Below are 58,880 nucleotides of genomic sequence, written 5' to 3' on the forward strand. Positions count from 1 at the left end.
TACAAACATATATTTTTGGTTTTGGTTAAAGGAGATCGCCAGAAGGGATCTCAGGTTAAAGGGAATCACCAGATGGGATTCCAGGTTTACTGAGCTACAAATATAGTTTTTTTGTTTTGATTAAAGGAGGTCGCCATAAGAGATCTCATATTTCGGATTTGGTTAAAGGAGGTCACCAGAAGGGATCTCATATTTCTGCTTTGGTCAAAGGAGGTGGCCAGAAAGGATCTCATATTTAAGTTTTGGTTAAAGGGAATCACCAGATGGGATTCCAGGTTGACCGAGCTACAAATATAGTTTTTTGGACTATCTCGTTCAATAATCAGCAACATTTCCTGCTTTGATGCCAAAATCAAGCAAGGAAATTAATCACCACCAATCCTTGGAAGTGCATATAAATCTGAATGGGGCTGTAAGTACAATCCTGCATATCATTCTACCAGATACAGAGGCAGGAAACAGAACCTATGGCTTCTTCAAGATTCCTTTTTTCAGTCTGTCTTCTTTTCATGAAAGTTCTGGCTATGGCACAGCAGCCATCAGACCAGCCTGTAATGTTATATAAAGACTGTAGGAAATGGCAACTACACCACTAACAGTACTTACCAGGCAAATCTCAATCAACTCCTCACCTCTATCTACACCAACACTGAAATAAACAATGGCTTTTACAATTTTTCCTACGGCCAAGATGCCGACACAGTGTATTCAATTGCACTTTGTAGACCGGATATCAGTCCTGATGTCTGCCGTGTTTGCATAAGAAATGCTAGTGATTTCTTGGTAAGACTCTGTCCAAACTTTGTGGAGGCAGTCGGAGGGTTAGATAACTGTATGGTACGCTACACAAACCGCTCCATATTTAATCGCATGGAGAAAGGACCTTATTTTTGGGTGTATGATGATCGAGTTAATGTCTCTGATGTAGTCGGGTTCAATCAGTCACGGATGACTTTGTTAGGTAGGCTGATCGATCAAGCAGCCGCAGGTGATTCTCGTTACAAGTATGCAATGGATCAAATAGATGTCCCGAAGAACTTTCAAAAAATATATGCACTTGTACAGTGTACTCCTGATTTATCTGCTTCGGAATGCAGGGATTGCCTGTATAATGCTTCAGGACTTATTCCACGGTGTTGTGATGCAAGACAAGGAGGAAGAGTTATTTATCCAAGCTGTAATTTTAGGTATGAAAAAGACCGTTTCTATGACCCTCCGACTAATTCAATCCCGCGACCACCAGATTCAACTTCGAATAATACAGTTCCATCACCACCAGCTTCAACTTCACAAGGTATGGGCACAACTTGATGGGGCTGCTTACTTGATGGGGCTGCTTATTTAATATATAATTATCTCGTTTACTATCAAAAAAAAAAACAAGGTATGGGCACAACTTAAAGCATGACTAGATGAAATACTTTTCTTCAACTATTTTGAAATTGAGTATGTGAGTTAAGGCTGTTAAAGATTCGATTCAATTAATGATCTATTCCCAGCAATTTAGAAGTTAACCTTTTGATATTGACTTAACTTACTATGTTACTACTTGTTACTTATTAGACATATCTATAAATTCATTCTAAACATGTGTAAATCAAATTTCATTTCTGGTTTTTAAGAAAGAAGGGCAAGAAGAGGAATGTCATCATCATCATTGTCATTGTTCCAATAGCTGTTTCTGTGATTCTTATAGTTTGCGTTTGCATCTTCTTAAGAGCCAGGAAGCAGAAGGAGGAAGAGGAAGTTAAAGGTAATTTCAGAGGCTATTTCAAATGTTAAGGACATAAAACCAAGCTTTTTATGGCTTAGCATTCTCAAACTGAAGCTTTAAATTACTTCGTTAGAAAACACCATCTTTTATATGAAGAAATGTTTCAATCAAGCCCTTCGGAGAAGCAGCATTTTCATTTGCTTATGCGTTAGGATTGCTTTGGTGTAGATTTATATGAAATGGAAGATGTGGAATTGTTCCAACTTGATTTTGGCACTGTCAGAGAAGCAACAGGTAACTTCTCCGAGGATAATAAACTCGGACAAGGAGGATTTGGCACCGTGTACAAGGTAAGGGAAAATCATTCACCTGTCAAATATGATTCCACTTCAGGCATTTGGTAATTTTGGACTAGATTCAGTTTGTTCTACACATTGCTGATTTTGACATGATTTCAGGGCACACTTGCTAATGGACAAGAAATAGCTGTAAAAAGGTTGTCTAGGACATCTGGACAAGGAGAGCTAGAATTCAAGAACGAGGTCATGTTAGTTGCCAAGCTTCAGCATCGGAATTTGGTTAGACTCCTGGGAGAAAGAAGAAAGGATTCTTTTCTATGAGTTTCTCCCCAACTCGAGCCTCAACAACTTGATATTTGGTATATTCGTCATGCTGTTCCTTGATAGAGTTTGAACATGTAATCTCCATGGTCAGTTCAGGTAATTTATCTAGTTCTAGTTGATTTGCAGATCCAGTCAAGCGTGTACTTCTAGATTGGGAAATCCTCTACAAAATCATTGAAGGCATTGCAAGGGGTCTTTATCTACATGAAGACTCTCGACTACGGATTATTCATCGTGATCTCAAAGCTGCTAATATTCTGCTAGATGAGAACATGAATCCAAAAATCTCAGATTTTGGAATGGCAAGAATGTTTGTTATGGATCAAGCTCAAGATAGCACGAGTAGAGTAGTTGGGACCTTGTAAGTATATACTGCCAGTCTGCCACAAATTTTCAAAATATAATAAATTGATAGGACAAAAATGAAATAATTTATAGTAGATTTTCTGCGGCCATTGTTTAATCTAGAATTAATATCCGATGATTCCATGCAGCGGGTATATGGCTCCAGAATATGTTATCCGTGGACATTTCTCAGTTAAATCAGATGTATATAGCTTCGGTGTCTTAGTTTTAGAAATTGTTAGTGGTCGAAAGATTGGTGGCAGGGGCATAGGAGACGAAGGAGAGGACCTTCTAACCTATGTAAGTATCAGCAGTGCTTAATTTTATTGATTCTGTTTGAATAATGTGCATGAACTTTATCTAAATTTTTGAACTTTAGACATGATAGATCCTGCCTTGAATATTGGTCCAAGAAGTGAAATTATGAGATGCATCAACATCGGATTAGTTTGTGTTCAGGAAAATGAAGCCCTCAGACCAACTATGGCTCAAGTTTCTATGATGCTTAGTAACTACTCTGTCACTCTCGCAGCACCCTCAAACCCTGCATTTTTTATGCACGGAGAAACGTCGATTCTGCCATTGATGAATGCTTCAATGTTAACTGAGTCGGATGAATCCAGAACTAAATCTCCCCAGTGGTCTAACAATGAGGTTTCCATCTCTGAGACCCTCGATGACATCCAAAGGTAATGGGCAAGTTACTAAGCATGTTGGTGGTGCAACTTTGTTTCAAATTGAAGTTGGTGGTCTAACAATGAGGTTTCCATCGTTATTCGTTTTGGTGGAAGCAGAAGCTGTGGTTTTTTGTTGAACTTGAAGCCAAATGCTGTGGTGCAATAAGAAAAGAATAGAAAAGAAGGACCATGTCAGATTTCCGGATTGTTCAATTAGGTCCTTCGTTATATTGCTAATGCCTTGTAATTATTGTTCCTTTCTTATTTTAAATTCGACATGGAATACAAATGCGCCAGCTACTTCTTAGATATTTTTGTTAGCAATATTTGCTAAATTTTATACATTGAACTAGATATATTTTAGTTATATTGCTAAATTTTATGTTGTGAGTTTGGTAAAAAAAATTTAATGTAATAAAATGATGTTTAGACTATGCTAATCATTTTAAGGAAGCAATAAATATTTAATACCTGGGTCATTAGCATAACTGTGTACAATAAATTCAGTTAACTTAATAATATATAATAATAAAAAAGAAGCATTGATAGTAAAAAAAAATACAATAAAAAAATAAAGATTAAATCTAATAAGAAAAAAACTAAAATCATAAAAAAAAAAATTAATTAGAAATAGTTTAACAAACCTTCCTTACATGTGTAAGAATAGTTGCCGTCATTATAAGTTCCTTGTAGATTAGGAGAAAATCTGATTTGATTTGGATTCTTTTACTACTGTTCTTTTATTTTTTTAATTAGTTTGGATTTTTTTGTATAACTTGAATAACTAATAAAGCTATTTTTATTTTTGTATTGCTGATTTAATTATTTTTCTTGTTTTTTTAAAAAAAATAAATTACTGATTTTCTATTCTTCTAACATTAAAACAAATCAAGCCTTATAAAATTGCTATAAGACGAAAGACATTAGCCCTTTGATTCACATGAGTTCAACTTTTTTTAGATTTAGATTCGATGAATTAAAGGTTATCCTCCTTAACTTTCCAAACTTCTCTAAATTTATTTTTTGTGAAAAAAGCCCCTGCAGTATCTTTTTAAGCTACCCGTAAAAAACATGTTTTGTCAATTTTTATTAAAAAAAAAACCCGGTTGATGTGAACTGTTTCATGCCTAGAAGATTTGAGATGAACGAGGGAATCCCATCAGCTCAAATAAATAAAAACTGGTTTGCCCTGTAAAGCTTGTAACCTATATTTTGCGTGCACAATTTTGATGGGTACTTGATTTAGTCCAGAAGTACATGGACCATCATAACATATATATTTTCATTAGATGGGCCATCCCTATATTGGACAACTAGAAACGTTTAGATTTAATTTTGTAGACTTCAATATATATTAAATGATATCGTATTATTAATTAAAAAAATAATATGTTATAGTTATCCTAGAAGCCCATAACTCAAGCCTTAGGGTGTGTTTGGTATTGCGGTAGCTTCTGTGGTTGTGGTTTGAAAAAAGTTGTTTTATAAAAAGTACTTTTAGTTGAGGTTGGTTTGAAAAAATAGGTGTTTGGTTAAAACTGTGGGTTGAAATTGAGGTCAAAGAAAAGGTAGTTTAATGTGTTTGGTTAAAAAAAAATACTTTTCAAATTGAGGTTATAAAATAATTAAAATATATATATATATATATATATATTAATGATTTTTAATTTAAATATTGTAAATTTAACTACAGTTATTACATCATGAAATAAATAATATTGATATAAAATATTTTTTATTATTCTATGTGCAATGTCATCACATACGAAATCTATCCAACAAGGACTATATTTTTCATGGTTTCTTAAGCGCGCAACAACAAAAACTGAATCTTTTGTTACGTCATCAAGTGATCTCCTTTTAATTTTTTGAATAGAACACAATTAAAATAAAAATAAAAACTGAATTTTTTTTAACTGGGCCGGACCCGACAATAACATAATTGGAATTGCGATCAAATTTCACAAATGCTACGTCATTATAATTTTTAAAAAAACAAAAAAAAATTAAACTCATTTTTCATGGTTTTTCAAAAAAAAAAAAAACCTATTCACGTGATTTTAAATTTAAAATAATTTTTAAAAAATATATATTAATATTGATGATTTTAAATTTAAATATTGTAGAATTAATTACTCCTATTACATCATGAAATAAATAATACTTATATAAAATATTTTATTATTCCATTAAACTATTTATAATTCCATTACGTACAAAATTCATCCGATAAGGACTATAGGTTCCATGGTTTTTTGAGCGTGTAATAAAATCAGGTAAAATATATCATCAGAAACAAAATTAGAATTGCGATCAAATTTCACAAATACTCCTTATCATGCGATGCTCTTTTAATTTATGTAGTGTTATTAAATAATATTAAATATTAGTTTTTTTAGTAAAACATAATTTTAAAAAAATTAATTTTTTTTATCGGATCAGACGCGGCCTAATGAATTTTGCTTACGTGAATAGTGAAAAAAAATTCACCTTGAACAGTGCCAGATGAATGCTTCTCTTCACCTTCTCGCATTGCAGGTGAATTATCACCTTGGCACTGTTCACTTTTTGAGTGAACAGTGCCCAGGTGAATTTAATTCACCTGGCATCACTTGGCATGGGCACTGTTATGAACAGTGCCCAGATAAATAAAGAGAAGCAGCCGGAGAGAAGCAGCTCCCAGCTGCTTTTGCAAAACCATGGTTTGATGGGAAAAATTGTGGGGCCCATCAAATGAAAATCTGCTTTTCTTGCGTTACCAAACACTTGGTTTACGCGGTTAGCTTTAAAAGCAGAAGCTACCGCGTAAACAAACACCCACTTAATCTATATACAAAAGCCTTGGCAGGCATGATAACTATGTTACTATAAAAAATATTTTATAGTAAGCCAGCAGACCTATAGTTTGATTAGAGTCTGCAACTTCCATTTTAAAATTTTTCTAGTTTGAAACCTTCTTTTTAAAATTTAATTTGATCCATTTTAAAATTCGAGTGATTTTCTTATGTGCAACCAAAATTAATTTCCATCTCCTAGCAATTTTATAACACTCCCCACGTTCTTGCCCGGTATATCATGCAGATTGTGGGGAATGCTCATTCAACCACCTAGATGTTCAAAAGATATCCATTGAGAAAAAGAAACAGAGAAAATTAAGTGCATCAATTTGAAATATGAATTATCCTTCAAAGTTCTTATTATTTTTTTTTAATAAAAAAATCGATACCGTTTCTTTTGTACATTAAAGTACCTTGTAAACAGCACCAAAACCACCTTGTCCAAGCTTATTATCATCAGAGAAGTCGTTTGTTGCACGTTTGATGGTGGCAAATTTGAATTCCCACAATTTTGTGCTACTATTGTCATCGAAATCTTCACAAAATGCAAGTTGTTAATTAATGTTTTGTTTCCAAAGTTAATTTGTAGATTGTTTGGAAGAAAAACAAATTATCTAGTGAGTTTGATTCGTATTAATGAACCCAAGCTGTTTAATATGTAAGAACCAATAAACAATAACTTACTTTTGACCTCTTGCCTTGGCCTCCTAAGATGGAAAATGGTGAGAATGAGGATAACAAGTGCCAAGAAGATAGCAGAAGGGACGAAGGTAACAATAACTGTCCGAGAAGCAGTATTCTCCTTCCCTGCCAAGCACGCCATGTTTAAGATAGAAATTAAAGAAGCTGAAACTGGAAACCGTAAAACAAGTGAAATGATTTCAGTATAGAAAAAGAAGATAGCCTACCTTTCCTGATTGTGGTATTAGTTGTTGGAGGAGAACTAATAACAAATGGAGGAGATGATGGAGATGGAGGTGGTGATGGTGATGGTGATGGAGATGGAGATGTTAATTGAGGAAATAAGTCGTAGAAGGGATACAAATCCCACCGAAAAACACAGTTTGGTTTCAGGACAATACCTCCTTAAAAAAGTTAATATTTAAAGTAAGATATAATTAACATGCTCTAATACAATGAAGAAGTTTAGAATATAAAAGAATACACAATTCCATAATTTAATTATATATATTTTATTCAACTCATGTAGAAATTATATCGCCATACAACAAAATATATAATGAAATAGAGTAGAACAAATTATACAAGATGTTTTATATATCATCCTCTTTAAGATGACTGAAATAATTTTGTGATTGTCTTGAATTGTTCTCTCCCTTGATTTCTTCCTTTGTTAATTAGGAAATAGTCAAGAATATTTAGTGGATTATTTTCTTAGTAATAACAAACCCCATTCTTTCGCTATATGATGAGGAAATTATCGAGGATCTAACTCAGTAATTGAAATCTCATTCTTCGATTGTGGGACGGTCTCAAGCTGGGATTGCGTCATCCTTGAAGTATAGCTGATCAATGAAGAAGCTGGTTGATATGTTCTTCTGCTAATAAAAAATGCTGGTTTAGAAGGTATTTGTAAAGTAAAAGAAGAGTTGCTTAGCATCAGAACAACTGAAGCCGTTGTCGGCCTGTCAGCTACATTTTCTTGAACGCAGAGTAACCCAATGTGGATGCATCTCATCATTTCAGCTGTTGAGCCGTTCCTCAAAATGGGATCAATAAGATCTAAAGCAGTCCCTTCCCTCCAACGTCTCCATGTCTAAAAAATTTATCCGAAGTGAATTCACAATATTGAAGGGTAAATCTTTCACTGATGTGTTTGATTTGTAGATGGTTGTACTTACATGGCTCGTAAGGTGCTCTATGTCATCTCCATTGCGGAAACTAGGTTTTTGACCGCTCACAATCTCCAAGACTAACACTCCAAAACTAAACACATCTGACTTGACCGAGAACTGTCCTTTCCATGCATACTCTGGAGCAATATAGCCACTGAAATGGTACATTAACAGATCTTAGTTGCAATGGTGCGAATCATAAGCATTCAGTATTCACACCTCTTTCATTATTGCTATGAATTAGACTTACAAGGTTCCAGCGATCCTCGATGCAGCATCATGAGTTTGATCAGTTTTCATTAGCTTTGCCATTCCAAAATCTGAAATTTTAGCATTCATGTTTCCATCTAACAGAATGTTGCTAGGCTTGAGGTCACGATGAATAATCCGGAGCTGAGAATCTTGATGCAGGTACAGAATCCCTCTAGCTATGCCTTCTATGATTTTGTAGCGCTTCCCCCAATCCAGGATGAACCGTTTGTTTGGATCTAAGCGTTCATAAAATGAGAGCTTCAGAAACTTCGGAAAACTTGTCTATAGAATTTGACACTAGTTATAATTCTCTTACAAACATGAATTGATCTTGATAAAAAAAAATGATGAGGAAAAAAAAAAAAGATAATATGGAATTCAGGATTACCATGTATAAATTGTGTCAAGATATCAAATGCTCTGCCTCAGCCACCTCAGCTTTAACCACCTCAGCTTCAGCCACTCTGCTTCAGCCACATGTCAAAGAGAATAGAGAATATAATGGTTAGCAAAGTTTGTTAATATGGTAAGGCAGTTAATGCATTCTGTTACAGCTGAGTAGAAAACATAACCAAGCTTTTCATCTACAGCAGTATATAAATGAATGTAATAGTGCTGGGAACGTAACAAGTGAATAAAACATATAGACATTTTCTTCTTCTTCCTCTGCATTACAGCAGTATATTTCTCTACTTCTATTCTGCTTCTTGTTCATCTCTATAATTCTTGCTAGTCTTTCATGGTATCAGAGCATTAGGATTGTTAGTATCTTGTGAGCTTTGTGATTTTCTCTGTCTCTAATCTCTGTTTCTGGTGTTATTATCGCCATATTCAATCAAAAAAATCAATAACAATGATCTGCCTATAAGCTGTTTGATATATTGTCAAACTGAAAGAATTCTCTTCAAACACTCTTCTCAACCTGTGATTTCTGTGATTCTCTTCCTCCTCATTACCTAATCTCAGTCGTTTGAACTTCAAAAATGATAACAACTTCTCAACTACAGATTCTCCAATCTCCCATTACCTCTTTACTTCCTACAGTTTCAACAGCAGTAACCGTTAAATTGGATGACACAAAATTACCTCATCTGGAACTTTCAAATGCAAATTCTACTGGAGAGTCATGGTATTTCAGGATTTGTTGATGGATCAACAAAGTGTCCACATCGGTTTGATACAGCTTCTGATGTTGAAAGGTGCTGAAACTGATGATTACAAAATTTGGGAAAATGCATGACCGGGCATTGATGCAGTTGATTATTGCTACTCTCTCTTCAACTGCAATCTCCTACGTTATTGGATGTATTAGCTCTCATGACATGTGGATTCAACTGAAGGATAGATTTTCCACAATTTCCAAGGCACGAATATTTCAGATGAAAAGTGAGCTTCAAACCATCAAGAAGGGCTCCGATACTGTGACTCAATATTTGCAGAAAATCAAGGATGCTCGGGATCATCTTTCTGCAGCAGGGGTTTATTTTGAAGATGATGACATTGTCATCTTGGCTCTCAATGGTCTTCCTTCTGATTATAACACCTTTCGGTGTATGGTTCGTGGCAGAGACAATGTGTTATCTCTTAAAGATTTTCGGTCTCAATTGCTGGCTGAAGAAGCTACTCTTGAGCAAACTTATTCTGCTGCTTCATTTGTTCCTGCAATGATGGCTCAACATCAGGGATCTCCTGGCAAAGCTCTTGCTCTTGATGAAGGTAGCCTTCATTCTCATCCTTCTAACTCCAAGTCTGCTCCTCCTCCTGGCTTCAATGGAGGATTTAATGGTCATAACAGTGGATTTCATGGTTCCAATGGTGGATATTTTGGCACTCGGGGTCTCACTTTAAAGGACATGGCAGAGGACGTAATCAGTATCAGTTCAGCCCACGTCCTTATCAGGTTCCACCTACATCTCACCCTGGTCTTCTTGGTCCTGGCATTGACATTCCTACATGTCAAATTTGCACTAAGAAAGGTCATGTAGCTGCTGATTGTTATCAGCGTCACACTCTGCCTCCTAATCCTGCCACTTCCATTCAATGTCAAATTTGTTGGAAATTTGGGCACACTGCTGTTCAGTGTTACCATCGAGGTAATTTCAGCTATCAAGGTCGGCCTCCCTCCAGTAATCTTAGTGCTATGCATGCTGCGTTTCCACCTGCTTCTCCTCCAGAACAATTTTGGGTGGCTGATACTGGCGCCACCACACATATGACCTCTGATTTGGCTCAACTTAATCTGGCTGCACCTTTCTCAGGAGCTGATACTGTTACCACAGCTGGAGGTTCAGGTTTGACCATCTCTAATATTGGTTCTTCTATTCTGGATGTCCCTCATTGCTCCTTACAATTAAAGCAAGTTTTGCATGTGCCAAAACTCTCTCAACACTTGTTATCGGTTCATAAGCTGTGCAAAGATAACAACTGCCGTTTTATTTGTGATGCTTTTGGTTTTTGGATTCAGGACAAAATCACGGGGAATGTCCTCCTCAAGGGACTGTGTAGAGCTGGGTTATATCCTATTCCTTTTTCTTTTTCATTTCCTTCGCAGTCTTTCTTTCCACATAATCCAGTTTGTTATCTTGGTAAACAGGTCCACACAAGTCTTTGGCACAAGCGTCTTGGTCATCCTTCAAACACAGTCACCTCTACTCTGTTAAAACAATCCCAGATTCCTTTCACCTCAGACACATCCAAATTTGTTTGTACCACTTGTTTAGAAGGTAAACTTGCCAAACTTCCTTTTCCTTATCCGGCAGTTAAATCTGTTAAACCTTTAGAGGTCATTCATAGTGATGTTTGGGGGCCTTCTCCCACTGTATCTGTTGAAGGTTTCAGATATTATGTTAGCTTCATTGATGAATGTACTCGATTTACTTGGATTTTTCCAATGATTAATAAAGGAGAGGCTTATTCCATTTTTGTTTCCTTTCATACCTTCTTAGTTACTCAATTCTCTGCTACTCTTCGAGTCTTTCAGAGTGATGGGGGTGGTGAGTATCTTAGTAATAAATTCAAACATTACCTCCTTACCAAGGGTATTATCCATCAAATGTCTTGTCCCTATACTCCGGAACAAAATGGCCTTGCTGAGCGCAAACATCGACATATTTTAGAAACAGCCATTACTTTATTACAAACTGCCCATTTACCTCTAAAATTTTGGTTTCATGCTTGTGCTACTTCCATTTATTTGATTAATAGAATGCCCTGTCAAATTCTTCAACACAACTCACCATATTTCCTGCTATATGGCTCTCCACCCGTTGTTCATCATTTGCGAATTTTTGGTTGTGCTTGTTTTCCTTTACTCAAGCCTTATAATTCTAACAAGCTTCAGCCCAAGACTTCCACTTGTATTTTTCTGGGGTATGCAGGTCAGTATAAGGGGTATATTTGTTTTTCTATTCGCACAAATCGTTTCTTTTGTCACTAGACATGTTCTATTTGATGAATCTATGTTTCCTTACTCTCATGTGCTTCCTGTATCCCCTTCCACTTCCTCATTCCCTTGTCTACATCCCACTATGTTCCCTCTTATTTCTCCTCCTCCTCAAGTGGCTGCATCTCAGCCTCCATTATCTTCCCAGTTCCTCCTCACAACCTACATTGTCTCCACCTCAGCCCACTCTGTCACCTACACAGTCTCCTCTCCCTGTTGATCCTGACTTCCAGCCTGAGAATCTATGTGTGGTCTTACCTCTTTCCCCACTAAATCTTCATCCATGACGACCAGGTCTAAGAATGGTATCTCCAAAAGAAAGGCTTACTCTGCCTCTGTCCAGTTTGTTGCTTCTTCTCAGGTTGAACCCCATTCCTTCAAGGCTGCTTCCACCATTCCTGAATGGCAGTCTGCTAATGCGAGAGGAGCTTGATGCTCTTCATGCCCAAAGTACTTGGGACTTGGTGCCTCTTCCACCTAGCAAAAATCTTGTTGGCTGTAAATGGGTCTACCGAATAAAAAAGAATGCAGATGGTTCTATCGCTAGGCATAAAGCTCGGTTGGTGGCCAAGGGTTTCAGTCAAGAGGAAGGAATTGACTATCATGAAACCTTTAGTCCTGTCGTGAAACCTACTACGGTTCGTTTGGTCCTTGCTCTTGCTGCTCAGTTTAACTGGTCTTTACGACAACTTGACGTTACCAATGCCTTTTTGCATGGTCTTCTGCATGAGGAGGTTTATATGGCTCAGCCCCCAGGTTTTGTGAGTAAGCTTCATCCTTCTGACTTTGTTTGCAGACTCAAGAAATCGTTATATGGCCTTAAACAGGCTCCTCGTGCCTGGAATGAACGCTTCACCAGTTTTTTACCAAGTTTGGGATTTCAAGCATCTTCTACCGATCCATCTTTGTTTGTTCAGCATTCTTCTCTTGGTGTTGTGATTTTGCTACTCTATGTTGATGATATCATCCTTATTGGTAGTCATGCTTCTCTTCTTTCTTCAGTCATTGCTGCCTTGACTCAAGAATTTGATATGAAGGATCTCGGCAGGTTGCATTATTTTTTGGGATTGCAGATCACATATCTCCCTTCCGGTTTGTTTGTGTCCCAGATGAGTTACATCACTGACTTACTTAGTAGAGTTGATTTACAGCATTCCAAATCTTGTGATACTCCTTGTCTTCCTCATCATCATTTGCTCAAGGATGATGGACAGCCCTACTCTCATCCTCAACAGTATCGCAGTATTGTTGGTGCCTTGCAGTATCTCACGTTCACCAGGCCTGATATTGCCTTCTCTGTCAACCAGGCTTGCCAATTTATGCATAATCCCATGCATTCTCATGTTGTTGCTGTCAAACGGATATTGCGGTATCTTAAAGGTACCCTTGATGTTGGTCTTCATTTTCAGGGTGGTCCTCTTCATCTCCAAGCTTATAGTGATGCTGACTGGGCCGGTGATCCCAATGATCGTCGTTCTGTCTCTGGCTCTATTGTCTTCCTCGGCTCTAGTCCTATTTCTTGGGCTTCTAAGAAACAACATACTGTTTCTCGCTCCTCTACTGAAGCTGAGTATCGCGCTCTTGCGATTGCTGCTGCTGAACTTGCTTGGATTCGCCAGCTTCTCTGTGACGTTCACATTCCTTTACATATCCCTCCGATCATTCATTGTGATAATATCTCTGCTATTTCCCTTGCTTCCAATCCTGTTTTCCATTCCAGAATGAAGCATCTCCAAATTGATTATCATTTTGTTCGCGAACGTGTTATCAAAGGTGATTTGTTGGTTCAACATGTCTCTTCCGCTGATCAATTTGCTGATATTCTCACTAAAGGTCTTTCCACTCTTTTATTTCGGCGTCACTGTTTCAATCTTATGCTTGGTTCCTCCAAGCATATGATTGCGGGGGAATGTCAAGATATCAAATGCTCTGCCTCAGCCACCTCAGCTTTAACCACCTCAGCTTCAGCCACTCTGCTTCAGCCACATGTCAAAGAGAATAGAGAATATAATGGTTAGCAAAGTTTGTTAATATGGTAAGGCAGTTAATGCATTCTGTTACAGCTGAGTAGAAAACATAACCAAGCTTTTCATCTACAGCAGTATATAAATGAATGTAATAGTGCTGGGAACGTAACAAGTGAATAAAACATATAGACATTTTCTTCTTCTTCCTCTGCATTACAGCAGTATATTTCTCTACTTCTATTCTGCTTCTTGTTCATCTCTATAATTCTTGCTAGTCTTTCAAATTGATCGAGACTTGAATTAGGCACAAACTCGTAGATTAGAAGCTTTTCTGTTCCTTCCAAGCAGAACCCCAGTAACCTAACAAGATTCCGGTGATGAAGTTTGGCTAGTAGCCGTACCTCATTCTTAAATTCAACTTCTCCTTGCCCAGAATTACTTGATAATCTCTTTACAGCTATAGCTTGTCCGTCTGCAAGTAAACCCTGAAGCATATATCCATTGAGAAAAAGAAACAGAGAAAATTAAGTGCAACAATTTGAAATATGAATTAACTGTTGAATAATTAAACTCAATCTAGAAGGTTCCAGTCAAGGAAGGCAACCAGCCACCAGCCACCGACCACCGACCAGCCGCCAGCCACCAGCCGCAGCCGCCAGCCGCCTTCACACCGCCGGTCAACAGCCGTTTTCACACCTGGAACAGTAGATTTTCGTATTCTGAATTTATGTATAAATAGAGTGCTCAGTTATGTTATTTTGTGTGGAGAGAATTGAGAGGAACACTAGAAAGAGAATAGAGAGAGAGAGGGCGTGTAATTGTTAAGCTTTTGTGTTTAATTGTAAGCTTCGATTTTGTGTAATAAAACAGTGTGTTTTATCCCCTCTGAGTGTTTCAAAGCCACCACCAGTGGTTTCTCCCACCAACAATTGGTATCAGAGCCCCGTTCATCGGAAAACAGAAGAGTTTTGGGGTATATCCGAATTTTTAAAATTGTCAAAAACAAGTTTTGATCATTCCACAGTGTAGAGCTCATCAAGACGAACTCACTGCCGCAAAAATCAGCCAAATCGGAGTTCGGGGTAGTCCACACGCGTCGCCTGAATATTCAGCCAGATCGCCCACGCGCATCACACGCGCCCCGAGGTTGAAGACGACTGAGCCACACGCGCGCCATATTTGAGCCGCGCCGCGCCGTATACGCCGAGTCCAGCCGAGCCACAAGCCGAGCCGTACCTCGCGCCGAGCCGAGCCACTTTCAAGCCTCAGCCGAGCCGAAGGAATATTCCCCAGAATATTCCCCGAATATTCCCCAGAATATTCCACAGAATATTCCCGGTTCAACCCAGCGAACCGCCCGCCGTACAGAATTGGTTTTTTGACCGGTTCACCCATTTTCGGACCCTATTTCAACAAAGTCAGACCGGTTCCCTACTATTTGGACCATTCCGGATCGATCTACAGTGTCCGTTTGTCCAAATTCGGCTCCCAAAGAGGTGATATAGTCATTCCAAAAGCAAAATGACTACAGAAGGTACACATACACTCATCCCGAAGCTGACTAAAGACAAATATGATAGTTGGTGCATCAGATTGAAGGCATTCCTTGGGTCACAAGAGTGTTTGGATATTGTACAAACTGGTTATGATGAACCAGAGTCTAAAGAAAGAGAAGATGTTTTACAAGAGGCACAAAAGCAAGCCTTGAAAGTCAACAGAAAGAAGGACAACAAAGCCAAGACCATCATCTACCAAGGTCTTGATGAAGATACATTCGAGATCATAGCTTCCGCTGAAACGTCACATGATATATGGGAGGCTCTCCAACAGAAATACAAAGGTGCTGACAGAATCAAGAAGATTCGTCTTCAATCTTTGCGAGGAGAATTTGAGTTATTGCAAATGAAGTCCTCGGAGTCTATTTCTGATTATCACACAAGGATTATGGTGATAGTCAACCAGATGAGGAGAAATGGAGAAGCCATCATCGATGCTCGAATTACTGAGAAAATTTTGAGATCCCTAGATCCAAAATTTGATCATGTTGTTGTCGCCATTGAAGAGTCCAAGGAAGTGGACAAGTTGACAGTAGATGAGCTTATGAGTTCTTTGCAAGCTCATGAGCAGAAGATTGTAAAGCGAAATGGAGATAAGGCAATTGAGCATGCCTTACAAGCAAAGTTGTCCCTCAAGGACAAATATGAGCAAGGGGAGACTTCATCAAGTGGCTACACCACTCAAGGAGGAAGTCAACAATCCAGAGGAGGATTCCAGCAATTCCAAGGAAGAGGTTCTTGGAATACAAGTTTTAGAGGAAGAGGTGGCAGAAACACCACCAGAGGAGGCCGAGGCCAACAAGCATTCACTCCCAGAGGAAGAGGAGGCGGTTACAATAACCGTGACAAGAGGAATATCAAATGTTATAGTTGCAATCAATTTGGGCACTATAGCACTGAATGCAGAAGAAAAGCTCCGTTGGAGATACGTGAGCAAGCCAACTATGTAGAGAAGGATGACAGAGAAGAAACTGCATTTCTTGTCCAACAAGGACTTGATAAGAAAAAGGAGGACATATGGTATCTAGATACTGGAGCCAGCAATCACATGTGCGGCTACCGAGAGTTATTTAGTAATCTAGATGAGACCAAGCAAGGTCTAGTTACTTTTGGAGATACCACAAAGGTTCCATTCAAAGGTAAAGGCAACATCCCAGTCAAGATGAAGAATGGCGATTCCAGCTACATCGCCGATGTCTATTATGTCCCAGCCATAAAACAGAACCTAATCAGCTTAGGTCAACTTTTGGAGAGAGGCTATACTTTTTACTCGGAGAATTGTCATCTGGCAATTAGAGACAACAATTGGAGATTAATGGCCTACGTGAAAATGTCCAAGAATAGGATGTTTCCTTTGAACATCCAGTATGATGCAGCAAGGTGTTTGAGCGCCATCACCAACAGTGAAGAATGGCTTTGGCACCTGAGGCTTGGACATCTGAATTTCACGAGTTTGAAGATGCTAGCAAGCAAGAAGATGGTCAAAGGTTTGCCTCACATTGATCATCCAGATGAAGTCTGTGAGAGTTGTGTCCTCAGCAAACATCACAGATCCAGTTTTGCTAAAGAAGTCAACTGGAGAGCAAAGAGGCCACTGGAGTTAGTACACACAGATGTGTGTGGCCCAATCACGCCTATGTCGACTGGACAAAATAGGTACTTCCTCACTTTTACTGATGATTTTAGTAGAAAGACGTGGATATACTTTCTGAAGAGGAAGTCAGAAGTATTCAATTGTTTTAAAGATTTTAAAGCAATTGTGGAGAAGCAAACTGGTTATACGATCAGAACAGTAAGATCTGATCAAGGAGGAGAATATACAGCCAATGACTTTGAAGCCTATTGTACACAACAAGGCATCAGACATCAAACGACACCAGCTTATACACCACAGCTGAATGGTGTAGCAGAAAGAAAGAATCGCACGATTCTTGACATGGCCAGAAGTCTGCTCAAAGCAAAGAAGTTGCCCAAGCAATACTGGGCTGAAGCTGTATCATGTGCAGTGTATCTACTGAATCGCTGCCCAACCAGAAGTTTGCAAGGAGTTACTCCAGAAGAAGCATGGAGTGGTCACAAACCAAGTGTTACTCATCTACGAGTCTTTGGTTGTGTGGCATATGCAAAGATCCCAGATGCAAGAAGGAGAAAGCTCGATGATAAGAGCGAGAAATGCATCTTTGTCGGATATGGTGAAAGAAGGATGGGATACAGGCTGTATAATCCCATCACGAAGAAGGTGATTACAAGTAGAGATGTTATCTTTGAAGAAGATAAATCTTGGGCATGGAATGATGATCAAGAAGCAGTCAGATGGATCAACACTAATTTGATCCTTGAAGGTGAAGAAGTACCAACAGTACTTGTCGAAGAACCAATTGTGCCAGCAGCTGAACCACAAAGTCCGGTACACAGTTTTCCTGTATTCAACAGGAGGAACACACCAGGAGCATCATCATCAACACCACCATCAGCATCCTCGTCAGAAGGACCAAGAAGGATGCGAAACCTTGAAGAGTTGTACGATACCACTCAGGTTATGGAAGATACAACTCTGTTTTGTTTCTTTGCAGATAGTGACCCACTAAGCTTCGATGAAGCTATCACAGACGAGAAGTGGATAGAAGCAATGGATGAAGAAATACATGCCATTGAGAAGAATGATACCTGGAAGCTGACTTATCTACCAGAAAACAAGAAAGCAATAGGTGTCAAATGGGTCTACAAGACGAAGAAGAACGCCAAAGGAGAAGTGCAAAGATACAAAGCCAGATTAGTGGCTAAAGGCTACAAACAGAGAGAAGGCATTGACTATGGAGAAGTATTTGCTCCAGTAGCCCGGCTAGAAACAATCAGACTGATGATCTCACTAGCTGCACAACATAGATGGAAGATCTATCAACTCGATGTGAAGTCAGCATTTCTGAATGGCTTCCTAGAAGAAGAGATCTATGTTGAACAACCACTTGGATACATTGATGCTGAAAATGAAGGCAAAGTATACAAGTTGAAGAAGGCTCTCTATGGTTTGAAGCAAGCTCTGCGTGCTTGGAATACCAGAATTGACAGGTATTTTCAAGATAATGGATTTGAGAAATGTCCATATGAACACGCCATATATGTGAAGAAAGGAGCAGATGGCAGCATCTTATTTGCGTGCCTATATGTTGATGACTTGATATTCACTGGCAACAACCCTACCATGTTTGAAGACTTCAAACGAAGCATGGTACAGGAGTTTGAAATGACTGACATTGGTCTAATGTCACATTTTCTTGGCTTAGAAGTAACGCAAAAGGAAGAAGGGATTTTTGTATCCCAAAGCGGTTATGCCAAAGATATTCTTGAAAGGTTCAAGATGGAAAGCTGCAATCCGGTATCAACTCCAGTTGAGAATGGAGTGGAATTGAGGAAGAGTAAGGTTGGAAATGTTGATCCAACTTACTTCAAAAGCTTAGTAGGAAGCTTAAGGTACTTGACATGTACCAGACCGGATATACTCTACGGAGTCGGACTCGTCAGCAGATACATGGAGACACCAGACCAGTCTCATTTGAATGCAGCCAAGAGAATTCTTCGCTACATCAAAGGCACAATGAATGAAGGTATGTTTTATACCTCAAGTAAAGACTTTAATCTTGTAGGCTACTCGGATAGTGATTGGGGTAGAGATCTGGATGAAAGGAAAAGCACAACAGGGTTTGTCTTTTTCATGGGAGACACATCTTTCACATGGTCATCCAAGAAGCAATCGATTGTAACATTATCAAGCTGTGAAGCTGAGTATGTTGCTGCCAACTCAGCCGTATGCCATTCAATATGGTTAAGGAATATGCTGAAGTTTTTGGGATTTCCTCAAGAAAATCCTACGGAGATTTACATTGACAATCGATCAGCAATCGCATTGGCAAAGAATCCAGTGTATCATGAGAGGAGCAAACACATTGATACACGTCATCACTTTATCCGGGAACATGTGAAGAATGAAGAAGTCCAACTGATATCTTGCAACACAAATGATCAAGTTGCTGACATCTTCACAAAGCCATTGAAGGGAGAAACATTCATCCGATTAAAGTTCATGCTTGGCATGACATCCCTCGATTGAGTTTAAAGGGGAGATTTGTTGAATAATTAAACTCAATCTAGAAGGTTCCAGTCAAGGAAGGCAACCAGCCACCAGCCACCGACCACCGACCAGCCGCCAGCCACCAGCCGCAGCCGCCAGCCGCCTTCACACCGCCGGTCAACAGCCGTTTTCACACCTGGAACAGTAGATTTTCGTATTCTGAATTTATGTATAAATAGAGTGCTCAGTTATGTTATTTTGTGTGGAGAGAATTGAGAGGAACACTAGAAAGAGAATAGAGAGAGAGAGGGCGTGTAATTGTTAAGCTTTTGTGTTTAATTGTAAGCTTCGATTTTGTGTAATAAAACAGTGTGTTTTATCCCCTCTGAGTGTTTCAAAGCCACCACCAGTGGTTTCTCCCACCAACATTAACCTTCAAAGTTGTTGTTTTTTTTTTTAAATAAAAAAAATCGATACCGTTTATTTTCTACTAGTTATAATAAAGTACCTCGTAAACAGCTCCAAAACCACCTTGTCCAAGCTTATTATCATCAGAGAAGTCGTTTGTTGCAAGTTTGATGGTGGCAAATTTGAATTCCCAGCATTTTGTGCTACTAATTTCATCGAAATCTTCACAGAATGCAAGTTGTTAATGTTTTGTTTTCAAAGTTAATTTGTAGATTGTTTGGAAGAAAAACAAATTATCTAGTGAATTTGATTCGTATTAATGAACCCAAGCTGTTTAATATGTAAGAACCGATAAGCAATAACTTACTTTCGACCTCTTGCTTTGGCTTCCTAAAACGGAAAATGGTGAGAATGAGGATAACAAGTGCCAAGAAGATAGCAGTAGGGACGATGGTAAAAATAACTGTCAGCGAAGCAGTATTCTCCTTCCCTGCCAAGCACAGCCATGTTTAAGATAGAAATTACAGAAGCTGAAACTGGAATCCGTGAAACAAGTGAAATAATTTCAGTATAGAAAAAGAAGTTAGCCTACCTTTCCTGATTGTGGTATTGGTTGGTGGAGGAGAACTAATAACAAATGGAGGTGATGGAGATGTTACTCGACGAAATAAGTCGTAGTAGGGATACAAATCCCACCGAAAAACACAGTTTGGTTTCTGGGCATAACCTCCTTGATACCCGTTGCAACAACTTTTATAGTCATCTACGCATTTTTGTAGGCATTCTCTGCAATTACTCGGTGATACATCAGGAGTGCACTGCATAAATACATACATTTTTTTAGTGGATGTTAGGTCTGCTGTCTCAGCTTCTGGCTTCAGCCTGGATGAGCTCGTGGAAGCTCTTGTTACCGTCTCCCCCAAACCACTCCAAATTTGATCAAACTGTCTAAAAGATGGGTCAAGGATACCCGTATTATATCCAGCTTGAGGAGGAGATAGCTCAAGTGATCCAAAAAAATAACGATTCGCATAACGTACAATACATGGAACTGGATTCCCTCCCCATGAAATTGCTTCTTTTTGGTTTGGACATGCCGCCATGAGAGTTTGAATAGCAGAATTGACGCAGCTGGAACAAATTTCAGCTGATGCGGAAGCCATACAGAACACAAGACCATAAACTGAGTCATTGCCTAAACCTATTGTAGTATTATAGAAACCCCCATTGGCTGTGACATTGGAAGCTAGTGAACGGAGAACAAGGTCTCGGTTTTTTGCATAGGTGCTATTAGCTGTAAAGTTTCCTGTGGTATAACAGAATTGAGCATCGGTAAGAGTGATGCTTATGATAATAACATGGAAAAGAAGAGAGACGATAGTTTTAGAACCCATTTCATCAAAGGATCGAAATATTAACTTCTGTTCACAATTCCTTTCTTCGTGAAAGAAATCCCTTAATTATAAGCCGCACTCAAGGTTAGATGGTTATGGCAATGAGGCTATTGGCCACATATTGGCATGGCCAATTTGTTAACGAATTTAAGACAAAAAAAGGGGTAGCAATTTCGATGGTGCCATCTATTGCTTAATTGCCTTTAGACTGTTTAAAATTCTTCAAAGAATCCGTGGAAGACACATTGGCTGTGACAAAAACAAATCAATAGACTCAATCACATACAGCTGCAGCTGTTCTTGTTTTTTTTTTTTTCTTCCTTGTCCCATACTAACTTTTAGAATTATTTGTCGACTTCAAAATAGGACCTACCGGATGTCCCACACTAGCGATGCCGTGTTAGAATTTCCTAGACTTGGATGTTGGAATAGCAAAACAATGTCATTAATTAATCACTATAAACAACATGTTAGCGAATATCGAAATCACTAGCACAAATACCCATGCGCATGGTCGTAGTTAATATTATAAAATTAGTTTTAAGGTCTAAAGCTATCCTAAATGACATATAAAACATGGGTAGGCTTAATTAAAAACAAATCAGCATGATATATTTTATAGTTTTATTTTTAGGTGGAGACCAAGCAAATCATATCCCTTGACCAACCAACATGGGCAAAAAGCAAAAATCACGACCCGAGTAAAAGGCATAACCAAGAAGTGTTATCTTAAGCCGTTAGTTGTCATTTTCCCCCCTATCCTTATTCTCTCCTTGGCTAACCCTGCACGAGGCTTGGGTTGGGTTGGGTTGGGTTGGGTTGTATATATTAGAGTCTAAATTGAAAGAGTTGTTAGATAATTAGGGCTCCGTTTGTTTGCAGGAAAGTGAATTCCTTTTGGAAAGTGAATTCCGGGGAAAGTGAATTCCTGGAAAGTGAATTCCGGAAAAGTATTTTCCGATGTTTGGTGGTGTTATGGAAAATGAACTGGAAAACACTTTCCAGTGTTTGGTTATGTCATGGAAAATGAGCTGGAAAATAACTTATTAATATTTTATTTTTCTCAAGTTTATTAAAATAATGAGAAAACAATCTTACAAATTAAAAAGTTGAATGATAATGAAATTGAAAAAAAATATATAATTTAATAAATTATCTCAAATAAAACAATAATAATCAAAATAATAGGGATCAAATGTAAAAAATTTTAAAAAAATGAAAAAATGAAAAAATTAAAATAATAATAATCAACATTTCATAAATTATTTCAAATAAAATAAGTAACAGTCAAAAGAATGAGGATCAAATTTGATAAATAAAAAATTTCAATAAAAAAATGATAAGAAAAAAGCAAATAGCAATTATAAAAATAAGGACCAAAGTTAATATAAAAATAAAATTTTAAGAGATGAAATTGAAAAATAAATATTCAAAACAAAAATATATATAAATTTTTTGAGGATCAAATTTGATATAATCAGCAAATAATGACATTTCTAAATTTTTCACAACTTCCGGAAAGTGTTTTCCCCTCAAAATTTTCAGGAAAACACTTTCCTGAAAACCAAGCCAAATTTTCCTTTTACTGGAAAGTGTTTTCCATTGACCAACTTTCCTACTGGCAAACAAACACAAGAAAGTTTGGAAAGTGCTTTCCCGGAAACCACTTTCCGGAAAACAAACACAGCTAAAAGGAAAACACTTTCCTGAAAACCAAGTCAATTTTTTTTTTTTGACTAAAATTGACCGGAAAGTGTTTTCCGTTGACCGGAAAGTGTTTTCCGTTGACTAGAAAGTCTTTTCCGCTGACCGGAAATTGTTTTCCATTGACCAACTTTCCTAATGACAAACAAACACAGGAAAGTTTGGAAAATGGTTTCCCGGAAACTACTTTCCGGGAAACAAACAAGTCCTAGGACTAAATAAAAAGGAAAGGTATGTGGATTCTTGTCAGATGGGAAAAGTTCATCTTTTGACTTCATTAAATCAAATGTAAATGTGGACGATGGAATTAGATATTTCAGAGCAAAAACGAATGGAGTAAAATCTGGTTCTAATTGACTCGTGACGTCCCTATCGTTATCTCACCATTTTGAAGTCATACCTCTTTTCTTTCTTTCTTTTCTTTGTCGTGACGGACCGTGATTTGATTACAAAGCTTCAATTTGATATTTTTTTTTCAAAACCATTTTTTTTATATACAAATCATAGTTTTCAAAACACCATCTCAAGTGAAGTGTATTTAAAATTATAGTAACAATGAAGATTTAAAATATTTTTTATTTCAAAATATATTAAAAAATAAAAATTATTTTTTACATAAACATATAAAATAATATAAAAATATTAAAAAATACTATTTACATCAATATAATGTAATGGAATGATCATCCCATCCGTGTGTGTGTGTGTATATAAAAAAACAGATGTTAGTTAATTTTTCTATATAATTTATATTAATTTATTTTAAGGTCTTAGAATTGATTAATTATAAACTATGAAATAATTATCATCAATCATAAAATGAGCAGAATCCATAAATCTGATTAGACAGCTCACAGGAGAATGGATGAAAGCAAAGAAAATTTAGCAAGCAAGCCCACTAAAACAACACGCAAGCAGATGTGCATGCTGTGCAAGCCCTGTAATTCTCCTCAAACATCATTCATGAAATTTTCGTTGGTGTTAAGGTTAAATAATCAATTTAAATTAATTTTTTTAGTTTGGTGAAATTTTAAAATATAATTTATATTATTTTTATATTAGTTTTAAATAAAAAAAATTTAAATTTAAAACTTGCGTGTACTCACACACCTTGTACTTAATTTTTATAAAATAAATGAGTTAGGATAATGAGATTCAAACTCGTGACCGTTTAATTATCAAGGTTTTAATACCATAACAAAAAACTAATTCAACTCAATAATTTAAAATAAAAAATAATAATAATTATAAAAATAATTTTATCAATGATAATAATAAGAAGAATAATAAAATAATCATTGTGATAGCGATGAAGTATGATATAATGAGATAGTAATAATATATATTATAGTAAAAACAATAATATATATATATTTTAAAAAATAACCCTATCACCATAGAAGGTGATGAATAATTTTCTTTATTAAACATAGAAAATTGAAGGGAATAATGAAAGACTGGTGATATAATTAATAATAATAATAATTTTTTTATTCTCCTTCGGAATGGGGAGAAATTATATTGCTATTTCTTTCTCAAATACGAAACAGACACATCTTGTATTCTTGCCCACAAATAACCTCAATACTTCTTTATTCGGTGCGACACCCCTTTGACCTTTTCAATAACTTTGTTTTGTTATGTTTTTAATTTTCTTTTATTTGTTTACATTGTTCAAACATATTTTTTCTTGACTTCAAATTAACCCCTTTAAGACCATTAACACTGCTAAATTGCGGGTGCTTCATTCCTTCTATATCATTCAAAACAGAAAGGAGCCCATCACTCTTCTTGGTAAAAAAACACCAATTTTGTTCCTCATTTTGATCATCTTCAAAGGTGCTTCTTTCCCACAAATTATTATTACACAAGAAAGAAACAGGACCCCAGATTTTTGAAATCTAACTATTTTGATGTTTCATGCATGGTTTCCTAATGTTGAGATTGATTCATATTGAGGCATAGTAGTAGCTAGGGTTTTTTTTTTTTTTTTTAATGATCAGTTTCTTGCGATCTAGCTAATTAGTTGGCACTAATTAAGTGAGAAAAGTTGTCTTTGTTAAATAATATTTATGTAGTCTTATTTATTAAGGGTAGAACAGTACTTTCAGTTTAACCTATATATACTTTATTTGTATTTAGGTTAAGCCAATGCATTCATAATATACAGATTATTCAGAATTCTAGCCTCTTTTTTGTGTTTGATCTCAATAAGTTTAACATGGCATCAGAGCTGGTTTTATGAAACGAGGTTTAATCCCAAATACAACTTCGCGGATCCAACTTTTTTTTGGAGTGATATTTTATCTTTCGCTTCTGCAAAATTTGGTATTTCGACACTTTCTGCAATTATTTTGGTATTTCATCTTCCCTTCAGCTTCTGCAATTTAGTATTTGCATTCATTTTTTTTGCAAATTTGTTTTGTGTTTTGGAGTAATCATATAATTTCAAGAAGATATTTGTTTAAGTTTCTACAATTTAGTATTTTGTTTTCCGCTGCTTTTGCATTCTGATTATCTGTGATTGTTGATTATGGCTACTGAAAGAGATGATTCGCTTAAGTCTGTGAGTGTGAGGTTGGATGGGAAGAACTATTCATATTAGAGTTATGTCATGCGAAATTTCCTTAAGGGTAAGAAAATGTGGGGGTATGTTGATGGAACTTATATGATACCTAAGAATATTGAGGAAGGGGATATTGTTTTGATAGATATATGGGAAGCAAATAATGCAAAGATTATTACTTGGATCAACAATTCTGTTGAGCATTCGATAGGTATGTAGTTGGCGAAGTATGAGACAACAAAAGAGGTTTGGGATCATCTGCAACGGTTATTCACACAGTTAAATTTTGCAAAACAGTATCAATTAGAGAATGACATACGAGCTCTTCATCAAAAGAATATGAGTATTCAAGAGTTTTATTCTGCTATGACAGATCTTTGGGATCAATTAGCTCTTACAGAATCAGCAGAATTAAAGGCATGTGGTGCCTATATTGAGCGTAGAGAGCAGCAACGTTTGGTACAGTTTTTAATAGCACTTCGCAGTGATTTTGAAGGACTTAGAGGTTCAATTTTGCATCGTTCTCCACTGCCTTCTGTTGACTCTGCTGTTAGTGAGTTATTGGCTGAAGAAATACGTCTTCAGTCTTATTCTGAAAAGGGAATTCTTTCTGCTTCAAATCCTTCGGTATTAGCAGTGCCTTCTAAGCCATTCTCTAATCATCAGAATAAGCCTTACACAAGGGTTGGCTTCGATGAGTGCACTTTCTATAAGAAGAAAGGTCATTGGAAGGCTTAGTGTCCTAAGTTGAGAAAGCAAAATCAAGCTTGTAAGTCTGGTAATCAGTCACAATCTAATGCTCATAGACCACCTTAGGGTTATAAACCACCACACCACAATATTGCGGCAGTAGCTTCCTCAAGTTCTATTACCGATCCTAATATTTTGGCTGAGCAATTTCAGAAGTTTCTCTCCTTACAGCCACAAGCAATGTCCACTTCTTCTTCCATAGGTTAGTTGCCTCATAGTTCCTCAGGTATGTCATACTCTGATTGGGTCTTGGATTCTGGTGCTTCTCATCATATGTCTCCAGATTCCTCATCTTTTACCTCTGTGTCCCCTTTGTCCTTCATTCCTGTTATGACTGCTGATGGCACTCCTATAACCTTAGCAGGTGTTGGTTCTATTGTTACACCTTACTTGTCTCTCCCTAATGTTTATCTTATTCCAAAACTTAAATTGAATCTTGCGTCTGTTGGTCAAATATGTGATTCTGGTGATTATTTAGTCATGTTTTCTGATTCGTTTTGTTGTATACAGGATCTGCAGTCTCGGAAGTTGATTAGGACAGGTCGTAAAGAGAATGGACTATATATTTTGGATGAGTTAAAAGTGTCAGTTGCTGCTGCTGCCACTACTGCTACTATCGTTGATTTGTCTTCCTTTCATTTGAGTCTTTCATCTTCTAGTTTTTATTTATGGCATTCCCGTCTAGGTCATGTTTCATCTTCTCATTTGAGATTTTTGGCATCCACGGGAGCTTTAGGAAATTTGAAAACTTGTAACATTTCTGATTGTAGTGGATGTAAATTGGCAAAATTTTCTGCCTTACCTTTTAATCGAAGTATTTTTGTTTCTTCTTCACCATTTGATTTGATTCATTCTGATGTATGGGGACCTTCTCTTGTTGCCACAAAAGGAGGGTCTCGATATTATGTCTCTTTTATTGATGATCATACTCGTTATTGTTGGGTTTATTTAATGAAACATCGTTCTGAATTCTTTGAGATATATGCAGCTTTTCGAGCTCTTATCAAAACTCAACATTCTGCTGTGATTAAATGTTTTAGGTGTGATTTGGGTGGGGAATACACCTCTAATAAATTTTTCCAATTGCTTGCCCTAGATGAAACCATCCGCCAAACTTCTTGTACAGATACTCCTGAGCAAAATGGTGTTGCTGAAAGAAAACATAGGCACATTGTTGAAACTGCTCGTTCTCTCTTGTTGTCTGCCTTTGTTCCTAGTGAGTTTTGGAGAGAAGTTGTTCTTGCTGCTGTAAGTTTAATTAATACAATTCCATCTTCTCATAGTTTGGGTCTATCTCCTTTTGAAAAGTTATATGGGTATGTTCCTGATTATTCCTCATTTAGAGTCTTTGGTTGTACTTGTTTCATTCTTTGTCCTCATGTAAAACGAAGTAAGTTATCCTCTCGATCCGTTATTTGTGTTTTTCTAGGCTATGGTGAAGGTAAAAAGGGTTATCGTTGTTTTGATCCAATAACTCAGAAACTTTATGTGTCCTGTCATGTTGTCTTCCTTGAGCATATACCTTTCTTTTCTATTCCATCCACTACTCATAACCTGACTAAATCTAATGTTATTAGTATAGATCCATTTTCTGAGGATTCTGATAATGATATCTCTCCCCATGTTCGATCAATTTGTACTCATAACTCTACAGGTACTGGTACTTTACTCTCTGGCACACCTGAAGCTCCATTCTCATCTACAACCCCTCAAGCTTCATTTGAGATTGTGGATCCACCTCCACGTCAGTCTATCCATATTTGTAAGTCTACAAAACTACCAGATTTTGCTTATTCTTGTTATTCTTCATCATTTACTTCCTTTTTAGCTTCTATTCATTGTCTCTTCCTCTTCCTATAAAGAGGCAATTCTTGATCCACTTTGGCAGCAAGCTATGGATGAGGAACTTTCTGCTTTACATAAGACAAATACTTGGGATCTGGTTCCTCTACCTCCTGGTAAAAGTGTTGTTGGTTGTCGTTGGGTGTATAAGATCAAGACTAATTCTGATGGGTCTATTAAGCGATACAAAGCTAGGCTGGATCTTCAAGAAGAAGTTTATACGGCACCCCCTCCTGGTATTTCACATGACTCTAGATATGTTTGTAAGCTTAAGAAAGCATTATATGGTCTCAAACAAGCACCCCGTGCTTGGTTTGAGAAATTCTCTATTGTGATCTCGTCTCTTGGCTTTGTTTCTAGCAATCATGTTCTGCTCTTTTTATCAAGTGCACTGATACAGGTCGTATCATTTTGTCTTTATATGTTGATGACATGATTATTACTGGTGATGACATTGATGGTATTTTAGTTTTGAAGACAGAGTTGGCTAGACGATTTGAAATGAAGGATTTGGGTCATCTTCGATATTTCCTGGGTATTGAGATAGCATATTCACCTAGAGGTTACCTTCTTTCTCAGTTGAAATATGTTGCAAATATTCTTGAGCGGGCTAGACTTACTGATAACAAGACTGTTGATACTCCTATTGAGGTTAATGCAAGGTACTCTTCTTCTGATGGTTTACCTTTGATAGATCATACTTTATACCGTACTATTGTTGGGAGTTTGGTATATCTCACAGTTACTCGTCCAGATATTGCATATGTTGTTCATGTTGTTAGTCAGTTTGTTGCTTCTCCTACTACTGTTCATTGGGTAGTTGTTCTTCATATTTTACGATATCTTCGGGGTACAGTTTTTTAGAGTCTTTTACTCTTATCCACCTCTTCCTTGGAGTTGCGTGCATACTCTGATGCTGATCATGGTAGTGATCCCACAGATCGCAAGTCTGTTACCGGGTTTTGTATCTTTTTAGATGATTCTCTTATTTCTTGGAAGAGCAAGAAACAATCTATTGTTTCTCAATCATCCACCGAAGCAGAATATCGTGCCATGACATCTACCACCAAAGAGATTGTTTGGTTACGTTGGTTACTTGCTGATATGGGAGTTTCCTTTTCTTATCCTACTCCTATGTATTGTGACAACTAGAGTTCTATTCAGATTGCTCACAACTTGGTTTTTCATGAGCGAACTAAGCACATTGAGATCGATTGTCATCTTACTCATCATCATCTCAAGCATGGCACCATTACTTTGCCTTTTGTTCCTTCTTCCTTGCAGATTGCAAATTTCTTTACCAAGGCACATTCCATCTCTCGTTTTCGTTTTCTGGTTGGCAAACTCTCGATGCTTGTAGCTGCCGCATCGTGAGTTTGAGGGGAGATGTTAAATAATATTTATGTAGTCTTATTTATTAAGGGTAAAATAGTACTTTCAATTTAACCTATATATACTTTATTTGTATTTAGGTTAAGCCAATGCATTCATAATATACAGATTATTCAGAATTCTAGCCTTCTTTTTGTGTTTGATCTCAATAAGTTTAACAATCTTCACATCAGGGTGATTCTTTCTTGAGGAATAAATTAATGGTACGATAAATTAGCTACCAAAACATGATTAATATTAATTAATTTGAAGTATTTAAAGAATTGTAATGTCACTCAAAGATATCATAATTATATTACTTAAGGGAACATCATCGTATCGTAAGAATAGAAAGGACAAATTGTTAGAAACTATATGTATCATGTAGTGTGAATATATTTAAGAGAGCAATCAATGTCATTATCTTAATTTGTAGAAAAGGATGTGCTTCTTATAATTATTCTTTCTTAATTTCAAAGCAAAATTAAATAATTGCAGTGAGAAAACAAATACTCTCAAAATCATTTTAATGAATAATTATCTATTATTTACATATTATATTGTTAGTTGCTGATTTCATTACTGATTTTTATCATTAACAAATTTTAGTTTTATTTGCAACAGATTATGTAGTTATAACAGCCCTCTTTTTAGCGGTGATTGTTAAAGATAAACTCTGAACGATGATAATTGCATGAATTGAGTGTGTAGATCAGGAAAAAAGTTAATTAGACCATGATATATATATTATGGAATGCTACAATATATAAGTCCGTGTCATATGATGTTTGATTCACAAGGGTTTGTTACATTTTCTCATGGTGAGCTCTCAATATTTGCGCATGTTGATCTAAAAAAAAAAAACTAATGTGTGAGCCTTATAATATGGTTTGTAGGGAAGGTAATTCGTTGAGTTTTGTGCCTTAAATATGTGATGAGTTGGTTTGATTACACAATATTAGGAGGATCCTTACTACCTTGAATCAAGTCATATGCTTAATTCCCAATTTGCTAATGAAGTCTTTAATTTCTTGTTCTGGTTCTAACCGCAGTAGTAAAAACTACTGTTTCACTAAATTTAATATTTTTTCTGCAAATTATTTGTATAATTTTAGATAATTTTAAAGTGCTGATGTTAAAAATAAATTTTTAAAAAATTAAAAATTATTTTAATACATTTTCAAATAAAAAATACTTTAAAAATCATTTTCTATAATAATCTCAAACACTTTTTTTATTAAGCAATTACATTTTTTATTGCAGTGGAAAACTTGCGGCAACTATGAAGGAAAAACTTAGGGTTATTTTTTCTTAGAGCTTAAAGAATTTTTATATCCCTATTGGTTTTGCAAATTGTTAATCGCCATTCTAAATAATTTGATCTTAGCTTTACGATTTATCTATGGATGTTCATTGGGCTTTTTACAACTTTTTAGTATCATGCACAAATCCCTAATAAATCGGTATCAGAATAGAAATCTGTGCTAACATTATATGATATTAATCCAATAGATTCATTCATACCAATTTGAATGGGTTGTTTTTTCATTTAGTTTTTTTTTTTTTCAATCTCTTTAACATTACACTCTACAAGATATGATAATACAAGTTATTTTATTAGTCCGTAGAGGTCCAATGTGACTGGTTTCAATAAAAGCAACCCATGTTTATGAAATTTGATTAATTGTCACGTGTGAGACCAATATCCTACTCAAAATCTTTGTCAAATAAGATGCTTAATTATCAAATTCTTATCCAAATATAGTGTAAAAATAGTAATTTATTCATAATTATTAATTGAAATTGTTATTATATATATAGCTTTGTTCATCCCTTAGTTTGCTACATTTCTGCAATGCGTAAAAAATGAAGATAGTTTTACTATTTATAAACCTCTTGTTGACTGTCAGGCTTATAAATTTATAAATGACAAAGGATGTTCATTGATGACTGATATTTATTGTATTTATATTTATATTTAAAATCAAAATCAAAATGCATTTTCCATCCCTTAACCAGCAGCTGTGAAGAGCACTCAAGCAATCAATTCGGTCATAAATAGAATAAGAAAATCAACTTCAAAAGGGACAAATAAAAATAACTATTAAATAAAAGATCAAAATTAATTAATTAAAATTTTCCAAGCCATAGCCCTGCCCCGAGCTTTCAGTTTTTGGTTTTCGTGGTGCATGATTTTGTTTATAATTATAATATTACCGATAAAATTAATTCAAGAATTACAATGGTAATTCTATATTTTGGGTGTAATTCTATCAGTATTATATATAATTATTTTTTAAAAAAATAAAACAAACAATGCAATTAAAAAAAATAAAACAGAATTAAATTAAAATAAAAAATTGTATTCTTAATTAAAAAAAATATATTATTAAATATAATTTATCTATCTAATGGACAAAATATAAAGAATGAGACAAAAATGGATCTTTCAATTGGGCTTCCCTCAACCCCACGTTGGGTTGGCTTAGCTTGAATTTGTTCTTGTACAATTACATGGATGATTGATGATTACCGACTCGATCTGGATTATAAGGTTAAGACATTTCAACCCACTTGTATATCCTTGTTCGTCATGTTAGAAATACTATAAACTTGATTTATATACCTACTAGTAGATTTAACATCTAACCACAAATTCAGATCGAGTTTTGGATGGGTTGAAGAATTATCTCCGTATTTTTTATGCAATCAAGTATTATAGGTTTCTTGAAAAAAAAAACTAGTCATAAAATAAATTAAAAATAATAACTAAAAAAACATTTAAATTGTGAAATGTTTTCATTAAATAACTCATCATTTTTTTTCATTATATTACGCTTATATTATAAAATCAAACTTAATTTTATCAAATTGCAAACAAATATAATTTTTAAAAATCTCAAACAAACCCTAAGAAGTACAAAATCATACCTTTATACCATAAATTTCTCAAGGAATATAAATATACAAATAAACTACATATACTACGCAAAAATACCAAAAAATTAACATAAAAAAATAGGTTACAATAAAAAATAAATAGATTTACTTACTTGATGTGATGAGTCTTCAAAAAAATAGGGATATTAACCTAATGAATGTTAGGATAACTGAATTTGTGATAATAAAAGTTAAATTTGTGATAAAATGAGCTACAACCTATGAAACTTTTTTTTATTGGTTATTTACCTTGATTATTACTTAACATACCATGTGAAACCAATGATAATTTAATTTTCATGAGAATATACTAACATCACCTGTATTGTCATGGTAGCCTCGCTTGCTCATTAAAGTGACCGTTATCAATAAACAATCATTATTAAATACTCCAAATAGAAAAGTGATGCCACAAAAGGCACATTTAATGGTTTTCATAGCAATAAATGATAGAGACTTAAAGGAGTAAATACTCCAAGGAGTAAATACTTGTTTTCATAGCAATAAACAAGGAGTAAATACTCCAAATAGAAAGATGAATCAATAATTCAAGATTTGATGAATCATTGAAATAAAATAGTAAATAAAATAGAAGGCAGACAATAAAAAAAAATAAAAAACACAGTGTTTTAAAGTGATATTGAATAGACGATATAAAGTCACATGCCAAAAAAAAATTAATATTTAAAATAAGATATAATTAACTTGCTCTAATACAATGTAGAAGTTTAGAAATATAAAAGAATTTTACAATTCCATAATTTAATTATATATATTTTATTCAACTCATGTAGAAATTATATTGCCATACAACAAAATATATAATGAAATAGAGTAGAACAAATTATACAAGATGTTTTATCATCCTCTTGAAGATGACTGAAATAATTTTGTGATTGTCTTGAATTGTTCTCTCCCTTGATTTCTTCCTTTGTGAATTAGGAAATAGTCAAGAATATTTACTGGATTATTTTCTTAGTAATAACAAACCCCATTCTTTCGCTATATGATGAGGAAATTATCGAGGATCTAACTCAGTAATTGAAATCTCATTCTTCGATTGTGGGAGTACAGTCTTAAGCTGGGATTGCGTCATCCTTGAAGTATAGCTGATCAATGAAGAAGCTGGTTGATATGTTCTTCTGCTAATAAAAAATGCTGGTTTAGAAGGTATTTGTAAAGTAAAAGAAGAGTTGCTTAGCATCAGAACAACTGAAGCCATTGTCGGCCTGTCAGCTACATTTTCTTGAACGCAGAGTAACCCAATGTGGATGCATCTCATCATTTCAGCTGTTGAGCCGTTCCTCAAAATGGGATCAATAAGATCTAAAGCAGTCCCTTCCCTCCAACGTCTCCATGTCTAAAAAATTTATCCGAAGTGAATTCACAATATTGAAGGGTAAATCTTTCACTGATGTGTTTGATTTGTAGATGGTTGTACTTACATGGCTCGTAAGGTGCTCCATGTCATCTCCATTGCGGAAACTAGGTTTCTGACCGCTCACAATCTCCAAGACTAGCACTCCAAAACTAAACACATCTGACTTGACCGAGAACTGTCCTTTCCATGCATACTCTGGAGCAATATAGCCACTGAAATGGTACATTAACAGATCTTAGTTGCAATGGTGCGAATCATAAGCATTCAGTATTCACACCTCTTCCATTATTGCTATAAATTAGACTTACAAGGTTCCAGCGATCCTCGATGCAGCATCATGAGTTTGATCAGTTTTCATTAACTTTGCCATTCCAAAATCTGAAATTTTAGCATTCATGTTTCCATCTAACAGAATGTTGCTAGGCTTGAGGTCACGATGAATAATCCGGAGCTGAGAATCTTGATGCAGGTACAGAATCCCTCTGGCTATGCCTTCTATGATTTTGTAGCGCTTCCCCCAATCCAGGATGAATCGTTTGTTTGGATCTAAGCGTTCATAAAATGAGAGCTTCAGAAACTTCGGAAAACTTGTCTATAGAATTTGACACTAGTTATAATTCTCTTACAAACATGAATTGATGTTGATAAAAAAAATGATGAGGAAAAAAAAAAAAGATAATATGGAATTCAGGATTACCATGTATAAATTGATCGAGACTTGAATTAGGCACAAACTCGTAGATTAGAAGCTTTTCTGTTCCTTCCAAGCAGAACCCCAGTAACCTAACAAGATTCCGGTGATCAAGTTTGGCTAGTAGCCGTACCTCATTCTTGAATTCAACTTCTCCTTGCCCAGAATTACTTGATAATCTCTTTACAGCTATAGCTTGTCCGTCTGCAAGTAAACCCTGAAGCATATATCCATTGAGAAAAAGAAACAGAGAAAATTAAGTGCAACAATTTGAAATATGAATTAACCTTCAAAGTTGTTTTTTTTTTAATTAAAAATAATCGATACCGTTTATTTTCTACTAGTTATAATAAAGTACCTTGTAAACAGCTCCAAAACCACCTTGTCCAAGCTTATTATCATCAGAGAAGTCGTTTGTTGCAAGTTTGATGGTGGCAAATTTGAATTCCCAGCATTTTGTGCTACTAATTTCATCGAAATCTTCACAGAATGCAAGTTGTTAATGTTTTGTTTCCAAAGTTAATTTGTAGATTGTTTGGAAGAAAAACAAATTATCTAGTGAATTTGATTCGTATTAATGAACCCAAGCTGTTTAATATGTAAGAACCGATAAGCAATAACTTACTTTCGACCTCTTGCTTTGGCTTCCTAAAACGGAAAATGGTGAGAATGAGGATAACAAGTGCCAAGAAGATAGCAGTAGGGACGATGGTAACAATAACTGTCCGCGAAGCAGTATTCTCCTTCCCTGCCAAGCACAGCCATGTTTAAGATAGAAATTACAGAAGCTGAAACTGGAATCCGTGAAACAAGTGAAATAATTTCAGTATAGAAAAAGAAGTTAGCCTACCTTTCCTGATTGTGGTATTGGTTGGTGGAGGAGAACTAATAACAAATGGAGGAGATGATGGAGATGGAGATGTTACTTGAGGAAATAAGTTGTAGTAGGGATACAAATCCCACCGAAAAACACAGTTTGGTTTCTGGGCATAACCTCCTTGATACCCGTAGCAACAACTTTTATAGTAGTCTACGGATTGTTGTAGGCAAACTCTGCAATTACTCGGTGATACATCAGGAGTGCACTGCATAAATACATACATTTTTTGAGTGGATGTTAGGTCTGCTGTCTCAGCTTCTGGCTTCAGCCTGGATGAGCTCGTGGAAGCTCTTGTTACCGTCTCCCCCAAACCACTCCAAATTTGATCAAACTGTCTAAAAGATGGGTCAAGGATACCCGTATTATATCCAGCATCAGTAGGAGATAGCTCAAGTGATCCAAAAAAATAACGATTCGCATAACGTACAATACATGGAACTGGATTCCCTCCCCATGAAAATGCTTCTTTTTGGTTTGGACATGCCGCCATGAGAGTTTGAATAGCAGAATTGACGCAGCTGGAACAAATTTCAGCTGATGCGGAAGCCATACAGAACACAAGACCATAAACTGAGTCATTGCCTAAACCTATTGTAGTATTATAGAAACCCCCATTGGCTGTGACATTGGAAGCTATTGAACGGAGAACAAGGTCTCGGTTTTTTGCATATGTGCTATTAGCTGTAAAGTTTCCTGTGGTATAACAGAATTGAGCATCGGTAAGAGTGATGCTTACGATAATAACATGGAAAAGAAGAGAGACGATAGTTTTAGAACCCATTTCATCAAAGGATCGAAATATTAACTTCTGTTCACAATTCCTTTCTTCGTGAAAGAAATCCCTTAATTATAAGCCGCACTCAAGGTTAGATGGTTATGGCAATGAGGCTATTGGCCACATATTGGCATGGCCAATTTGTTAACGAACTTAAGACAAAAAAAGGGGTAGCAATTTCGATGGTGCCATCTATTGCTTTTAGACTTTACTTGTGGTCCCAATTTCTGACTGCTTAATTGCCTTTAGACTGTTTAAAATTCTTCAAAGAATCCGTGGAAGACACATTGGCTGTGACAAAAACAAATCAATAGATTCAATCACATACAGCTGTTCTTGTTTTTTTTTTTTTTTCTTGTCCCATACTAACTTTTAGAATTATTTGTCGACTTCAAAATTGGACCTACCGGATGTCCCACACTAGCGATGCCGTGTTAGAATTTCCTAGACTTGGATGTTGGAATAGCAAAACAATGTCATTAATTAATCACTATAAACAACATGTTAGCGAATATCGAAATCACTAGCACAAATACCCATGCGCATGGTCGTAGTTAATATTATAAAATTAGTTTTAACTTGTTCCATTTCTAGCGCTTTGTTCTGGGTACCGACTTGAGGTGTCGCTAATCTTCTTGCAAGTTTTTTTTTTTTTTTTTATTAGTGAACATTAGTTACAATATCATAACGTACAAAGAAAACCTGATTACAATGTTTCCTCAAACGTAAAATAGAAAAGAAAAGGAGAAGGACATGTAAAACTCTATTCCATTGTTATTAATCTTGTCCTAGCATGTAAACATTAAAATGTCTCTAGCTGGTTATTTGCATAAATCAAGAAGCAAATTGATTGTGCGGAAATTGATGAAAAAGACCAAATTCATTTATAAGGTCTAAAGGTATCCTAAATGACATATAAAACATGGGTAGGCTTAATTAAAAAAAAATCAGCATGATATATTTTGTAGTTTTATTTTTAGGTGGAGACCAAGCAAATCATATCCCTTGACCAACCAACATAGGCAAAAAGCAAAAATCACGACCCGAGTAAAAGGCATAACCAAGAAGTGTTATCTTAAGCGGTTAGTTGTCAGTTTTCCCCCTATCCTTATTCTCTCCTTGGCTAACCCTGCACGAGACTTGGGTTCGGTTGGGTTGTATTAGAGTCTAAATTGAAAGAGTTGTTAGATAATTAGGACTACATAAAAAGGAAAGGTCTTAGGCTAAGGTGCCAAGTAATTTTGTGTTGTTATAGAAATAAGGCAACAATATATCTAGGGGGATTATGTGTAGCACTAATAATAACAATTATTGCAATTAATTCAAATAAAAACAATTAACCAACAATATAATTAATGTGTTTAAAGTAAAGAATATAGGGATAGAAATTGTAAACTCATTTTTAACATGGTTCGACAAGTCTACATCAACATCTCAGGTACTAAACTATACTTGAGTGTTGTATTCTTTCACTAGTCCAAGTTCAAAAAGGACAACAACCATTTGATGAATACACACCAAGATCTTTACACCAATTGAAGATATTTCCTTTCCAAGATTTTTTTGTCACTTGAAGATATGCACTCTTAAAGGTTTTCTCTTGGTGACGAAACCTCACCAATGCCAAGAGTTTTATCATAACTCTCAAAGGATTACAATGATGATTTTGTTTAGTGCAAAAAAAAAAAAAACAATTAAAGCTTGTATCTCTATAACTCACTTAATATCACTTAGAATATTTGAAAGTGTTTATATTCGTGAGTATAGGAATTAATGCTCCAGCGCTAGAATATAAAGATTAAAATTAGCACAACTTAGAATATGATATGGTTTATGATTTATAGTTTGTTTGAAATAGTCTCTATATCATATTTGTTTGAAATCCTCTTTGATTTTAGCAAGAGCTATTTATAAGTTTTTAAGAAAAACTAGTAGTTGGAATCCCACTAACGACTAAAGCGGTCGACTAGTTTATGTAGATTCTCAAGTATTCATCCTTGATGAACAAACAGTCAACCGATTCACTTGGTATCACCATATGGTTGATCGAGTCAACTTAAATTTAGGAATTTGATAGTTTGAACCCGGTGAATCTTGAATTGATATCAATCATATATGCATACAAAGTGAAGTGTATGAGTTCATTTTAATTGTGCTATTAATATAAGATATAAAGAGTTATAATAGTAAAAATAAACGCTTAATTCTATAGTATTTGATTGAGGGTTACTGGAAAACTCAAATGTACTGGTCTTTATTAGAGATTCATGGGTAAGGGACTGGTTGTGGCTAGCCAGGAAATATATTAGCCCTTAGCACACCTTACCTGAGATAAACTACTTCTTGATATGATGTAATTTAAAGGTTTGAAAGTTATCTTATCATAGGCCTATTCAAAATGAAAGAAGTTTTCCTCAGTAAGGAAATCTTTTTTCTTATAAAATAAAGAAAACCTAACTATTCAAATATTAATATAAAAAACAAAATGAAAGTACCATTTTATTTAGTATTAGAAACACATCTTTCATATAAATACATAATTCTGGATATTAAAACAGAATAAAATATTTTTTGCTATTTTTGAAATATTAACTAAAATCTCAAAGTTTTAATAAATTGGTTATTAAATACAAACATTTATGGAAAAAAACATATTCTCATGTGAAAATCTTTATATTTGAGTATTTGCAAAATAAAACATTTAATATTTTTGTATTTTTTGATTTTATTTTGTTAACATTTACAAAACATACATGAAAGAAAGAACAAATACATACGCTTATAACTTTTTACTGTGTTTTTTCCATGTTACATGTTTACAACATAACATAAATTTTAAAAAATAACAGTAAAGGATGTCAAAAATATTTTTTTAACATAACATGAAAAATACAATATAAACTCGAATTGTAAAATTAGATCGTAACATTGTAAGTAATTTTTTTAAAGTAATATATATTGATAATTCTAACCAAGAAATTAAATTATATTAAAAATCTCATAAAATGAGTCGACAATATTAGAATCAATGAGTGATCTAAATAAAATGAGAGAAATAGATAGTATGAATCTATAAATGAATGATATGGAGAAATAAAAAGTCTCAAAATAAAAAATCGACAATATAGGGGAATCACTAGAAGGTAGGAAGCACACATAAACCTAGTAACATCCTGGTTGTTCCCATCACAATAAGTCTTAATAGACCCTTTTTGGGTTGCAAGTTAATGAGTTTAAATTAGTAATTAACTAATATAAATTTAATAATAAAATAAACCCCTAAACAATGTATAATGCGCTAAAAAAATTTCAAAATTAAAAATAAATAAAGAAATAAAATAATAAAAAAATCTTCATGTTAAAATTCCTTCATATAACATAAAATCTTCATTTTTTGTATATTATTTGCAGATTTGAGTCTTGATTTCAAACATGTCATTGTCTCTTGTTAATTTTAATGAATTATTGGGCCTACGATATATGGTTGAAAAGTTTTAGATGTCTAGTTTCTATCCCAACTTTAATTGATGCAAAATTGCACCGGTAACTCTAAATATGTCCCAAACAGTACACAAAGGTCTTATTGATATATTTGATAATATTAGTTTACTAACTATGACACTCTAAAATATTGTGTTTCTCAACTCCATTTGACCTGAAAATTTACCACAATATATTTGCACGTATCTAATATTTCCGTATAAAATTTCAGCTTTATCCAATATACGGTTTGAAAGATATATTCAATCTCGTAAAACTAGTCAACAAACATTTTAAGGCTAAATTTGGACCTGACGTGGTTCATTATAAATTTAGTAAACTCGTAAAATCGAACTGAGTTTATCAATTTTACCGATTTTACCTATTTGGCACGAGTTAAGTTTGATTTTTTGGTTTTGTGTTTTTAGTCCGATTTAACATGTTAGATATGTTGCTACCCAATTTTTTATCCATGTTTTGATAAATTTTCAGACAAATCTAAAAATAGAGAAAAAACAACAAAAATCCAAAAAATATGTTTTTTAATATATTTTTATCATTTTAGCATTTTCAACGTCGTCTAAAAAGGAATTTAAAATTTTAAGGGTTTTTCAAACGCGTTCGACTTTTCACGCGTTATTTTTAAAATCGTTGATCTTCCCCATCAAGTCGACGTTGATATTACTCGTTTTCAAAAAATACAAAAAAAATTAAGAAAAAATCAAATTTAAAAAAAAAAGTTGAGGGACCAAGTTTGAAAACCTAGCAATATTTTTGCCTATAAATACTGGTCTTCAACACACAAAAAAGAAGGGGCAATTTTGAAAAAAGAAGATAAAAAAAAAAAAAAGGAAAACCTAACCCTAAACCTATCTACCCAAAGAGCTGCCCCTACCTTGCTTGAATTCTTTTTAGCTTTGTGATTTTTTATATTTTCTTCTCTGCCAACTGTTTTTTAATCAATGAAACCAATTGCTACGTAGGTTTTCTTTCAATTAACTATTTTAACCCATAATGATTAATGGAAAGGTGTATAAAATTGCTTCAGCACATCATGCTCTATTATCTCCATTCCGCAGCAGCTAAAAATTATACCAAAATTCTATAACATGCCTGTAATTAGTTAACTAACGGCCTGATACTGCTTCTCCAACTTTCAAAGCTTTAAATTGCCAACAGATTGTAGGTGATAATCTTGTAGGTCCGATTTATCTCAGGAAGTCGACTATTCTAAGTTTCTCCATAAATACACAGCTAGATTTGGCTTTAAGGTCTTGTTGAAGACGTGTTCAAAAGTCTTTAAACCAAACATTAGAGACTGAACCAGTTGCCTTTTCTGCCGGGAACCGTGTTTTTAAAAATTTAAATTTGTTTTTGTTAAAAATTATTTTTTTTTTAATTTATTTTGAATTGTTTTGATGTGATATTAAAAATAATTTTTAAAAAAATAAAAAAATATATTATTTTAATATATTTCAATATAAAAAATACTTTGAAAAACATCATATTTCATTCCAAAACAGGTAATAAGTGTTCTGCAATCCTTTGCAGACTTCTGGGTATGACCGTTCTTATAAATCGAAATTAACGATTGAAAGCGGAGATAATGTGAACGTCCAGATTTTCCAGAAAAGTGGTTGATAAATTTATTTTTCCAACGAAAGCACTCACTGTTGGAATATTGCCAATTATGTTGACATTGTCAAAGAAGGAGGCTTGTTGGTGGCAACCACCAACCTTGACTTTGGTAGCCACCATTGTTGAAGAAGAGAAGAAGTTGGCAGCCACCTTTGTTGAAGAAAAGATGAGTTTGGCAGCCACCATTGATGACAAAGGAGCAAGAGGAGCTGCCATTGATGCCTATAAAAGAGGCATGATCTTAGAGAGCAAAGTGTGAGAGTTGTGAGACATGTAGAGAGAAGAAGAGAGAAAGAAAGAGAAGGGCTGCCATCAGCAGCCCTGCTGCCACCAGCAGCTGCTGCCCTATGTAGCAATGAGAGATGGGAGTTGAGTGAATGTGATCCTCCTCCATGTGTTGTATTCTTTCTCTATCTCTAAATAAAATGAACCTCTCCCGTGGATGTAGGCAATTTGTTGAACCACGTTAAATATTGTGTCTCAGTGTGCTTACCCCTCCTTTGAGCAAAGATCAGTACATCACCGGTCCCGGATTCCGCCCCATCAAATGGTATCAGAGCTTTTTGGTTTAAAGTGGTGTTTGATCTTTGCTCAAAAATGAAAGTTGTCAAAATTGTGTTTTGACCATCCCACCGTGTAGTGGAGGACGATACGAAGCCACTGGTGAAAACGGTGTCAAAATCGGACGTCGGACATGGCCGCACTCTCCATCACTCTCCGGCAAGGCGTCTACCCACGCGCGCCAACGCGCCCCACGCGTCTTCTTCACCCGGATGAGTTGACCCGACCCATGTGAACAATGACGTATCATGAACAGTGCCATGCAAAGGATGGCGTCTTCATGATGCAATGATGACATCACATACACAGTCAGCAAGTCAATTGACTAGTCAACTAACATGTCAGCATAGCGGGACCCACCTGCCATGTCATCAGCCGCGAGCCGAGCCAAGCTGAGCCGAGTGGAGCCGAGCTGAGTTGGAGCCGAGCCGAGCCGAGCCGCGAGCCGAGGTATAGGATCCAGTGTAGTTGATCCTACGTGCAACCGGATCTGAGATTGAATCTGAGTCGTTGATCAGGCCAGAATTGTTTTGATCAAATCTTAGCCGTCTGAAGTGCGATTTGGACGATTCAAGACATGTTTCCAGCTAATTTGATCATTCCGGATGCAATGGTATGGTCCGATCTTTGAGATTTGAGACCAAAAATGACAGTGGTGAATTATTAAAGAGAGATTGCCCGATCAGGAGGCATCTAAAGGTCATCATGGTGGTCGATGGAGATGAAGAAGAAGAAGGTGCACATGTTTACCCAATTATATGTGCCAAACTATGAGCCATGATAGGAGCTCTAGTTTAGACCGTCGCATAACGACAAGCGGAGACACCTTAGAGAAGGTGTGAGGGCCATGAAAGGAGCCCATTTCAGAACGCTCCAGAAAGCGTGTGCTGAAGAAGCAAGATGACAATTGCCCACATAAATGGCAAAGGGGGTGATTGTTGGAATATTGCCAATTATGTTGACATTGTCAAAGAAGGAGGCTTGTTGGTGGCAACCACCAACCTTGACTTTGGTAGCCACCATTGTTGAAGAAGAGAAGAAGTTGGCAGCCACCTTTGTTGAAGAAGAGATGAGTTTGGCAGCCACCATTGATGACAAAGGAGCAAGAGGAGCTGCCATTGATGCCTATAAAAGAGGCATGATCTTAGAGAGCAAAGTGTGAGAGTTGTGAGACATGTAGAGAGAAGAAGAGAGAAAGAAAGAGAAGGGCTGCCATCAGCAGCCCTGCTGCCACCAGCAGCTGCTGCCCTATGTAGCAATGAGAGATGGGAGTTGAGTGAATGTGATCCTCCTCCATGTGTTGTATTCTTTCTCTATCTCTAAATAAAATGAACCTCTCCCGTGGATGTAGGCAATTTGTTGAACCACGTTAAATATTGTGTCTCAGTGTGCTTACCCCTCCTTTGAGCAAAGATCAGTACATCACCGGTCCCGGATTCCGCCCCATCACTCACGAAGTGGGCCGACAGGAATTTAAGCAATATTCCACAGACTGGTACTGCCCATTTCCCACCTAGCTACTTGTAGAGCTATAAAAATGGAAGGCAGGCTATTTTCAAAAACAAACATCACAAAGAGAAAACTGAGTTGCTGCAATGGCAATGTTACCATCAAAATTGCTCTTCTTTTTTAGTCCTGTCTTCATTCACCTCCTCGTTCTCACTATGGCACAAACAAATCTGCTTCAGCACTTTTGTATAGAAAATCATGGTAACTTCAGTGCTAATAGTGACTACAAATCAAACCTCGATCGCCTTATCTCCTCCTTCTCTTCTGATACAAATAATGATTATGGGTTTTACACTGGCTCCTTTGGCGAAAACATCGACAAAGCTTATGCAATTTCGCTTTGTAGAGGAGATAAAAAGCCTGAAACCTGCCGTAGTTGCATTAAAAATTCCAGCCAAGTGCTCTCACAACTCTGTCCGAACCAAAAGGAGGCCTATATTTGGTATGATGATTGTATGTTGAGTTATGCAAACCATACCATTTTTAACAGTATGGAATTCGGTCCGTACTTTTGGATGTACAACCTGGTTAATGTTACCGACGAAAATGAGTTCAATGAGGTGCTAAATGCCTTGTTAGGCAGACTGATAAATTCTGCAGCGGTAGGTGATTCACGAAGAAAATTTGCAGCAGGAAATGCGACAGCAGAAAAGTCTCAACAAACAATGTATGCACTTGTTCAGTGCACTCCTGATTTGACTCAGCCGCAATGCAGCGATTGCCTGAATCAAGCTATCGAATTGATTCCAACATGCTGTTCGAAGAGGCAAGGAGGGAGGGTGGTTTCACCTAGCTGTCACTTTCGATACGAAAAGGACCCTTTCTATGACCTTGCAAGCACTTCGCCACCGCCACCCTAGGCAACAGAACCAGCATTTCCACACCACTATCGTGAGGAAAATAGGTATTTCAGATTTTTTATCAGAATATATTCTGTAAACAAATATGGTAATTTTTTATCTGCTTTCAAATTAATTCAGGGATGATTACGTTGTCTAATCACATATTATTGTTTTATGATCCTTTTTGCAGCTAAAACACAACCTTACATAGTTCGAACTGCCATCGCGAATGCCTTGCTAGTGTTATTGTGGTCCTTGCAACATGTTTGAGCCGCCTGACCGCTAACCCTCTACCTAATGTCACTTTTCTTGTTTACAGCACTCAGATTTCTTTGAAAACAATAAATTAAAATACCTATGATCTGTATGGACATCTATTTCCTCTGAGTCTATTTAATAATAAGAGCAGTTTGGACACTATTTTAATTACATATTTGTTCAATGAATATCGCTCAGTTATGAATTTTGATATTATAGTTTCAATAATTGTGCTGTCAAGATATTATAGTTACACTTTTATTATCTTCAAATACTGGGGTAGACTAGATTGATGTTCAAGGAGTATGAATGCACAAAATTGGACTTCAAATACTAGGGTAGACTCCGGTCAATGACCAGACTCTATTATCTTCCAACTTTTGAATTTTCAACGCTTTTGTGGGCCATCTCGTAGTTCCAACTAGATTGATGTTCTTTACTGTATTGTTGGCTGGAGAACAATTTTTTTTTCCCTGTTAATGGAAGAAAACAATATTCAAATAATAATAGTATTTTTAAATAAATAGAAGAAATTCGAGAGAGTTCGGCATTTTTTGGTATGGGTCGTCCAATATTGGAGAATATTGACAAATTTCCACTGGAAGGCACTTCACCGCCATCATCATGCCGTGGAACGCGATTGATTCTCGTTCTCAGATGAGGTTCGAAATAGTACGAGATAAATGTTGAGATCTCCTCAACAATATAGGCCTCACGTATCGAAGCCTCAACATGCGCCTTATTCTTAACCTTTTTCTTGAGATTAAACAAGTACCTGCATTGAATTACAATTCAAGTATTTTCAATTAAGAAAAACATAGAAAATACTTTTATATATGAATTACATTGTAACTGTAATATATAACCGTTCGAATGGGTACATCCATCTATACTGGACCAGTCCTCCAGCTTTTGCCTCGAACGGTAGATGTATAGGGAGATGCTCCATTGAGTCAAAAAATGATGGATGGAATATCGTCTCAAGTTTGCATAGTGTCTCAATGATATTCGTTTAAAGCCTCTCAATGTGCTCAACATTCAACTTGCGGGAGCATATATCTCTGAACAAATCACTGATCTCCATTAGTGCATCCCATATTCCCTTTGGCAACAAATCACGAAAAGCTAATGGGATGAGTGTTTGCATAAACACGTGGCAGTCATGACTCTTCATTCCATACAATGTGCAGTCCTCTATATTAACCAGCCTTGATATATTCGATGCATGTCCATTCGGAAAACACAGACTCTTAAGCCATTTGTAGACTAGCAGTTGTGCTTTTTTCTCTAACACGAAGCTTGCCCTTGGTTTTGTGACCCGTGACTCATTATAAACCGACTCCATATTTTTATGGTTACAGTATAAAGCTATATCCAATCTAATCTTGATGTTGTCCTTTGTCTTCCCCTTCACATTCATGACGGTGTTGAAAAAGTTCTCAAACACGTTCTTTTCGATGTGCATGACGTCAAGGTTATGGCGGAGCAGATTGGTCTTCCAATAAGGAAGCTCCCAAAAGATACTTCGCTTTACCCAATTGTGGGTCAAACCAAAACCAGGAAACTTTTGCTTACCTGATTGAAGGCCAAACACAATGTCACCGTACTCTGATATAACATCATGCAATTCTTCACTAGAAAGACATGGGGATGCAACATCTTTTTCAACTCTACCAACAAAGAAATATTTTATGTTCTTTTTGTACCTATGATTAAGTGGCAAGAAGCGAAGAATGTGAGCTGCAAGGCTCACCTATGATCTCTTATTTTTCACGACATAGTGGGTGCTTTCTCCCCCATGTTCTCCATGATCTCAGAAGCTTGGAGAGCACCCCAGTTATGCTCCCACGCTCTGCCCCCATGAGGCTGCCACTTCACCCACGTTCTGCCCTATGATCCCATGATCTAGGAAGACCATGACTGCCACTAGCCCCAGTTTTGCATGCCCACCTGGTAGCCCCATCTGCCAGCTCTTGCTTTGTCAGCTGTTGAGTCAATCGTATGCCTTGGACAGTCCTTCGTCCAAGTTTTAGATCGTGCCAAGTTGAGCCCCTGACTTGCATAAATTGTTGCATGCTGCCAAATTTGCATTTGCGTGCAAGCTGCTAATTCATGTGCTGCTGAATTTTCATCTGTGTGCAGGCTGCCAATGTCTTCGCTGCCGAATTCCTCCATAGCCCCTGTTCTCGTCAGCCTATGCCCCTGACGAGTTTTCCTGCGTGGCTTGGACATTCCATTATCCAGCCCATGTTCGTCAATAATCTGCGCTGCTGATTTACCTTTGACAAACCTATAGCTACACAAATATGTGCTGCCGATTTATCTCACTGTTGGCATAGCTGCTAACAACCTTAGGCATTGTTTGGACAGCCTGCCGAAGCGTGCACCTCGTGCACATTTAACACTATTACAACGACCTTCTATTCCGATAAAATTCTATGTGAAAAATAGGGAAAGTATTTTTAAATATTTCCATGAAGAATTTATAAGAAGAGAAGTATTAATCTTATTGCTCCATTACGTTTTCAAGTGATGTATATCAGATGCCTTGAGATGTGCTTGTTAGTTACAGATTCAGATTTGAAAAGATTTAAACATGGCTAACTTTAGACTCCTAGGTTGATGAGAATTTTTTCTTTTTTTTTCTTTTTTTTTATTAACGTGGATGTCCGGGCCAGTTTGTATATACCTCGACTAATTCTATGGGCTCTGAAGTTAACAACCATGTAATCCTCCAGTGATCATCATATGAACATCTACAGGGCTTGAACCTGAGACCACAGAGGGAGCAAACCTCTTAATCGTAAGCTTTTTATCTCTGGGCACCTCGACTTTTTTGAGAATATGCATTGGAGAGAGAGAAAGAGAAACAAGGATCGCATTGTGAATAAATTTGAGAAGAAGGGACTGAAATGAATTATATGTACAAATTAAATTGGACTTAGAATACCAGGGGAGACCTCTCCATTGACCAGAGACTCCATTTATTCCATCGTTTGAATTTTCAACTCTGCTGTGGGTCATCTTGTAGTTCCAATTTTTCTGAGGAATTGCACAGGCAATTTAATTTTTGTTTCTCCATTAATATTAATTCAGGTCGACAAGTCTTCAAACCAAACAAGGAGTTCCTAGCGACCCAAGTGACATGCGAGTAGAAAAATGCAAACCTCCTCTACAAGTTAGCTTTGAAAAGTATGTGAAACATTAAAGGCATAGGATGGGCTAATTAGGGAGACATGTAGAGTAAGTTTATTAATTAATATTTAATATTGCTAGAGGATATGCTAGGGTGGCCAAAGATTATATCATTTAATTTATTTGACTACTAAATATTGTTGAGGTAGAAGTAAAAGAAGAAACGACCTATAATTTTAAAAATAAAATGTTTCAAAATTTTGGTTTAATGTTTCATGATCTAATATGGTGAGCTTAAATTCCGATAAAATAATTTTGGTTTGAATTTCCAACACTGCTGTGGGCAATCTTGTCGTTCCAATTTTTTTTCCTGAGGAAGTGGACCACCAATTCTATGTTCCATGTGAACGAGTCTGTAGTCTTCACAGTAGTATTTGAAAATTCCGGATTTTTCTGAAAAAAGGGGGACCAATCCATTTTTTCCATAGAAATTAAGCAGTCAACAAATTATTTCCAACAGAAAATTGCAACTTATTTTCTTTTTTGTCCCATTTGCACATTACCTTTATCCATTTCCTGACATCTCGAACTCAAGCTAACTCCCAAAGCATAGGTCGATAGAGTAAAAAGCCAATCTGAAAACTTCTTGGTACAAGAGTCCCACTTGTATTTACTTACGGTATACTTCGTTTTATATTAACAAGTCTCATGAAGTTGATCCTTGAAATGTTTCCACAATTCCACACATTTGTGAAGGAAGGAATATTATTCTAAAAGCTCATAGTTTATTTTAATGTTTTTTATTTGAAAATATATTAAAATAATATTTATTTAATTTTTAAAATTTAATTTTTAATATAAGTATGTATATCAAAATGATCTAAAAATATAAAAAATAATAAATTTAAAGCAAAGTTTTTTTTAAAAAAAATTGCACCATGAATGATTATATCATTTGATTTAATGATATAATCATTTGCATATGATTTAGTAATATATTTGACTTAAAAAAAACAATTACTGTAAATTAATTATATCATATGATTTAGTGTTTTTATTTAGAAATGACTTAATTGAAAAAATAATAAAAGCATAAAGGAAACGTAATTTAACTTTTACATTAAAATAAATTTTTAAACAATTCAATAAATGGCCTTGAAATAAATCGATATGTATCATAGATATTTTTATTATTGTAAATTCAATAAAAACAAATATGCAATATATATATATATAAATCTGAATGCGGCTGTAAGTACAATCCTACATATCATTCTACCAGATACAGAGGCAGGAAACAGAACCCATGGCTTCTTCAAGATTCCTTTTTTCAGTCTGTCTTCTTTTCATGAAAGTTCTGGCTATGGCACAGCAGCCATCAGACCAGCCTGTAATGTTATATAAAGACTGTGTAGGAAAGGGCAACTACACCACTAACAGTACTTACCAGGCAAATCTCAATCAACTCCTCACCTCTATCTACACCAACACTGAAATAAACAATGGCTTTTACAATTTTTCCTACGGCCAAGACGCCGACACAGTGTATTCAATTGCACTTTGTAGACCGGATATCAGTCCTGATATCTGCCGTGTTTGCATAAGAAATGCTAGTGATTTCTTGGTAACACTCTGTCCAAACTTTGTGGAGGCAATCGGAGGGTTAGATAACTGTATGGTACGCTACACAAACCGCTCCATATTTAATCGCATGGAAAAAGGACCTCATTTTTGAGTGTATGATGATCGAGTTAATGTCTCTGATGTAGTCAGGTTCAATCAGTCACGGATGACTTTGTTAGGTAGGCTGAGCGATCAAGCAGCCGCAGGTGATTCTCGTTACAAGTATGCAATGGATCAAATAGATGTCCCGAAGAACTTTCAAAAAATATATGCACTTGTACAGTGTACTCCTGATTTATCTGCTTCGGAATGCAGGGATTGCCTGTATAATGCTTCAGGACTTATTCCACAGTGTTGTGATGCAAGAAAAGGAGGAAGAGTTATTTATCCAAGCTGTAATTTTAGGTATGAAATAGATTGTTTCTATGACCCTCCGACTAATTCAATCCCGCCACCACCAGATTCAACTTCGAATAATACAGTTCCATCACCACCAGCTTCAACTTCACAAGGTATGGACACAACTTAAAGCATGACTGGATGAAATACTTTTCCTCAACTATTTTGAAATTGAGTATGTGAGTTAAGGCTGTTAAAGATTCGATTCAATTAATGATCTATTCCCAGCAATTTAGAAGTTAACCTTTTGATATTGACTTAACTTACTATGTTACTACTTGTTACTTGTTAGACATATCTATAAATTCATTCTAAACATGTGTAAATCAGATTTCATTTCTGGTTTTTAGGAAAGAAGGGCAAGAAGAGGAATGTCATCATCATCATTGTCATTGTTCCAATAGCTGTTTCTGTGATTCTTATAGTTTGCGTTTGCATCTTCTTAAGAGCCAGGAAGCAGAAGGAGGAAGAGGAAGTTAAAGGTAATTTCAGAGGCTATTTCAAATGTTAAGGACATAAAACCAAGCTTTTTATGGCTTAGCATTCTCAAATTGAAGCTTTAAATTACTTTGTTAGAAAACACCATCTTTTATATGAAGAAATGTTTCAATCAAGCCCTTCGGAGAAGCGGCCTTTTCATTTGCTTATGCGTTAAGATTGCTTTGGTGTAGATTTATATGAAATGGAAGATGTGGAATTGTTCCAACTTGATTTTGGCACTGTCAGAGAAGCAACAGGTAACTTCTCCGAGGATAATAAACTCGGACAAGGAGGATTTGGCACCGTGTACAAGGTAATGGAAAATCATTCACCTGTCAAATATGATTCCACTTCAGACATTTGGTAATTTTGGACTAGATTCAGTTTGTTCTACACATTGCTGATTTTGACATGATTTCAGGGCACACTTGCTAATGGACAAGATATAGCTGTAAAAAGGTTGTCTAGGACATCTGGACAAGGAGAGCTAGAATTCAAGAACGAGGTCATGTTAGTTGCCAAGCTTCAGCATCGGAATCTGGTTAGACTCCTGCGTTTCTGCTTCGAGAAAGAAGAAAGGATTCTTGTCTATGAGTTTCTCCCCAACTCGAGCCTCAACAACTTGATATTTGGTACATTCGTCATTCGGTTCCTTGATAAAGTTTGAACATGTAATCTCCATGGTCAGTTCAGGTAATTTATCTCGTTCTAGTTGATTTGCAGATCCATTATTCATCGTGATCTCAAAGCTGCTAATATTCTGCTAGATGAGAACATGAATCCAAAAATCTCAGATTTTGGAATGGCAAGAATGTTTGTTATGGATCAAGCTCAAGATAGCACGAGTAGAGTAGTTGGGACCTTGTGAGTATATACTGCCAGTCTGCCACAAATTTTTCAAAATATAATAAATTGATAGGACAAAAATGAAATAATTTATAGTAGATTTTCGGCAGTCATTATTTAAACTAGAATTAATCCAAATCTGATGTTTCCATGCAGCGGGTACATGGCTCCAGAATATGTTATCCGTGGACATTTCTCAGTTAAATCAGATGTATATAGCTTCGGTGTCTTAGTTTTAGAAATTGTTAGTGGTCGAAAGATTGGTGGCAGCGGCATAGGAGACGATGGAGAGGACCTTCTAACCTATGTAAGCATCAACAGTGCTTAATTTTATTGATTCTGTTTGAATAATGTGCATGAAATTTATCTAAATTTTTGCAGTCATGGAGAAAATGGAATGAAGGGACACCTTTAGACATGATAGATCCTACCTTGAATATTGGTCCAAGAAGTGAAATTATTATGAGATGCATCAACATCGGATTAGTTTGTGTTCAGGAAAATGAAGCCCTCAGACCAACTATGGCTCAAGTTTCTATGATGCTTAGTAACTACTCTGTCACTCTCGCAGCACCCTCAAAACCTGCATTTTTTATGCACGGAGAAACGTCGATTCTGCCATTGATGAATGCTTCAATGTTAACTGAGTCGGATGAATCCAGAACTAAATCTCCCCAGTGGTCTAACAATGAGGTTTCCATCTCTGAGATAGACCCTTGATGACATCCAAAGGTAATGGGCAAGTTACTAAGCATGCTGGTGGTGCAACTTTGCTTCAAATTAAGTCACATCATTATTCGTTTTGGTGGAAGCAGAAGCTGTGGTTTTTTGTTGAACTTGAAGCCAAATGCTGTGGTGCAATAAGAAAAGAATAAAAAAGAAGGACCATGTTAGATTTCCGGATTGTTCAATTAGGTCCTTCGTTATATTGCTAATGCCTTATAATTATTGTTCCTTTCTTATTTTAAATTCGACATGGAATACAATTGCGCCAGCTACTTCTTAGATATTTTTGTTAGCAATATTTGCTAAATTTTATACATTGAACTAGATAGTTGTCGCTATTTGTTATGAGTTTGGTAAAAAAAAATTTAATGTAATAAAATGATGTTTAGACTATGATGATTAAGGAAGCAATAAATATTTAATAGCTGGGTTATTAAAATAACTGTGTACAATAAATTCAGTTAATTTAATAATATAATAATAAAAAAAGCATTGATAATAAAAAAAAATACAATAAAAAAAGGATTAAATCTAATAAGAAAAAAACTAAAAAAAATTAAAATAGTAAAAAATAATAATTTAATTAGAAATAATTGAATAAACCTTCCTTATATATATAGAAATAGTTGCCATTATTATATGTTCCTTGTAGACTTGTAGACTAGGAGAAAATCTGATTTGATTTGGATTTTTTTACCATGGTCCTTTTATTTTTTTAATTAGTTTGGATTTTCTTGTATAACACTTTTATTTTTACCATGGTCAGTAATTTATTATATTTTTTTAATTAGTTTGGATTGCCATTAGAATATAACAATTAATAAAGCTTTTTTTTTTGTATTGCTGATTTAATTATTTTTTGTGTTTGTTTTAAAAAAATAAATTACTGATTTTCTATCCTTCTAACATTAAAAAAAACACAAGCCTTATAAAATTGCTATAAGACCAAAGACATTAGCCCTTTGATTCACATGTGTTGAACATTTTTTAGATTTGGATTCGATGAATTAAACGTTATCCTCCTTAACTTTCCAAACTTCTCTAAATTTATTTTTGTGAAAAAGCCCCTTCAGTATCTTTTTAAGCTACCTGTAAAAAACATGTTTTGTCAATTTTTATTAAAAAAAAAAAAACCCGGTTGATGTGAACTATTTCATGCATAGAAGATTTGAGATGAACGAGGGAATCCCATCAGCTACTCGAGCTCAAATAAATAAAAACCGGCTTGCCCTGTCAAGCTTGTAACCTATATTTTGCGTGCACGATTTTGATGGGTACTTGATTTAGTCCAGAAGTATGGACCATCATAACATATATATTTTCATTAGACGGGCCATCCCTATATTGGACAACTACAAACGTTTAGATTTAATTTTGTAGACTTCAATATATATTAAATGATATCGTATTATTAATTAAAAAAATAATATTTTATAGTTATCCTAGAAGCCCATAACTCAAGCCTTAATCTATATACAAAAGCCTTGGCAGGCATGATAACTATGTTACTATAAAAAATATTTTATAGTAAGCCAGCAGACCTATAGTTTGATTAGAGTCTGCAACTTCCATTTTAAAATTTTTCTAGTTTGAAACCTTCTTTTTAAAATTTAATTTGATCCATTTTAAAATTCGAGTGATTTTCTTATGTGCAACCAAAATTAATTTCCATCTCCTAGCAATTTTATAACACTCCCCACGTTCTTGCCCGGTATATGCAGATTGTGGGCAATGCTCATTCAACCACCTAGATGTTCAAAAGATACTTGTGGGCCATGCTCCCTTACATGAAGATTGTGTGGGCTATGAACTTTTGACTTGGTGCGTGTAGGGTAAGACGGAGAGAATATTCGGCTGAATTGCTAACTTTGGCCCAACAAAATATTCACAGAATTGCAAGCCTTAAAATAGTACACACAGCAATATGAAATTGGTATTTCCTTAGATTGGGTTTTATTAAACAATTAAAGCCCAAATTGCAAATGTGCCTGTGGTAGTCACACTATTTCCTTCCATTTGTAAGAAATTAGATTTGTAATATATATATCCTTTTGTTAGAATTCCTTAACCAAAAAACTAAAGTCCCCTAAAAAATGACATCGCGTTTTCATAAAAATAAAAAATAAAAAGAACAATTTGGGTGGAATCCATTGCCAAATATAGATGGAAAGGCAAAATTGATAATTCCAAGACTTGATGGACAAAATTGATGCAAAAATTTATGAGAAGACAAGATTCAGACTACATAGTTTGGTGTCATTTTTTAAGTTTGTCCTAAAAGAAATTTCCTTAAAGGAAATCGTGTTAAATTGTGTTGATGTGTCTAGATTTTGCTGTTCTGTGGCACTAAGCTTTTGTTGTAATATGCATGGATAGAGTGTATGAAATATGCAGGTCTTGATGGTACAGGAAGAATGAAAGAGTTGCTGCTAAGCATCATAATAACTGAATCCATGATTGGTCTATCTTCCACATTTTCTTGAACACATAGTAATCCAATATGGACATATATATCTGATAACCTCATCACTTCTTGAAGAAACCTTGTCAAAACAGGGACTAGCAAATTTACAGCTCTTCCTTGATTCCAACTGTCCCATGTCTGCAAGAAATGAATTTAAAATATATGCACATATCTTTCAGACTTTCAACCATATTTTCTTACCAAATGCATGAAGGAAAAATATTTCAAGAGAAAATATGTTACTTACACTAGTTAGAAGGCATTCCTGAACTTCTCCATGATCCGATGAACTATTTTTTCGTCCGGTTATAATATCATCCAGTGATAACTTCTCCATGATTTGATGAACTATAATTTCATCTAGTGATAATAACAAAGAATTATTTCAATTTAATAGTTTCAATTATTAAGTAAAATTTCAAGATATGATTTATATTATTTTCTAACACACCTTTCAAGTGAAAGCCTTTTAGATTTGAAACTTACATAAACCTACACTACCTCATACTATTAATTAGATGAGCAAATGAGAGCTGTGAAATTCAAACACATGAATATTTAATAATCAAGATTTTAGTGGCATATTAAATAATCATCTCAATTTAAAAATTTAAGTTATGAGATGAGATTTCAATATATAATTTTCTAACAGTTCTCACACCTCTTTTTCATCTAATTGGTTGTCCCTAATTTTTTTATAAAACAATAAACTCCCTTATGTAGTATAATTATGATTTTTTTTAATCCTTAGGAATCATATATATGTCTTTATTTTAAAAAATAAAAATAAAATAGAAGAATAACATGACAAAAATTAAGATATGGTGAAAATGCATCAAGATGTCTATTTATTTGATTCACTTAGAAACTTATGGATATTTATAATTTAATAGAATTGGATTTGTTATTCAGTTTAGCAATTTCAAACTAAAGGCAAATATATGATTTGATTTAATTCGAGACAGGTATAGAGATGAATGAGGGGTTCATCCAACCCTATCTCGATTTGGTTTTTTTAACTTATATATATATATATATGTTGTAATTTTATTTTACAGTTTAATGGATGGATTTTTAGTTTCAATTATAAATTTAAATTTTAGACCTTATTTTATTATTTTAAATATTTTGTTTGAAGTGTAACATGTATTTCCTATAAAATAAAATTTAAATATAAGAATATTATTAAACATTATTTTCAAAATTATTGGACTAAGATTTAAAATTTTTTCGAATTTAGGAGTTATAGCACCGCAATTCATGGAAGGAATCATGAAGATGTAATTTATTTTTATAAAATTGACTATACAAGGAGGAATTAGAATGCTTGATTTTCCATCTAGTGCAGAGTTCTATTATCATCTTGCAATTGATGTTCTGGACATTATCAATTATAATCTTTTCTAGTGGACCATATTGATAGATCAAATCTCTTTTAATAAATTTCTTCATCACCTTTTGCGTCGCATGAGCAAACCCGGCTTCTACCCATTTTGTAAAGTAGTCAATAGCTACGAGAATAAACCTATGATCATTGCTGGCTTTTGGATGGACAAACCCGATCACATCAATTCCCCACATTATGAAGGGCCATGGAAATGTCAAGTTAAACAGAGGAAATGGAGGGGCGTTGATTTTATCACTATACACTTGGCACTTATGACATTTTTAGACATAGTCGATGCAATCCTTTTTTAATGTCATCCAAAACTAACCGGCCCTTTGTATTTTTCTAGCCATCATGTGTCTGTTAGCATGGGTTGAGCAAATCCCTTCATGGACTTCCAGTAACGTGTTTTTTGCCTCAACTTCATCCAAACATCTCAACAAAGTTATGTCATGGGTTTCCATCTATTTCTCTTTCGACTAAGCAACAATGAGCTAGGTTATTTATGATATCAATGTGTATGAATTGTACCTTGTGCTCAAAGTCTATTCTATCCAAAGAAGTTAGTGTGGCCAAAGCATCAGCAAACTAGTTTCCTTCCTTTCCTAGACGGGTGAATTCTATTTTCTCAAAATTTCCAGCCAGTTTAGACAAGTATTCTTAGTAAGGCCTTAACTTCTATTCATTGGTTTGCCATTCTCTTTTTACTTGGAAAATGATTAGCATTGAGTCTCCATACATATTTATCTTTCTGATATTTAGCTCCAATTCAGCCTCTAAACCGAGAATGCAAACTTCATACTTAGTAGTGTTATTGGTGCACCCGAACTGCAACTTAACTGAAACCAGATATTGTTTCTTATCGGGAGAGATTATCACTGCACCCGCCGCTCCGTTACCACATACATTTACAATACCACATACATAATCCACCAATCTGATTTCCCTTCCTCGACTAAAAGCACATCTTCATCAAGAAAGTCAAAGTTTAATTACTTATAATCTTCCATAGCATGGTCAGCCAGGTGATTAGCAATATCACCTCATTTCACAGTTTTCATTGTCATATATACTATCTCATAATCAGCCAATAGAACCTGCCATCTAGTAATTTGGCTTGATAAATAGAGCTTTTCACAGATGTACCTCAACGGGTTTAATTTGGAAATTAACCACGTAGTATGATACAATATATATTGACGCAATCTCTTCGCAGCCCATGCTAGCGCGCAACATAGTTTCTCAATCATGCGGTTGATCGAGTCAACTTAAATTCTAGAATTTGATAGTTTGAACTCGGTGAATCTTCAATTAATATCGATCCTATATGTCTATGTAGTGAAGTGTATGGGTTCATTCTAATTATACTATCAACATAAGATATAAATATTTACATAAGCAATAAAAATAAACACTTAATTCTAAGTCTTCACTTTGCTTCCTTCTTGAACTTCTTTCCATTATGTTTGTCAATATGTGTTTTAAATAAACTTGTATGATTCTTATTCTCAACAATGAAAATATTAGTCCAATTTCCATTTAATTTTTATCATTAAAATATAAAGAAATATTAATATGTGACTTAAAGGTCAATAATCACCCTCTTTTTTATGATTACAATTAATATATAAACTTAGATGTAAAAAGGAGTCTCCCCTATATTTTTCAATATATTATCTTGGAGACTTTAACAAAGAGAATCAATATAAACTTGTATATTATCTTGGCATTTTGATGAGGGGTGGAACCAATAATTTAGGATTGAAGGAGCCAATAGGAAAATAAGTAATTTAGGTGGAAACAAGTTTTCTTGTCATCCGCAATTCATGGAAGGAATCATGGAGATGTAATTTATTTTTATAAAATTGACTATATATATATATATATATAAAGAATTGGCTCGGGTGTGTGGATTCTTGTCAGATGGGAAAAGTTCATCTTTTGACTTCTTAAATCAAATGTAAATGTGGGCGATGGATTAGATATTTCAAAACAAAAACGAATGGAGTAAAATCTGGTTCTAATTGACTCGTGACGTCCCTATCGTTATCTCACGATTTTGAAGTCATACCTCTTTTCTTTCTTTTCTTTCTTTGTCGTCACGGACTCGTGATGACTTTATAAAGTTGGCGTATACAAGCAACAAAGCAATTCTATGCACAGATACTTTTCACGCCATTCTTTTCACCATATTGTGTCGATGTTCTTTATTAATTTTTGGTTTTACATTTCTCAACAACAAATGCATTTCAAACATTGGGAACTTTTTTCTCCCTCCAATTTCTACGTTTTCTACTGGGAATTGATCCATGGCTTGCTTTTTTTCTTTTTGTTCAAATTCCGGCACTTACCATTTCAACATTCATTTATGGGGGGTTTTTGGGTTGATTCCATGTCAATGATGGAGGAGATTTTGACCAGAATTAAAAACAGATGAGCAGATGTAATGGAATGATCATCCATCTGTGTGTGTGTGTGTGTAACAGATGTGAGTTAATTTTTCTATATAATTTATAGTAATTTATTGTAAGGTCATAGAATTGATTAATTATAAACTATGAAATCATTATCATCAATCATAAAATGAGCAGAATCATTGTGATAGTGATGAAGTATGATATAATGAGATAGTAGTAATATATATTATAGTGAAAACAATAATATATATTTTTTTTAAATAATCCTATCTCCATAGAAGGTGATGAATAATTTTCTTTATTAAACATAGAAAATTGAAGGGAATAATGAAAGAGTGGTGATATAATAATAATACTTTTTTAATAAGCTCGGTCTGTTTAGCGTAGCAGTGCAACTACTGTTTCACTAAATTTAATATTTTTAGATATTTTGAAGTGTCGACATTAAAAATAAATTTTAAAACATATATAATTTTTTTAGTGTATTTCTAAACAAAAAACACTTTAGAAATCAATTTCTATCATAGTTCCAAACACTCCCTTATTAAGCAATTACATTTTTTATTGTAGAGGAAATCTTGCGGCAACTATGAAGGAAAAAACTTAGTGTTATTTTTTCTTAGAGCTTAAAGAATTTTATATCCCTATTGGTTTTGCAAATTGTTAATCTCCATTCCAAATAATTTGATCTTAGCTTTACTTTTTAGTAATTTTATTGGAATTTTATATTTTGTCAGTAATTCTATCAGTATTATATATAATTATTTTTAAAAAAAATAAAACAAACAATGCAATTAAAAAAAATAAAACAAAATTAAATTAAAATAAAAAATTATATTCTTAATTTTAAAAAATATTATTAAATGTAATTTATCTATCTAGTAGACAAAATATAAAGGATGAGACAAAAATGGATCTTTACCAGAAATAAAAGAGCAAGGTGGAACAAAGATACTACTGAGATATGCCAACAACTGCTCGAGAAAATTCAATTTATCCCTCAAATTGGCTTCCTCAACCCTAAGTTGGGTTGTCTTAGCTTGAATTTGTTCTTGTACAATTACATGGATGATTG

At 35.1% G+C, this 58,880-nt stretch overlaps 4 protein-coding genes and 2 pseudogenes across 4 annotated transcripts; 4 read left to right on the top strand and 2 right to left on the bottom strand.

Moving 5' to 3' along the window:
- Positions 1-3,525, top strand: part of LOC118031903 (cysteine-rich receptor-like protein kinase 29) — a 6,403-nt pseudogene extending 2,878 nt beyond the window's left edge.
- Positions 3,526-12,048: 8,523 nt separating this feature from the next.
- Positions 12,049-19,760, top strand: LOC140956152 (uncharacterized). Its single transcript, XM_073412629.1, has 2 exons — positions 12,049-13,759; positions 17,612-19,760. The coding sequence occupies exons 1-2, from the start codon at positions 12,049-12,051 to the stop codon at positions 19,375-19,377; spliced, it is 3,477 nt and encodes a 1,158-aa protein (XP_073268730.1). The 3' UTR covers positions 19,378-19,760.
- Positions 19,761-19,828: 68 nt separating this feature from the next.
- Positions 19,829-21,146, bottom strand: LOC118031901 (cysteine-rich receptor-like protein kinase 14). Its single transcript, XM_035036416.2, has 3 exons — positions 20,339-21,146; positions 20,114-20,236; positions 19,829-19,968 (listed from the first exon to the last, which is right to left on the bottom strand). The coding sequence occupies exons 1-3, from the start codon at positions 21,138-21,140 to the stop codon at positions 19,829-19,831; spliced, it is 1,065 nt and encodes a 354-aa protein (XP_034892307.2). The 5' UTR covers positions 21,141-21,146.
- An 11,980-nt stretch (positions 21,147-33,126) lies between these two features.
- LOC118031888 (cysteine-rich receptor-like protein kinase 14) lies at positions 33,127-36,180 on the bottom strand. The gene is made up of 7 exons (XM_035036406.2): positions 35,236-36,180; positions 35,011-35,133; positions 34,744-34,865; positions 34,392-34,602; positions 34,003-34,240; positions 33,759-33,906; positions 33,127-33,673 (listed from the first exon to the last, which is right to left on the bottom strand). Exons 1-7 carry the CDS (start codon positions 36,044-36,046, stop codon positions 33,332-33,334), a joined length of 1,995 nt encoding a protein of 664 aa, XP_034892297.1. The 5' UTR covers positions 36,047-36,180; the 3' UTR covers positions 33,127-33,331.
- A 7,116-nt stretch (positions 36,181-43,296) lies between these two features.
- LOC140954300 (cysteine-rich repeat secretory protein 38-like) lies at positions 43,297-44,490 on the top strand. The gene is made up of 2 exons (XM_073412414.1): positions 43,297-44,132; positions 44,261-44,490. The coding sequence occupies exon 1, from the start codon at positions 43,315-43,317 to the stop codon at positions 44,086-44,088; it is 774 nt and encodes a 257-aa protein (XP_073268515.1). The 5' UTR covers positions 43,297-43,314; the 3' UTR covers positions 44,089-44,132; positions 44,261-44,490.
- A 4,270-nt stretch (positions 44,491-48,760) lies between these two features.
- LOC118031899 (cysteine-rich receptor-like protein kinase 29) lies at positions 48,761-51,885 on the top strand (annotated as a pseudogene).
- Positions 51,886-58,880: the final 6,995 nt, after the last annotated feature.

The sequence above is a fragment of the Populus alba genome, chromosome 11, assembly GCF_005239225.2.
Source record: "Populus alba chromosome 11, ASM523922v2, whole genome shotgun sequence".
Taxonomy (NCBI): domain Eukaryota; kingdom Viridiplantae; phylum Streptophyta; class Magnoliopsida; order Malpighiales; family Salicaceae; genus Populus; species Populus alba.

Excerpts from the sequence above, each read along its gene's own strand:
- LOC118031901 (XM_035036416.2), bottom strand. The coding sequence starts at position 21,140 with ATGGGTTCTAAAACTATCGTCTCTCTTCTTTTCCATGTTATTATCATA. Across the intron at positions 20,237-20,338 it reads CAATACCACAATCAGGAAAG|GGAAGGAGAATACTGCTTCG; the intron begins GTAGGCTAACTT and ends TGTGCTTGGCAG. Across the intron at positions 19,969-20,113 it reads GCCAAAGCAAGAGGTCGAAA|ATTTCGATGAAATTAGTAGC; the intron begins GTAAGTTATTGC and ends CATTCTGTGAAG.
- LOC118031888 (XM_035036406.2), bottom strand. The coding sequence starts at position 36,046 with ATGGGTTCTAAAACTATCGTCTCTCTTCTTTTCCATGTTATTATCGTA. Across the intron at positions 35,134-35,235 it reads CAATACCACAATCAGGAAAG|GGAAGGAGAATACTGCTTCG; the intron begins GTAGGCTAACTT and ends TGTGCTTGGCAG. Across the intron at positions 34,866-35,010 it reads GCCAAAGCAAGAGGTCGAAA|ATTTCGATGAAATTAGTAGC; the intron begins GTAAGTTATTGC and ends CATTCTGTGAAG.
- LOC140956152 (XM_073412629.1), top strand. The coding sequence starts at position 12,049 with ATGGTATCTCCAAAAGAAAGGCTTACTCTGCCTCTGTCCAGTTTGTTG. Across the intron at positions 13,760-17,611 it reads AGAGAATAGAGAATATAATG|GTGAAGAAGTACCAACAGTA; the intron begins GTTAGCAAAGTT and ends TGATCCTTGAAG.
- LOC140954300 (XM_073412414.1), top strand. The coding sequence starts at position 43,315 with ATGGCAATGTTACCATCAAAATTGCTCTTCTTTTTTAGTCCTGTCTTC.